The 72,089-nt window shown below is 42.3% G+C and overlaps 1 pseudogene; it reads left to right on the top strand.

The window, feature by feature from the left end:
- The first annotated feature begins 14,502 nt into the window (after positions 1-14,502).
- LOC147429480 (uncharacterized) lies at positions 14,503-40,983 on the top strand (annotated as a pseudogene).
- The last annotated feature ends 31,106 nt before the right edge of the window (positions 40,984-72,089 follow it).

Raw genomic sequence — 72,089 nt, 5'->3', positions numbered from 1 at the left:
TGATAGGTGGCAGTGGGTATTACAACTAGGTCCACCACTTGTCCAACCTATGCTCTAATATAGCAAGGATGCTTTGGTTTCAAGATCCACCACAATTTTCAACCTTGCTTCCATTAATATAGCAAGGAGGATTTGGTCTCAAGGTTCACCACTTGTCCAACCTATGCAAACCTTTTCCATGTTGTAGCATGATTTTTTGTTTGAAGAGTATTTTTCTATAACTATGGATTTAACAATGTAATCTTTTTCACTTACAGGATGGACTTTGAATCTGGGGAGAAAGTACATATGATACTTGACAATGAAATTGTTGGTATTGGCTGTGTGTGTAGAACAGATCCAGATTTCACTTGTGGTGGTACAAAGATAGGGCAAGGAAATTTCTCCATACTCGTGGAGGAATGCTTGAAGGATGTGGTCCTACCTTTTCCTACAATGGATACTTCATTCCAAGGCTCATATGGAGTGCTATTCGATGGTCAAAGCTTCTTTTGCAATCTTTTGTATTAAATGGGAACTTAATTGATCCACAGGAAAGCTACAATGGTGATGAAGAACATGATCATTCTGATCCTCTAGTTACAGATGCAATACCTATGACAAGCCCAGAATTTGAAGCAATGATTCGAGAGTCTTGGAGAAATCAGAGGGTCCTTTTAAAAGATGACACAATGATGCAAACCATGAATGAAGGGACCATCTTATATGTATTTCCACATGATTATGTCAACTTTCAGGAACTTGGTCCTGATTGTGTGGGTGTGGGTATTGAAAGAGAAAATGCAAGCATTGATGATGTGGTTGAAGTGGGTAGCATCACTTTGCTAAAGTGGCCCATCAAGCAGACAACAATGTTGAATGGGAGCCCATTACAACGATTTGTTCCTGTTAATGGCATGCATGCTACATATGAGGATGTATCCAACTATGACAATGTTGGAAAAAAACTTGATGGGAGTAATGTTGTCCAGTTGTCAAGGAAGAGACGATACACTTTTATGAACAGGACTCAAAAATCAAAAGCAGCACCAGCTTCGACTTTTTACCTTTCAAACAAATCAATTCAAAGGGTATCATGCATTGATTGTTGTGCACAAAAATGTTGCCAGTTTGCAGATCGTGATATGGTGACAAGGTTACGACAACAGTTTTGGGGAGAGTCTCAAAAATCACGCACTAATTATGTTTATGATGTTCTTTCTATATGTTATCAGAAAGATGAGAAGTCACGATACCAATTCAGGCTAAATGGCTCTATTGTTTGTTGTAGAGCATGGTATGAGCTACATGGAATACCAAAGACATCATTTTATCGATACAAGGAGAACTTTGAAAATGGTGTGCGCCAATATGTACATGGGAACACATGTACATTGAGAAGGGGACTTCAACATACTAGTTTAGCAAGAGCACTACTAAATGAGTTTGTGGAAAACAACTCTGAGAAGATGCCACATAGAAGTAGAACACTGCTAGATGGCTCAAGAGAGACTCAATTGGTGATTCCATCAACATAAAAACCAGTGGATATTTTATGTGAAATCAACACGACACTTGACCAAATGGGCTATGAGAAGAAGCTATCCCAATCTTCTTTTGGTAGAATTTGGGACAAAGAGTACCCACATGTCACTTTAACAAAGACGAGTGAGTTCTCTAAGTGCAATATTTGTAGCTCAATCAAGGCAAGGTTAGAAGCTAAACCTTCTCTTGAAGAGAGAGCTCTTCTCTTGAGGGAGAGAGAAGTTCACATGGCACAACAAAAGAGTTGCAGAAGCCTATATTATGCATGGCGCACGTATTCAGAAACTCAACCACAAAAATATGTATGCATAATCCATGATAAGATGGATCAAAAGAAGACTGCCATTCCTAGATTACGCATTGTTCCCAAGGGTGTGGATTCAGGATATAATCTGCAGGTGGCATTGATTGGCATGATCACTCATGGACATGGAGAAGGTCATTACGGACACTTTGTCTTGAATGGTTTGTGGCCAACTGATCCAAATCTTACAATTGGCTCAATTGCTAATTGTTTACATAACCTAGAGAGGATAGATAAGCATCCTCTTGGTGATATAGTAACAAATGGACTTCCAAGGAGAAATATTTCACTACTACATGCTTTGAACTCAAGGGATGCTTTGGACTACCATAACTTGAGTGATGGAAAAGAGCCCATTGTGCAGTCGTCAGAAATTGCAGAAGAGGAATTGGGGTCAACATTTCGCAGATTGCCAGAGAACTTGTTGCTACAATTGGATAATTGTGCAGGGGAAAACAGAAATCGATAGTTATTTGCCTATTTGTCAATGCTTGTTGCAAGGGGTGTTTTCAAAACCATCCAGCTGGGATTTTTAATGGTTGGGCATACACATGAGGACATAGACGCCAAGTTTAGTAGGTTTTTAGAGAAGCTGAGAGTTACACAAACCTATACTTTGCCACATTTGATGGATACATTACGAAACAGCTCATCTTCATCTCCAGCTCCATTTTTTCTCACAAAGATCCCCGATTTCAAGCAATATTGTGATGGCTATCTTTGTGATGGACAAGACATACTTGTTGGACATTCCAAACCGCTTCAGTTCAGGTTCTTTATGCAGGATGAGACACCAATGATGCAATATAAGGCACATGTAGGTGTATCAAGTTGGAGTGGAAGTATTCGCCTTTGGAAAACAGACACATAAGGCAAGCCAATGTTACCACATGGAGATCCACCTCTAGTACAAATGGCGGAGTATGTCAAGGCCCACGAAGAAGTCATTTTGGGGCTAAAGAACTATATAAAATTTTGGAAAAATTTAGGGATTGGTTCAAGTATTCCGCGATATTATAGACCTGTGATAGATTATTGGAGTAAGGTAATTGAAGAGATTGGAAAAGAAATCATATCAGAGGGAAACACCATATTAAAGAGTTTGAGACTTTAAAGACAATGTGGGAATCACCAATGTATCAAAGATTTGGCCATATGCACAAATCTAAAATTGTTTTTAAGCCCAAAGTCTTCCACAAGGTAGGACCTAAAAAGCTCTTATGAGTCATGCTCTCAAAGCGTTGGCTAAGATTTGACCATGCGGTCAAATCTTAAGCTTGTTTTGAAAGTGGGAAATGGGAAATTCCCAAACTCACTAATTTTGTGTTGGGAGTCTTGTATGAAATGTTTTGGCCAAAAACTCAAGAATATTCTCACCTACAAAGCACTACAATGAATTTGCAACAAGGAGCAGAAAGATTCCTAGGCCTTGAAGAGTTGAACGATCATTTTTGTGGGCCTCAACGAGATAGGCCAAGGGAAAAATTTGACCGTATGTCTGATGTGCACCAAGGTGACTTTCTTATGCTTGTTCCGAGTGACATAGAAATCTATCCAGTGTGGCTTGCAATGGCTTTATCTGACATTGATAATGAGCCTACATCACCAAACTACAGAAAACTCTTGATTCAATATTGGGCACCTTGCGCGAGAAAAAGTGGGATGACAGATACTCAAGCTTACAGTAATTGTTGGAAGGGTTATTGGGCTGTCAACTATAAGGACCCACAAGTGTGGGAAACTGTAGATGCAACTGTGTGGTCCTGGAGACCCAACAAAGAAGGACCATTTTCTAGAATAAAGATTCCAGAAAGGCATGCTCTAAAAGCCAAAGAAGGCCTCACTCGTGCACATCAACCACACTTGGATCAAAGTTCAGATATGGTATCAAATGTGGAGTAGAATTATGTGGAGCTTCTATTGTGACTATACTACTCAGTTTGTAAACAAAATCTTTTTTGTATCTTCCTTTGTTTTATGTAATTTATAGTTATTATTCAAATCCATGTGTTGTACATCCTCTTGACTTTTGGTGTTTATCAACACCACAATCCTATGAGATTTTCACTTTATTTACTAACCACACACCTCAATTTTTCCCACTTTAAGTGGAAAATTCCCAAATTACATGAATTTAGTCGATTTGGAGATTCCCATAATGTGAGATTTTTACCAAAATACCTAATATGATCTTTATAGTACTAAAGGTCCTCATAAGAACTCACTTTGTTGTGTATTGGTCGTATATTGTACCAAAGAAGGTAGAATTAATTATTTGGTTACCCAATAGGACATTTTTGTACTCTATAGTAGCATATTTGGTATTGTCTACTACAACCAGTTTTGGCATTTTATCATCTGCATGAAGTTGGAATTTTCTAACCTTTTTTGTTTTGGTGTCATAGGTTGATCTATACCAAAGATTCAAGAAGGCTCAACCTACAATGGTCATGTCTCTTAGATTCTTTGAGGCATCAAAGCCATACTTTGTTTGGAAGTTGAAAGAGTTGTAAACTTACTAATGTGTATCCCATGTGTAGGTGCTCTATTTCAAAGAGGCTTTTAATCAAATGCGGCAAAACAAGTTTGGACATCACACAAAAGGTCACCTTTGTACTTACTCCATATGTTGTAGAAGTGATGATACAGGAGAGTGTTTTGCAAACCATGCAGTATGTTAGCACATCACTAGCATTAGGGAAATTTTGGACTCTCAAATGGGCCCTATAAGGACTTTGACTTTCTCCCTCTTGTCCAAAATGGGCATATGGTAAAATTTTTGCAAATGAAATCAAAACTTATCATACCTTTTGGATTTAGAATGTACTCATCGAGATCTATTCATTGATATATAGCATGCCATCAAATTCCTTATATTATAGAAGATTCCATTTTTGTTGTGACAACTCCGTCTTATAAAAACCAGATTAGTACCAAAAGCTAGCAAGCAGTCCTCAACGAATCATACTAACAAGTAGTACCAAGAACTACCAAAACTACAAAGTCATCAATGACAAAAGACAACCATGTGACTACCAAAAATAGAACCAAATCAGGACCATGAGCTACCAATTAGTAGTTGAAACAAATTCTTCATGTCCTCACGGTTTGCAATTTGGTGAAGCATGCGTCAATAGGCTCCCAAATCATCATCCACCTCTTTGATGCCCTCATCATTGTAATAGTTTTCCTGCTTTAGTTTTGCAAGCTGCAGTTCATAGTATTCTATGTCATCTTTTATCCGCTTCACAACAACATTGGAACACTGTGCTCTCAACAAAATTTCCTTGTTGTGCTGTAAAGATGATTTCAACCCTTTCAACTTATTGGATGCAACTGTGCATGTCTGAGACACACTGTCAACAATGCTTTCTAGGTTTGTAACATAGTCAGGTGTCTCTATGTGACATTGTGGGGGTTCTACCTCTGAGATTACTACCACTTTAAGTAAGATGAGGCTTCTTAATAGATGATGGGAGTCCTTCGTGGGAGGCATCATTTTCCCTTCGCCAAGTTTCAACCTTTCGCTCCAACCCTCCCAAGTGGCTGGCACACATATTGAGTACACTCTCTCCAAACCTCGCCCATGCAACCTTATGGCTCGTAGGGTCCTTTGTCGCCGCATGGAAATTCTTGAAAGCAAAGCAGCGTCCAAACTTAATCTCCCCACAAGATGGAGGGTCTTGGTATAGCGTATGGAATAGGAACCTAAAATCTTCAACCAGTCTTGGTTGCACATGATTCAAGTAAATCTTTGCATTCTTCTGATAGCATTGCTTGAAAACAGTCATCCATTGGTCATCAGGGAGGTCTTCTTCCGTAAGGTCCTTTGGAAGCACACCCTCCGGCATGCTCAGACCATACTCCCTATGCAGCTCTTCGACTGTATAGCAAAACTTGGTCAGAAGAGGGTATTTCTCCATTTTCTTTTTTGGCCTACAATGTGGAAATGTTTCAGTAATGCAAAACTCGGCACAAATATTTTGAACTTCTCTTTAGCACATGGATGACCTTGCCAATGTAAAATTTAAAATTGTGCACTACCAAAACTGTAAAGTACCAAATTTGGTACCGTAAAGTGCCTCAATTTATATGTTTATCTTCACTTCCCTATTGAAGGAGTACAAGCGAAAGTGCGATGCGAGACAGAGTGCGAGAAGAAGAGCACGACTATATGGTGAACTCGCTCTGTTGTAATGTGTAGAGCATAGTGAGTTCTTATTAGGTTTTAACAAAAGAATATGTGTACATACCTGGTGGCCCGCCCACTTACCAGGGAGACCACATTGGGATTTATACCCCAACAACCTCCCACTTAAATTCCAATGTGGTACTTTAAGTGTGAGAGAAGCTACTATACAATCTAATATACAAGAGATGTAGAGAAGTGATGTACTACCCTACACCTAACTGCTTGCGAAAATGCGCAAAGCTCTCTGAGGGAAGTCCTTTTGTAAGTAGATCAGTAGGATTTTCTATGGTGTGAACTTCGAAGGGACGAATTTGCTTATCCTCGAGCATTTCCCTGATGAAATGATACTTCACATCCACGTGCTTTGTCTTTGAGTGATAAACTGGATTGTGAGCCAATTGTATAGCACTCTGACTATCACAATATAGCACAGGCATTTCTTCTTTGATTCCCAAATCTGTTACTAGTCGATTAAGCCAAATTGATTCTTTGCATGCCTCTGATGCTGCAACATATTCAGCCTCTGTAGTAGACTGAGTAACACAATCTTGTAATCTAGAACGCCGTGATACTACTCCACCAGCCAATGTAAAGACATACCCTGACGTAGACCTTCGGTTGTCTAAGTCACCTGCATAATTTGAGTCTGTAAAACCCTTTACACTTAGCTCTTGACTCCCATAGCATATATGCATACTCTTTGTAGCTTTCAGGTATCTCAATATTCCTTTCTCACTGCCTCCCAATGTTTCTTGCCTGGGTTTGACATGTATCAACTTACTACTCCCACTGCAAATGCAATGTCTAGGAAAGTAGCAATCATTGCATACATCAAACTACCCACTGCAGACGCATATGGAATCTTATCCATTTCAGCCTGTTCTTCCTCAGACACAGGACAGTCTTGTTTGCTAAGTTTCACATATGGTGGAAATGGAACACTCAATGCCTTTCCCTTCTCCATATTGAAACGTTGAAAAACCTTGTCAATATACTCTATTTGAGATAACCAAATCAACTTCTTTGATTTGTCTCTCTCAATGCGCATACCAAGTATATGACTTGCCTCACCCATGTCTTTCATGTCAAACGATTTTTCCATCTTTGACTTCAAAGCTGAAATTTCTTCCAAGTGTTTGCCAGCAATCAATATGTCATCCACATACAAAATAAGGATCAACCAACTGTCATCCTTAGCATTCTTTGTATATAGACAGTGATCAAACTCACTATGTTTGTAGCCTTGAGAAAGCATAAACTTGTGGAACTTATGGTACCATGCCCTCGGTGATTGTTTTAAGCCATAAAGACTCTTTAACAACTGGCATATCAAATCCTCCTTGCCTTTCTCAACAAACCCTTCTGGCTGCTGCATGTAAATTTCCACATCTAAATCACCATGCAAGAACGCTGTCTTGACATCCATTTGGTGCAACACCAAATCTAATATGGCAACCAATGCAAGAAAGCATCTCAATGTAGTCATCTTGACCACCGGAGAGAAGACTTCATCAAAGTCAATGCCTTGTTCTTGCTTAAAGCCCTTGGCAATAAGCCTTGCTTTGTACTTTGGTTGACTATCATGAGGGGTGATCTTATACCTGTAAACCCATTTACAAGGTAGATCCTTTTTGCCCTGTGGTAATTTAACTAGCTTCCATGTCTGGTTTTTATGCAGAGCTATCATCTCTGACTACATGGCCAATGGCCAATTCCCGGAGTCCTTCATTTGCACTGCTTCCTTGTAACATGAAGGCTCATTGCAATCAGTCAACATGACATAGTTCATAGATGGAACAAACCGATCAGGAGGTCGCGAGATACGTCTAGATTAACGCAAAATAGGTGGCTCAGGCTCAGCCACAACCTGTGGTTCCACTCTATCCTGTCCTTGCTCCTCTTGAGCCCTGACATTTTGTCTTGCATGTGCAAGTCCATCTTGTTGGAAGACAACTCTTTAATCTCCTCAACCCTCTCTGGTTTAGAATGATATTTGGATTCATTAAAATGAACATCATTGCTATGGATAACCTTTATGGATTCGGGATCCCAAAGTCTGTACCCCATCTCACCAGAATTACCATAGCCTAGAAAGATGCACTTTCTACTCTTTGGCTCAAGTTTGTTCCTAAATTCCTTTGGAACATGAGTATATGCCTCACAGCCAAAGACTTTGAGATTCTTGTATGAGAGCATTTATCTTGACCATACCATCTCTGCCACTGAATCCTTCTGCAAAACCTTGCTAGGAGATCTATTTATAAGATGAACAGCTGTTGATACAGCTTCAGTCCAAAATCCATTTGGCAGTTGTGCATTAGACAACATACTTCTGACCTTCTCTTGTATGGTCCTATTCATCCTCTCAGCAACACCATTTTGAGGAGGATTGTAAGGAGCATTAAGTTCATGTTTTATACCTTTTGACTCACAAAAGTCATGAAAGGCCTTTGAAACATACTCTCCACCATTGTCAGTGCGTAAGCATTTATGCTTCTTGCCACTTTGATTCTCCACAAGTGTCACAAATGTTTTGAAAACACTAAACGCTTCATCCTTGTGCTTGAGAAAGTAAACCCATACTTTCCTCGAGTAATCATCTATAAATGTCATAAATTAAGAAGCCCCCCCTAGAGATAGGTTAGGCATAGTTCCACACAAATCACTATGAACAAGTGCCAACTGTGTATCTCTTCTACTGCTTCTATGCTTATGTGGCTGCTGTGTTTGCTTACCATATAGACAATGTTCACAGAATTCAAAATCATTAAATGAAAATCCAGGCAAATAACCAGAACGAGACAAGATTTCCATTCCCTTCTTGGACATATGTCCTAACCGGCTATGCCACAAAGAAACGTTCGGCTGCTCGGTTACATTGATTACATTTTTAGAGACATTTGATACATAGATCATGCAAAGTCCTCCAGACTTTACTCCATGTGCTACTATCATAGAACCCTTGGATATCTTCCACATGTTCTGTCCAAAAGTGGTGACGTAGCCACCATCATCAAGTAAACCTGTGCTGATCAAGCTCTTTGTAATTGCGGGAACATGTCTCACATTCTTCAGCGTGAAAGAAGAGCCATTCTGAAACTTCAATTGAACATCTCCAACACCTAAGATCTCACATGTCTACCCATTGCCTAGCCGAACATGATATTTAGTGGTCACATAAGAGGTAAACCACTCCTTGTTTGGAGACACATGAAGTGATGCCCCTGAGTCTATAATCCAGTCACTCAATGCATTTCCATCAGATGCTGTAAGAAGAGCTGAGTCCATTGTATTCTTCAAGAAATAGATGTCTCGTGGTCTTCAGATTTCTCTTTGCCTTTTTCTGCTTTCCATTCTCTGCAGTCTCTTTTCATGTGACCCTTCTTGCCACAATGGTAGCATTCTATGTCACTCTTGCCTTTAGCACTGCGGGGCTTTCTACGAGACTGATTCCTTTTTCCACCTTTGTCCTTTCCTTTGGTCCTTCCCCTGACAACTAAGGTTGTTCCTTTGCCTTTGTCCATTGTCTTTCTGTTGGTTTCTTCAATAAGCAGACTGCCTTCTACACCTGCTATGGTCAAACCATCTGGAGGTGCAGAATTACTCAAAGCTGTGCGAAAAGTGTCCCAACTTTCCGGCAATGTGATCAACAGGAACATAGCTCTAACAGGTTCATCAAGCTTGACACCTTGAGCTGACAACTGACTATAGATGGTGTTGATTTCATTCAGATGATTGGACATAGGAGTCCCTTCTTTCATCTTCAAGTCAACAAGCTTCTTAAGCTAGTATACATGTGAAGCTGCACTCTGCTTCTCATAAAGATCACTCATCTTTGTCCATGCTTCATAAGCCGACACCTCGTCTGCTACATTGAAGTAAACGCTTTCTACCAAAGTCAGCATAATGGTAGAAAGTGCCAATTCATCCATTTCGCTCCATTCATCTTCATCCATATCTTCTGGTTTTATCCCCTTGAGATTTATAGGTTTTATCAACTTCTTTTGTACTAACACGTGCCAAATCTGCTTCTTCCACAATGGGAAATTGGTTCCATCCAGCTTCTTGATATTGTAAAGAGCAGTGTCCTGTGATCCAGCCATAGCTACACTTCATAGTAGTTTACTTTCCTGGGAAAAATTCGACAGAGTTTCCCCTGTAAACTGACCTCTGAACCAATATCAACTTGTCAAATGAACCAAGAAAGCTTCAGATTCTGTAGAAATTTTGGCAGAGTCTCCTTTGTAAAATGGCTCTGGTGTACTAAAAAATAGACCAAAAACAGCTCAAAAAACATTGTCTCTCTAACACAGTAAGTTGCGGGTAAACCTGTCCTGCACCTGTACTGACTCTCACTGTCCTGTAAGCATAGACTGCGACAATGCCTCAATAGCAGTAAAGCAAAGATGCAATCCCATCTGTCTAACTCACAGTCAATACATCCTAGCTGCCTATCTAAGGGTGCTCGAGGGATCGCTCCAAGACCTGTATCACCGAAAGGATCTCAACATTCGAGAATCCCCCAGCTCAATAAAACCTCACTTGACCCTCAACAAAGGCTGCAATAAATCTGACAGTACATAGACTTCCCACAAAGTCATACATCCACAAATTTCCCATTGTATGTTGTAACCGCTACGGCGGTTGTTTGCTGCGTGACCCACAACCAACAAACCCTCAACAGACATACATCATCTCTGACAATACATCCCATGTGGAAGTACCTGCAATGTTAGGATGAAATCTGGAATATCAAGCAGCAAACACAAGCTACTTGATGAACTAGTGGATGTCGCCTATAGTCTGTGTGTAGAATGCGCCCGTGTCATATGTGACACGCCTCCAAGAACTGTGAGCCGTCCTTCGATGTGTAGAAAGCCACAAATCAACACTCTGAAAGTGCAAATATCCTCAGCACCTGAAGTCGTAGGCCGAAACCCCAAACTTGCAGAGTCGGATCTGCACCCGTCGAGACCACGTAGTTGAAAATGGCATGCGCAAAACTTTGTCGAAGCCGAACGGTGGCCTAGATGACCTCAGAATGAAATTTTGAGAGCACCAAGTCCTTTGGGCTTGCCCACAAGATTTGGGGCCGTGTCTTCGCCTGTCAAATCTCAGTCCAATCTAAGCAGGTGACTCTGGCTTCCTACAATGCTGCCCCGAGCCTCGATTTGAGCTCTGATACCAGTTGAAGGAGTACGAGCGGAAGTGCGACGCGAGAGAGAGTGCAAGAAGAAGAGCATGACAATATGGTGAACTCACTCTGTTGTAATGTGTAGAGCATAGTGAGTTCTTATTAGGTTTTAACAAAAGAATATGTGTACATACCTGGCGGCCCGCCCACTTACCTGGGCGACCACATTGGGCTTTATACCCCAACACCTATAGAGCTTTAAATTTGTATTCAGCTCATAGCACATATATTTGCATGCATGCAATGAAAAAAAAATTGCAGAGCTCTCAAGATACCATACACCCAGTTGCATGCATGCAATTTAACAAGAAAAAAGATTGGGCTCAAAACCTCAAAATCTTCAAATGACAATAACTACCTTTTATGAAAGAAAAACCAAATCACTGATACAAAACAACAGTGTACACATGCAAAAGAGGAACACCAACCTTTGGAATTTGTAGATAATCGAGTCTCATCCTCGCCAAAAGATGCTCCAGACTTAGCTAATTTCTCCACAGAGAAGTCTCCCTTGCCAGCTCTTGTGTTTGGGGTGTTGATGCTCCCAAGAGATTTTGTACTTGTGAGGGGGGACCTTGCATCCATGATTCTATGATTCTTCCCCTTGTTTGGTAAAGCCTTGGCAACATATTTCCTTGTAGGTGTCCTCATATTCGCGATGGTGCACAGTCAGAGACCTCACTAGTTGCACAACAGAATGAAGAACGTTGGTGCACCCAGTTTTTGTCGGCCCAGGGAGAGCTCGAAAGCTTGTACATGGATATTTGCAAGCAGATGGAAAAGTGTTTCTGTGGCTATTTGATGCAAGGTATGGCCGGCATTGTCGTGATGTGTATGTCAAATGTGGACTTTAGCAGACCAACAGGGGTTTTCAAGCTCAGCCACTTGGGTCTCTTAAAGTCTCTTGCACGGAATAGTACCATGCTGAGTATGTTGAGTGCTTACACTGCTTAGACAAGGTCCGAGCTTTCATGATGCTTGGATGTGGGTGGATAGGAGTTTGCGATTGTGAGATTATCGGCCCAGAAAATGGTCCCTTCGTGGTAGTGCATGGGTAGTTAAGTGGAAATGTTTCAAATTGGTGGAGCTCCAAGATCGAGATCGTGCTGTGGGGGTGCAGGCAGTGTGGTCAAAGGGCAAACAATGTGTTTTCCGGACTTCGCCATTGTCAACGTGGGACACGTTACCAAGCGAGGCTTAAAAAAGCTTAGCTTTAAGCTATTCAAAGGAACCAAAAAAAAAAACGTGTGGCTATTGCAGTCCACGCGTAGTGCAGACAGAGAAGGAGGCGCCATTTGTGACCATGCATGGGGGGAGAGCCGCCACCTGGGCGATGCATGAAGCAGAGGGGGCTGCAAGGGAGCCCGATCAAGGGAGAGAACGGGGGCCGAGGAGGGCTCGTAGGAGCACTGGACAGGAGGGTAAGTCGGGGTGGCGTAGTGGGCCATGCAGGAGATGACCCACGGGGTGGCAGGGAATGCTTGAGTCCGTCATCGGGAGGAGGACTAGGAGCCATGGCCGGCCACAGAGGGCCAAGAAGGGACCGCCAGTAAGAGCCGGTGGTCGCGCGGCTGCAACGGCAGGAGTTGTGGAGGAGTTGCCAGAGGATGAGGAAGAGATGTGGGCCGCCATGGGCTGCATGAGAAGGGAATGAAGGGGTAGGCCAAGCGCTACAGCAGAGGTGGGAGGAGTTTACAGAGAAGGGGAAAGCCACGGTGTGGCATATCGGGTGCAGGGGACGAGGGAGCAGTCTTGGAAGAGCTGCAGTAGGGGCCGCCCTTTACATGGGAGCAGACAGAGGCCATCGGCAAGGGGCAAGAGAGAGGAAGGGGCTGTAGAGCCGCTACAAGGAAGCAGCAGGTGTGGAGGGTGCCGTGAAAACAACGGGGTGGAGGTGTCGTGAGCAGTTTAGGGCCATTCATAAGCAAGGGATCGAAGGGCCGCAGTAAGGTGTGGTGGACCTGAGCACGAGGAGGTGGGCATCGCTTGAGGAGTTTGGCCGAGAGGTGGTTGAAGGTGATGGCCGACTGCAACAGTTTTTGAAGCGTCAGAGGAGAATAAGGAGGCAAAGGTGTGGAAGGGGTTGCCATATCAAAGGGAGAGAACGGGGGCCAAAAAGAGGTGTTGAGGGCTGCAGACGGGAAGTCGTTTGCAGGAGAGAGCTGCATTTTACACTCTCCAAATGAAGCTAATGGCATCAATGTCACCATAAGCTATTATATTGTTATTGTTCAAATGAACATTCTCGTCCTTTGATCTTGTTTGTCACCATATGGGTGTGTGAGTATTCCTTTGCGTGGGTATCGAGTATGCAAAGTGGGTGTCGGCTTGGCATAGCCTGGGTGTATGCTAGCGTTTTTTGCAAAGGTCCGAGGTTATCGATCAATATATAGAGAAAGGTGCAGTGAAGGGTTAATGAGGAAACCATGATGATATGCTTTGTGATTGGGTGTGTGCAATCGGGGTTGGTCAGGATCGGGCTTCGTCAATAATTGTTTCCAATTTGTGAGTCTAGGTGTGTGTTTGCTAGGGGATAGGGGTGATGTCATATCATTGGGCTATAGAGGCATTCACCAAGTGTGCTGGTGGTTTTCCCACTTCCCCCTTTCCATCTTGTGGTGCCCCCAATGAGGATCCACTGATTGCTTCCTGACCAAGTGTTCGTGAATCAAGATGAAGCAGGAGTTTGGTCCAGTGTTTAAATTAAGGAGATGAAGATGCAGACAACTGGATAGCTGATTTTGAGCTATTTATGATGATGCAAAGGCTTGCAGCAGGAAGTAAGTGAAAATTTTGATGCGTTTGTTGATAATTTTGAAGCCTGTTGGGGGGATTTTTTGGCTGCTACCCAAGCAACCAATGCGGGATTCTTTAAGTGGGAAAAGTTTTTATCATTCTTGCATCCCTATGTTCGAGAGAGTGGAGTATGAAGATCCAAGCACTTATGACGAAGCTGTCAGAGTCGCCAAAGCAAAGAGTCAAAAGATGAAGAAGAAGATGGAGGCAGGATAGCTAAAGTCGAAAATCACGACAGTCAGTGGACCTAAGCCCAAACAGGTTGATGAGCATCAAGAGGTAAAAGCGTCTTTTTTTGTTGATATAATTGTGGTCAAAGCACGGGAAGTTGATGCCAGGCTAGAAGAGGTAGAAGAAGTGTCAACCAGGGCTTAAAATGTGCAGAGAAGTATATTCAGGGTGCCACACAGCTTGCTTTCTCAAGAGAGTGAGGTGGTAAAAGGCCTTCAAGGCGAAGTGTCAGTTCCAGAACCAGCAACGAGGAAGGTAGCCATGGTCCAAGAATTGAGAGGTTCAAAAGAGGAATCTGGCAGTTCTCATATCTCGAGCAACAGGTTGGATGCAGATGCTACGTGGGAGACGGAGTCCATGTCTTCGAGGTACCAAACTTATGATGTTTTTCATGTAGATGAAGTGATGAACAGTGTATGCGAGTTGCCTTCCACCCAGCTAATGGTTGAAGAGACGTATAGTGTTTCACCTTATGTGAATCTGTCAGTCGAGCAGCCCTATCAAATGTCGTGTGATGGTGAGTCCCTATTGGATAAAGAGGTATGGTTTGATGGTGTATCAGACTTAATTGAAGAGAAGGTATTTGAGAATGACTTGCAGGAGCTAGAATCAAAAGCGGAGGTATGTCTAAGTGATTTATTTATGCAGGGGGTGGGGCAACCTTGCCTTGGTGAGCATGTAGAGGTGTGCTTTGAGGTTTCAGAGTTTGTGTATAGCTGTGGAGAGTTAGCTCCGGCAGATGATTCTATGGAAGCTGATACAGGTGTAGCCTATGAGCGAGAGGCTCCATGCACTCCAAGACGTGCTTAATAGTAGCGACGCACGTAGTGCGATGCTCAAACATGAAAAAGCAGGGCGTCGCTATATGCGTCGCTATAGGCATCGCTATGTTACTTGTAACATAGCGACGCATATAGCGACGCCGACAGGGCTAAAAAAAATAACCGAGAGCGTCCAAGAACTCAAATCTCAGATCTAAGTTTTCGACGCGCTCAAGCAAGGAAGGTAACGCTCTCCCTCTCTCTCTCTTTCTTCTCCCCCCCCCCCCCCCCCCCCCCACACACACACACACACACACACACACACACGAGGAGAGGAAGGAGAGCCAGGTATGCTCCTTCCCTCTCCTCACTCTCATGTTCCCTTCCCCTCTTTCTCTCTCCCTCTCTCTCTCTCTCACACACACACACACACACACATTGTGCTTTTGAGAGAGAGAGAGAGAGAGAGAGAGAGAGAGAGAGCACAAGCATAAACAAAAAACGCACACACACATGCATAAACAAAGAATGCACACATACATTGAGAGAGGAAGAGAGAGAGAGAGCATGCATAAACCAAAAACACACACACAAATGCATAAACAAAGAATGCATACACACATTGAGAGAGAGAGAGAGAGAGAGAGAGAGAGAGAGAGAGAGAAAGAAAGAAGAAGAAGAGAGTCTTAACATCGTAGGAAACTATCCCAAGAGACCAGACCTTAAAGATCTAGTCGATCTGTTATTCATGAGGGAAATGGCATAACCAATCTATCACACTTCGGTGATGGAAAAGTTATACCATTTTTCTTCTTTTTTTATTGGCATCAACACACACCCACACACACACACACACACCCGAGAAGAAGAGAGTTTAATTTAACGTCATAGGAAACTAATTAAAAAGACCTAAAGATCTAGCCGACGAGGAGTTGAACTCAAGACCTATTATTCAAGAGAGAAATGGCATAACCAATCTACCACACTTAGGTGATAGAAAGGTTATACCATTTATCTCTTTTTATTGGCACACACACATCCACACACACACAAGAAGAAGAGAGTTTTAACGTCGTAGGAAACTCTCCCAATAGACGTTAAAGATTAGGTTAGATGTAGACTTACGTTAAATTAGATTTAGGTTTATTTAAGTTAAATTAGATTAGATTTAGATTTATTTTTAATTAGATTTACGTTTGATTAAATTTATGTTTATTTACGTTAGATTTAGATTTACGTTATATTAGATTAGATTTAGGTTTATTTACATTAGATTTAGATTTATGTTATATTAGATTAGATTTAGGTTTATTTACGTTAGTTACATGTTATTGAAGAGGAAAATGACAATATAACCAATCTACCACACTTGGGTGATAGAAAGTTAATACCATTTTCTATCACCCAAGCGTCGTATGAAACTAATTAAAAAGACCTAAAGATCTAGCCGACGAGGAGTTGAACTCAAGACCTATTATTCAAGAGAGAAATGGCATAACCAATCTACCACACTAATTGGGTGATAGAAAGGTTATACCATTTATCTCTTTTTATTGGCACACATACATCCACACACACACACACAAGAAGAAGAGAGTTTTAACGTCGTAGGAAACTATCCCAAAAGACGTTAAAGATTAGGTTAGATGTAGACTTACGTTAAATTAGATTTAGGTTTATTTAAGTTAAATTAGATTAGATTTAGATTTATTTTTAGTTAGATTTACGTTTGATTAGATTTATGTTTATTTACGTTAGATTTAGATTTACGTTATATTAGATTAGATTTAGGTTTATTTACGTTAGATTTAGATTTATGTTATATTAGATTAGATTTAGGTTTATTTACGTTATTTACGTTATTTACATGTTATTGAAGAGGAAAATGGCAATATAACCAATCTACCACACTTGGGTGATAGAAAGTTAATACCATTTTCTTCTTTTTATCGTTTAAGATAAGGTTAGATTTAGATTTTCGTGTAGGCGCAACTTAGAGAGCCGCCGACGCTTGTCAGAAATGGTGAGTCCCTCTCTCTCTCTCTCACACTCACAATGTGGTTAATTTGTTGTGTTTGCATCGCCTGGGGAAAGAACAGTGTAACCGCAAAACGTTTCAAGGCCGAAACATTTCACCTTGAAACGCGGAGTTTTACCACGAAACGTTTCAATCCAAAATGAGACGGCAGTGAAACGTTAGACCGAAACGTGCGTTTACCGACTTTGAAACTAAAACTATGATAACTTATTGTTAATTAGATGGTTTGTGTTTCACTTGGTGAGCGAAACGTTTCAAGGTCCGAAACATTTCACCCATCCTTACATGCGGAAATGCATTTCATGGTGACGTTGGGAAAGAATGAAATATCAACAAAAAGCTTGCATATTGGAGAAAAATGGCGTTGGACAAACTGGAGAAAGCTTGCAGATTGTCAGAGGAGGAGCACTCTAGATCCCGCATTGCAGCTCTAAAAGTTGAGAAGTAGAGTTTGGTATGTCTTTTACCCTTCAATGGAGAGAATCACCACATGTTCAATTAGGTTAGATTTAAGATAAGATTTTGGATTGAGTTTTTATATTAGAGTCTAACTTCGAGATTATGGTAAAAAAATTAGAGTTAGACGAATGGTGAAAAGATCTACTGTGAAAAGATGTTAAGATGCTGTGAAATGCTACAGCTAGAGAAGAGGCAAAGGGGTTTTGTTCACTACATGTAGTATCATGTAGACGTGGGTGTGTAGATTTCTTGTACCCACAAATATAGGTATTGACCAATAAAGACGAGATTATAACCCGGTGGTTCTGATCTCCGTGCACCTCTAGACCGAGGTGTGCGGGGATTGGACATGACTAGAGAATGTGAGGTAGTTTACAATGTGAACAAAGAGAGAGAGAGAGAGAGAGAGAGAGATAAAAGACGAAGAATTCCAATAGAATATTAAATTTGTTGTCCAGGTTATAAGATTTTTATCCTCATTATGAGTAGTGACGAGGATGTGGGGCCATCTAACCGAAACACCTATCTCTCAACGAGGGTCTTATATCCTTGTAATCAATGCAAGCATGCTGTGCGACGGACAAGACGTGTTTCTTTGCAGCACGTTCGCGAATTTGGCGAGTTCGATCCATCTATTATAGATCGAATTGTTGCCAATTATAACTCGTCGGACTTTGACGCTGGCCAACAAGCAGCAATCTTCCAACCCAATAGACTTGTTCGCAGGCGCTTTGGTCAAGCAGCATATGTGAGGCCACAAGGAGCCTCTGACAGCTCAAGGGGTTGTCATGCAGACCACATTCCCAACGAGGCAATGTTTGAGCCCGAGATTGATGAAATGATCGAGACGATCATGGATTCAGAAAGGCTTATCTATGATGATATGAAAAGTGAAGCCGATACGCCATTCTATAATGGAGCACGTGTGTCTAGATTGAAAGCACTCCTGGTTCTTCTCAACATGCAAGCAAAGTTTGGATGGAGTGACACTAGCGTCACAACGCTTTTCAGGTGATCTGTTACAATTAGTTTACTTTAATAAAACTCTAAATGTATAATGATCTGATAGATTTTTACACAACTGTACCGTATTTTTATGTTGTGTAGATTGCTCAAACAGCACATACTACCAGCTGATAATGTGATGCCAGATTCCCAAGAGGAAGCAAGAAAGATTTTGCGAAACTTGGGGATGGATTACAATTCGATCCACGCTTGTTCTAATGACTCTATTATTTTCAGAGGGGAATACATAGACATGGAGAAGTGTCCAAAATGTGATTCCGAGAGATATCAAGTAGATCTCCACGGGACAAAAATTCCGCAAAAGGTTTTGCGACATTTTTCTCTGCTTCCTCGCATCAAGCATTTCTTTGAATGTAAGTCCATGGCCGCCCTAGCATCATGGCATGAGGAGAATAAATCTTTGGATGGTGTGCTACGGATTCCTGCAGATTGCGCAGCCTGGAAACATATAGATGGAACATGGTCGGATTTTGCCAGGGAAGCTCGAAATTTGCGCTTAGGCCTGGCTATGGATGGCATAAATCCATTTGGTCAAAGATCAAAATCTTACAGTGTATGGCGCGTTGTCATCGTCAACTACAACATTCCCCCGTGGTTGACTACGAAGAAGGGGCACCTATGGCTAAGCTGGATTGTGCCAGGGCGATATAAAGTGAAGAATATGGATGTGTATCTTTGATCACTATTGGAAGAGCTACAACAATTGTGAATTGTCATAGAAGTGGTAGATATGAGTCGACACACAGGTCGACGGAATGCTTTGATCAGAGGCATTCTAATGTGGACCATGCATGACTATCCCGGACTAACAGAATGCTCAGGTGATCTATTTACACTCCTCACTCAGACACTGTAAATCTGTGTGTTTTGAAGATGATCTATTATCATGTGTATACCTACAGGGCTTCAAACAAGCGGATACAGAGCATGTGTCACATGTGGACCTAGACTGAATGCACGTAGGTCGCCTTCATTGAAGAAGCAAATCTATGAAGGTCATCAAGCGTATCTTCCAGAGAATCATGTGTTATGCGCCGGCTTTTTGGGAAGAGAGCCACCGAGGATGTCTGCACAAGTATGGTTAGAGCAGAAGGAGATGTGTGATGACGGATTGCCCCCAGGGATGAAGAGACTATCTCTATGCTACGAGTTACCATACTGGCCCCGACTCATGATCAATCACTTGCTCAATCCAATGCACATATTCAAGAATGTGGGTAATCTACTATGGGACCATCTGACCGGCAAGAAAGATACTTTGGGATCCAGGGTTGACCTTAGAAATGTGGATCGTATGGAGCAATATTGGCCGCAAACAGCGTCCGATGGATCGATAAAACTCCCTAAAGCACCATGGATTTTCACAGGAGCCCAAGAACGCAAAGTAAAAGAGACCATTCGATATTTGCGGACCCCCACTGGCGTAATGCACTCGCTCCGAACGTGTTTTACTAAAGAAGGAAATATTACCGGTTTGAAGTCACACAACTGGCATAAAATGTGTCAGGTACGTTCATAGTGGAATATATCATAGTGAAAATTGTGTAACAAATTTGTGTGTGTACTTTAATATCATTGTTGCACATATTTTGCAGTTTATTTTATCGATTTCCATGAGGGATGTTTGTCTCTCGACGTCCATAACACAATCTACAAACTTGCGAAGCTGGTGCAATGGATCTCACAAAAGGAGATCAACGTAGACTCCATACCATTCGCCAAACTAAATGCTGCGGAGCTTGTGTGCATGTTTGAGAAACATTTTCCTACTACCATGCTAACCATTCAGGTGAAAATAGCTGGCACAGTACATTCCAGATGGATGTTCTTCTTAGAACGTTTCATGAAAACGCTCAAGGGATATGTGCGTCAAAAGGCACGTCCGGAGGGTAGCATGGCAAAAGGTTGGCTGGTATCAGAGTCCCTAGTGTATATTGGAGAGTGGCTAGACGGATTTGATAAAGCCCGGGACACGCTATGGCGAACCATAGATGATGAGCGCATATCTGGGATTGTCATGTGTAATCTCGGTGTTGAGAAGAAGATGACGGAAGATCTAGAGGCTAAAATCAAACGATTTTGCATGCTTCACAATCCAGTGATGCAAAAGTGGATTTCACAATATGAGGATGCAAAGCAAGAGCGACAAAGGGCACGAATCGAGTGGAGACGGGGAAGACGACCACCGATGCACTATCCGACGGGTCTGGAGAGCCTACCAACATTCATGAGCTTAAGATAATTACACAACCAATTGAAAAGCGCACAACAGTGCGGTGAAGAAGCGACTGAGGAAGAGTGGGAGTACTCTCGGGGTTGCGCGACCAAGGTAAGTTTGCAATGTACGACTAGCTAGTGACTTTCTAGACGTTTGAATGGCCACTCATAATCTTTGTTCGTTGTAGTATAAGTCATACACAGCAACATTGTGTAAAGGTCGACATTTTAGGGTGGAATGGATCGACAAAAAGCATTTTACTCAAGATTGTGGAATCATGGCAAAATTTGAACAGTCTAGTCGACGAAGTTCCTCTGATGCAGATCCTGTGGTGGCGGAACTCACTTACTTCGGCGTGCTACAAGAGATTTTGAGGATCGATTATAGAGGATTTTTTATCGACTTGTTCGACGTGCAATGGTTCAAGATAATCATGGAGGGTCGTAATGTACTGTGCGTAGAGGAGAGTCTGGTTTTCTTGAGGTGGATTCAACTAAGAAATGGACTGACCTAAGAGACACTTTCGTACTACCCAAGCATTGTGAACAAGTAAGTATGTAAATAATTAACATCTCCCTTTTAGAAGTTATGTGCTTGAAAGCTCTCATGTAAGTTATGTGGCTCTGGCAGGTAATATTTCATCCTACAAAGTCTACATCAAATTGGTGGTACGTCATAGAGGTAACCCCTCATAGTGCAAGGACATATGAAGGCTACCATGTGGCAATCACAACGGCATCAATGGAGGAGATCAGAGAAGATGCTCAATCAGAAGCCGCTGAGATGGTGCCAGATGACCATCAAGATGCTACTCTATATGGGGTGCATGCAGAGGATCTACAAAATGAAACAGAGGACATCTGTTTAAACGAAGAGCTTTATATAGATATAGGAAGTTATACTGAGCTATGCGAGGATGAGAGAGAGATCTCTTAAAGCCACAAATATTGTATTTGAACAATTTTGCTCTGTGTTGTAAAAACACTGGCTCTCTAAGTACCTTCCATGTTGTATAACGCTCTTTTCTACTTGCGCTCACATCTTTTGATGGAAAATTCTGAGTTATCGACTTGCCTCTTCTATCACTCAAGTCATTGCGTCATTGTATTTATATGAGTCATTGCGTCATTGTATTTATATGAGTCATTGCGTCATTGTATTTAATGGTCTACTCCATTCATTCAATATTAAGTTTAAATATTCCTGTGTTTAATGCAGGTATGGATGATCAGGAGTTTCTTTCTTCTTTGTCACTGCAGCAGAGACAGTGGTACGTAGAGCGTCATCGCTCTGGCGCATCATCGCGCGTTCCTACTCCATCCGCATCTCTCTCTCTTTCGGAGCATTCGGCGCGCTCCGAAGCTTCGGTGTCGACGAGACTATCTTCACACTCGTCTAGGCACCGGCGCTCTACTGGTGGCGGTGGCGGTGGTGGTGGTGGTTGTTGTGGGGATTCCGTCGCGGATGCCTCCACACCACCTCGTGTTCGACAAGGCTCTTTACCCTCCCCTTCTTTGCCCGTCCCCACACCAGCCACAACATCTCCATCTACGCCAGGTTTTGCGCGGCTGACTGTTCCTAGTAGCTACACACCACTACCTACTCCGCCAGGAGCCACCCCACTCGACACTCCTCGCTTCGGGGCCCAGACTCCGGTGGAGACAACTAACGTCCGTACCACCATCGACACGCCGCTAGAGACCCCTGCCACTACAAGAGGTTGTGTGCTCTTGTGATGCTGTTAGCGACGGAAATACACTGGGTTTTTATAACCCCCGGCGTCGCTAAAACCGTCGCTAATAGCGTCGCTACGAGAGCGTCGCTATATGCGTCGCTATAAGCATCGCTATATAGAGACGCTCATAGCGACACTCATAGCGACGATTATAGCGACGTTTACACAGAAGTCTATAGCGACGCTCATAGCGACGCTACAGAGCCATAAATAGCGACGCATTGAATGCCCTGCCACCCATCAACCATATTGTACTTGATTCACTTTTTAAAAGAAGTGCAAGGGTAGATAATAGACCCAAAATAGTCACCCACAAGACGCATTCTTTGCAAAATTGACAAGCGTAAAATTGACAATTGTACACATCATAGGCAAAATGAATTGATTGGCAAATGTAATAATGACAATTGTACAACATCATAGGCATAAAGAATTGATTGGCAAAATGAACTGCGGTGACAAATGTAATAATATACATGGTTCAAAAAGACGTATAAAATCCGTCTCATGATACATAAGCTATGAGAAACCCTAAACTAATGCTATCTAGCTACGGCTAAACTGACATCGTCTAGTCAGACGTCTCATCGCGTGCAAGCGGCGTATCTGTCGGATTTTGCAAAAAAAGACAATAAGACAACTTTCAGTAAGTATAAACATATAACGACATTTATAAAACAATACAAAAAAAAGAAAAGAGTAAACCCTAATACTAACCATGCCGCCGCGAGAACTGAGAATGTTCATCAGGGCGTTTAAGCCCTTCCTTCCTACATACTCGCGCTCGTACGGTGTGGGATCACGTCCTGTCATCGACCACTGTCAAAACATACAAAGATTTCATTATGTTAGAATTAAAAAACTCATAAACCCTAAACTATCGAACATAAAGAGCAATGCGAAAACACTTACAAAATCGGCCTCAAATGATGCCCATCCACCGCTCCCCAAGTGGTGCTAGCTCCCTGCCTCTACTCGCGCTCTGGCTGCATCCTTTTGTTGCTTCCACTTGCCGGGATTCTCGCGCACTGCTTTCTTCGCATTCTTCCAATCTTCTTGGGCCATCCAATCTGGCCTGTTCCACCCATGCTTGATTGCTTTTTGCACTTCGGAACGCTTGTGTTTGCAGTATTCGCGCATTCGAATCTTCATCAGGTCTTCATTGAAGCGCTGATCCCGTGTTGGAACGGGAAACTCATCATGAAGTATGCTGATGACTGTTTTTTAAATCACTTGGTACTTCACTCCATTTGTTTAGTATGTAGTGTCTAAACAGCTGAGAGCAAAGACCACGCATGCGCGAGATCACCTTATTGCCGTCAGCATCCATGATGATGCCGCCGTTGAAGTCGACGGAGTAAGGCAAGCCCTTTGGCCGGTGACGCGTGAACCTGGGTGTCCCGACAGGGGTCTCTAGCGGCGTGTCGATGGGGGTACGGACGTCAGGTGTCTCCACCGGCGTCTAGGCCCCGAAGCAAGAAGTGTCGAGTGGGGTGGCTCCTGGCGGAGTAGGTAGAGGTGTGTAGCTGCTAGGAACAGTCAGCCGCGCAAAACCTGGCGTAGATGGCGATGCTGTGGCTGGTGTGGGGGCGCGCAAAGAAGGGGAGGGTAAAGAGCCTCGTCGAACACGAGGCGGTGTGGAGGCATCGGCTGCGGAATCCCCACAACAACCGCCACTGCCACCACTAGAGCGCCGGTGTCTAGACGAGTGTGAAGCTCGTCTCGTCGACGCCGAAGTTTCGGAGCGCGCCGAATGCTCCAAAAGAGAGGGAGATGCGGATGGAGTAAGAACGCGCGATGACGCTCCACGTACCACTGTCTCTGCTGTGGTGACAAAAAAGAAAGAAACTCTTCATCATCCATACCTGCATTAAACACACGAATATTTAAACTTAATATTGAATGAATAGAGTAGACAATGACGCAAAGACCATTAAATACAATGACGTAATGACGCATATAAATACAATGACGCAATGAATTGAGTGATAGAAGAGGCAAGTCGAAAACTCAGAATTTTCAATCAAAAGATGTGAGCGCGAGTAGAAAAGAGCGTTATACACCATGGAAGGTACTTAGAGAGCCAGAGCTTTTACAACACGGAGCAAAATTGTTCAAATATAATATTTGTGGCTTTAAGAGATCTCTCTCTCATCCTCGCATAACTCAACATAACTTCCTATATCTATATAGAGCTCTCCATTTAAACACATATCCTCTGTTTCATTTTGTAGCTCCTCTGCATGCACCCCATATAGAGTAGTAGCATCTTGATGCTCGTCTGGCACCACCGCAGCGGCTTCTGATTGAGCATCTTCTCTGATCTCCTCCATTGATGCCATTATGATTGGCACATGGTAGCCTTCATACGTCTTTGCACTACGAGGGGCTACCTCTATGACGTACCACCAGTTTGATGTAGACTTTGTAGGATGAAATATTACCTGCCAGAGCCACATAACTTACATGAGAGCTTTCAAGCACATAACTTGTAAAAGGGGGATGTTAACTATTTACATACTTACTTGTTCACAATGCTCGGGTAGTACGAAAGTGTCTCTTAGGTCAGTCCATTTCGTAGTAGAATCCACCTCAAGAAAACCAGACTCTCCTCTACGCACAGTAGCGTTGCGACCCTCCATGATTATCTTGAACCATTGCACGTCGAACAAGTCGACAAAAAATCCTCTGTAATCGATCCTCAAAATCTACTACAACGAACCTCTGTAATCGATCCTCAAAATCTGCTAGTGACTTATACTCAAAATCTGCTAGTGACTTATGCTAGTGACATCTGCTAGATTATGAGTGGCCGTTCAAACGTTTAGAAATAAAGTCACTAGCTAGTCATACATTGCAAACTTACCTTGGTCGCGCAACCCCAAGAGTACTCCCACTCTTCCTCAGTCACTTCGTCACCGCATTGTTGTGCGCTTTTCAATTGGTTGTGCAACCATGTTAAGCTCATGAATGTTGGTAGGCTCTCCAGAACCGTCGGATAGTGCATCGGTGATCGTCTTCCCCGTCTCCACTCGATTCGTGCCCTTTGTCGCTCTTGCTTTGCATCCTCATATTGTGAAATCCACTTTTGCATCACTAGATTGTGAAGCATGCAAAATCGGTTGATTTTAGCCTCTAGATCTTCCGTCATCTTCTTCTCAACACCGAGATTGCACATGACAATCCCAGATATGCGCTCATCATCTATGGTTCGCCATAGCGTGTCCCGAGCTTTATCAAATACGTCTAGCTACTCTCCAATGTACACTAGGGGCTCTGATACCAACCAACCTTCTGCCATGCTACCCTCCGGAGGTGCCTTTTGACGCACATATCCCTTAAGCGTTTTCATGAAACGTTCTAAGAAGAACATCCATCTGGAATGAACTGTGCTAGCTATTTCCACCTCATCAACTATGTGAAGAAGAAGATGCACCTGAATGGTTAGCATGGTAGTAGGAAAATGTTTCTCAAACATGCATACAAGCTCCGCAGCATTTAGTTTGGTGGTGAATGGTATGGAGTCTACGTTGATATCCTTTTGTGAGATCCATTGCACCACCTTTGCAAGTTTGTAGATTGTGTTACGGATGTCGAGAGACAAACATCCCTCAATGGCAACCGGTAAAATAAACTGTAAAGTATGTGCAGCAATGATATTAAAGTCCACATTTTATGCAATGATATTAAAGTCCACTATGAACGTACCTGACACATTTTATGCCAATCGTGTGACTTCAAACCGGTAAGCTTTCCTTCTTTAGTAAAACACGTTCGGAGCGAGTGCATTACGCCAGTGGGGGTCCGCAAAGATCGAATGGTCTCTTTTACTTTGCGTTCTTGGGCTCCTGTGAAAATCCATGGTGCTTTAGGGAGTTTTATCGATCCATCAGACGCTGTTTGCGGACAATATTGCTCCATACGATCCACATTTCTAAGGTCAACTCTGGCTCCCAAAGTATCTTTCTTGCCGGTCAGATGGTCCCATAGTAGATTACCCACATTCTTGAATATGTGCATTGGATCGAGCAAGTGATTGATCATGAGTCTCTTCATCCCTGGAGGCAATCCGTCATCTCACATCTCCTTCTGCTCTAAACATGCTTGTGCAGACATCCTTGGTGGCTCTCTTCCCAAAAAGCCGTCGCGTAACACATGATTCTTTGGAAGATACGCTTGATGACCTTCGTAGATTTGCTTCTTCAGTGAGGGCACCCTACGTGCATTCAGTCTAGGTCCACATGTGACACATGCTCTGTATCCGCTTGTTTGCAGCCCTGCATGTATACACATGATAATAGATCAACTATGGGAAAAAACAAGATTTACAGTGTCTGAGTGAGAAGTGTCAATAGATCACCTGAGCATTCTGTTAGCCCGGGATAGTCATGCATGGTCCACATGAGAATGCCTCTGATCAAAGCATTCCGTCGTCCTGTGTGTCGGCTCATATCCACCACCTCTATGCCAATCCACAATTGTTGTAGCTCTTCCAATAGTGGACGAAGATACATATCCATATTCTCCACTTTATATCGCCCTGGCACAATCAAGCTTAGCCATAGGTGCCCCTTCTTCGTAGTCAACCACGGGGGAATGTTGTAGTTGACGATGACAACGGGCCATACATTGTAAGATGTTGATCTTTGACCAAATGGATTTACGCCATCCATAGCCAGGCCTAAGCGCAAATTTCGAGCTTCCCTGGCAAAATCCGACCATGTTCCATCTATATGTTTCCAGGATGCGCAATCTGCAGGAATTCGTAGCACACCCGGATCCGAAGATTTATTCTCCTCATACCATGATGCTAGGGCGGCCATAGACTTACATTCGAAGAAATGCTTGATGCGAGGAAGCAGAGGAAAATGTCGCAAAACCTTTTGTGGAATTTTTGTCCCGTGGAGATCTACTCGATATCTTTCGGAATCACATTTCAGACACTTCTCCATGTCTATGTATTCCCCTCTGAAAAGAATGCAGCCATTAGGACAAGCGTGGATAGAATTGTAATCCATCCCCAAGTTTCGAAAATTTTTTTTTGCTTCATCTCGGGAATCTGGCATCACATTGTCAGCTGGTAGTATGTGCTCTTTAAGCAATCTACACAACATAAAAATACGATACAGTCGTGTGAAAATCTATCAGATCATTATACATTTAGAGTTTTATTAAAGTAAACTAATTGTAATAGATCACCTGAAAAGCGCTGTGACGCTAGTGTCACTCCATCCAAACTTTGCCTGCATGTTGAGAAGAACCAGGAGTGCTTTCAATCTAGACATACGTGCTCCATTATACAATGACGTATCGGCTTCACTTTTCATATCATCATAGATAAGCCTTTCTGAATCCATGATCGTCTCGATCATTTCATCAATCTCGGGCTCAAACATTGCCTCGTTGGGAATGTGCTCTGCATGATCATCCCCCGAGCTGTCAGAGGTACATCTTGTGGCCTCACATATGCTGCTTGACCAAAGCGCCTGCGAACACGTCTATTGGGTTGCAAGATTGCTGCTTGTTGGCCAGCGTCAGAGTCCGACGAGTTATAAGTGGCAACAACTCGATCTATAATAGATGGATCGAACTCGCCAAATTCGCGAACGTGCTGCAAAGAAACACGTCTTGTCCGTCGCACAGCATGCTTGCATTGATTACAAGGACATAAGACCCTTGTTGAGAGATAGGTGTTTCGGTTGGACGGTCCCACATCCTCGTCACTACTCATAATGAGGATAAAAATCTTATAACCTCGACAACAAATTTAATATTCTATTGGAATTCTTCGTCTTCTCTCTCTCTCTCTCTCTAGCTCACATTCTCTAGTCATGTCCAATCCCCGCACACCTCGGTCTAGAGGTGCACGGAGATCAGAACCACCGGGTTATAATCTCGTCTTTATTGGTCAATACCTATATTTGTGGGTACAAAAAATCTACAGACCCACGTCTACATGATACTGCATGTAGTGGACAAAACCCCTTTGCCTCTTCTCTAGCTGTAGCACTTCACAGCATCTTAACATCTTTCACAGTAGATCTTTTCACTGTTCGTCTAACTCTAAACCCTAAATCGTAAGTAATTCTTGCGTGGACTCGATCTAACGTAAATAAGCGTAAATCTAAATAAACGTAAATCTAACTAAAAATAAACCTAAATCTAATTTAACGTAAGTCTACATCTAACCTAATCTTTAACGTCTTTTGGTATAGTTTCCTACGACGTTAAAACTCTCTTCTTCTTGTGTGTGTGTGGGTAAACCTAAATAAACCTAAGTCTAATCTAATATAACATAAATCTAAATCTAACGTAAATTATGTTATATTAAAAACAAAGAACTAAACTAATAGGGATTATAAGAACCTTAAAACTGATTTAACACATAATTTTTCACATAACTCGGCAAGAGTTGGCATTCTCATCACTAAAGATGTGAGAGTTAACTTCCGGCAGTGATGCTTCCTCATCTCCATCCACATCTGATGACAGCAATTGGCCCTTTGGACCGTTCTTGCTCTTGTTACTAACTTTGAAGTTGCTGTTGAATGACTAGAGGTTGTCTAGATGGTCATTGTCTAGGATGTAGTGACTCTTGCCGCCCTGAAGATCCACCTTCTTCCCTATCTTCTGAAGACATTTCACCATTACTTTTGGATCGACGGAGCCCACCATGAGTGAAGGCAGCAATACCCTATATTCCATTGAGGGCTTTCTTCACCCGCTTCATGCAGGCATCGCAGTCTATGGAGACCTAAATCTAATCTAATATAACGTAAATCTAAATCTAGCGTAAATAAACGTAAATCGAACTAAAAATAAACCTAAATCTAATTTAACGTAAGTCTACATCTAACCTAATCTTTAACGTCTTTTAGGATAGTTTCCTACAACGTTATAACTCTCTTCTTCTTGTGTGTGTGCGCGTGTGTGGATGTGTGTGCCAATAAAAAGAGATAAATGGTATAACCTTTCTATCACCCATGCCAAGTATGATAGATTGGTTATGCCATTTCCCTCTTGAATAATAGGTCTTGAGTTCAACTCCTCGTCGGCTAGATCTTTAGGTCTTTTAATTTTAATTAGTTTTCTACGACGTTAAATTAGCTTCTCTCTCTTTCTCTCTCAATGTGTGTGCGTTTTTTTGTTTATGCATGTTTTATCTCTCTTTTCCTCTCTCAATGTGTGCGTTTTTTGTTTATGCATGTTCTCTCTCTCTTTTCCTCTCTCAATGTGTGCGTTTTTTGTTTATGCACGCTCTCTCTCTCTTTTCCTCTCTCAATGTGTGTGTGCATTCTTTGTTTATGTATGTGTGTGTGCGTTTTTGTTTATGTTTGTACTCTTTCTCTCTCTCTCTCTCTCTCTCTCTCTCTCAAAAACATTGTGTGTGTGTGTGTGTGTGTGTGAGAGAGAGAGAGAGAGAGAGAGAGAGGGAGAGAGAAAGAGGGGAAGGGAACATGAGAGTGAGGAGAGGGAAGGAGTATACCTGGCTCTCCTTCCTCTCCTCGTGTGTGTGTGTGTGTGTGTGTGGAGAAGAAAGAGAGAGAGAGAGAGGGAGAGCGTTACTTGCTCCTTGCTTGAGGGCGCCGAAAAACTCAAATATGAGATCTGAGTTTTTTAGCGCTCTCTGTTATTTTTTTAGCCCAGCCGGCGTCACTATGAGCGTCGCAAATTTAGTCGCAAATTTACTTGTAAATTTGCGACGCTCATAGCGACGCAGGGAATATTTTTTTTGAGCGTCGTTGTGTGAGCGTCGCTAATATGAATAGCCTCTTGTAGTGTGCCAGGACACCCAGGTTCACGCGTCACCGGCCAGAGGGCTTGCCTTAATCCGTCGACTTCAGTGGCGGCATCATCATGGATGATGACGGCAAGAAGGTGATCTCGCGCATACGTGCTCTTTGCTCTCAGCTATTTAGACACTACATACTAAACAAATGGAGTGAAGTACCAAGTGATTTAAAAGACAGTCATCATCATACTTCATGACGAGTTTCCCGTTCCAACACGGGATCAGCGCTTCAATGAAGACCTGATGAAGGTTCGAACGCGCGAATACTGCAAACACAAGCGTTCCGAAGTGCAAAAAACAATCAAGCATGGGTGGAATAGGCAAAATAGGCTGGCCAAAGAAGATTGGAAGAATGCGAAGAAAGCAGCGCGCGAGAATCCCGACAAGTGGAAGTAACAAAAGGATGCAGCCAGAGCGCGAGTAGAGGTAGGGAGCTCACACTACTTGGGGAGCGGCGGGTGGGCATCATTTGAGGTCGATTTTGTAAGTTTTTTCGCATTGCTCTTTATGTTTGATAGTTTAGGGTTTATGGGTTTTTAAATTCTAACATAATGAAATCTTTGTATGTTTTGACAGTGGTCGATGATGACAGGACGTGATCCCACACCGTATGAGCACGAGTACGCAGGCAGGAAGGGCTTAAACGCCTTGATGGACATTCTGAGTTCTCGCGGCATGGTTAGTATTAGGATTTTTTGTATTGTTTTATAAATGTCGCTATATGTTTATACTTACAGAAAGTTGTCTTTTTTTCTTTTTTTTTGCAGAACCCGACAGATACGCCACTTGGACGCGATGAGACGTTTGATTAGACGACGTCAGTTTAGCCGTAGCTAGATAGCATTAGTTTCTTTTTGTCATAGCTTATGTATCATGAGACGAGTTTTATACGTCTTTTTGAACCATGTATATTTTTTCAATAATGACAATGATGTTGTAATTATTACATTTGCTAATCAAGTGATTTTGCCTATGATGCGTACAATTGTCATTGATATACTTTCATCAATTTAGGCTTGTCAATTTTGTATCTTTATTTTGCAAAAAATACGTACTATGGATGATGGAGTTAATGGTTATATTGTCTTGTGGGTGACTATTTTGGGTCTATATCTATCCTTGCACTTTTTTTCAAAAGTGAATCAAGTACCAATATGGTTGATGGGTGGCAGGGCATTCAATGCCCTATCACCAAAAAAAAATTATCTCGGGCGTCGCTATGACCGTGGCTATTTAAGGCTCTGTGGCGTCGCTATAAGCGTCGCTATGGGCGTTGTCGGAATGTGTGCGGTCTAGCTGGGAAGGTGCAAAACCTCTGGCTGTGAGAGTTCGTGATGAAAGTCACAAACATTTTGTGGAAAGCGTTTGTGGAGAATCACCAACCCTCTTTCTAAGGGTGACAGAAAATCTAAGAACGTTCGTGATAACAAAGTCACAAACCCTCTTTCCTATTGTGCTTGGAGTCTGCTTGTTTTCGTAGTCGAGATTATGATGAGAGGATCATCAAATCACATCCAATTTTACTTCAAAAGAGCAATTAGGAACACTAAATGTTCAGCCATAAAACCTCAATTCTCATACAAACACAATTCTCAATCAAAACACAAACCTCTTTGGTGGTATCATGTAGCCTCGCCCCCAATTACATAGTCGTAGCATCAAACAATTGAAACGAATACTCAAGCTTCCACCTTCACGGCGACCATTTTCTGAGTTTGCAGAGATTTAAGAGCTTCTAAATTGAATCCCACACACCATTTTGATAAGGGGAAACCCTAATTCACTCCCTCACAAGCTCAGATACAAGATTGCGAAGAGGCGGGACTGCAGCACACATATATTGGGCAACCATGGAAGCTATTGAACAGTAGTGATAAATTGCAGGTTTTTTCTATAAAAAGAACTCTTCTCTCTCTTCCCCATGGAATTACGAGCTGATGTGTCAATTTTTGGGCCATTTTGCCACTTTGGACCAAAACTAGGCCATTTTCAACTCATTTTTGACCCAAAAAATGTCATTTTTGATGCAAAAAATCCCAAACGGAGTCAGAAAAATCCCTAAATTTGTGGGATCACTCACATACGCATAAAAATCATAGATAAGCATCATTTTTCATCAATATACCATTTTGGGTCACTTTCCATGCAATTCTGCAACGGCGCCTGCTAGCTGCTATTTTTGGCAGTTTTTGCCCGCATTAGTCTTTGTAGGCGAGATGATTGTGCCACCATGAAACACTTGGACTATGTACATTATCAAACCAAATTAAGCATATTATCAAGTGAAAAAGCACGCAAATGATCCACATCCAGGGCCATGACTCCCCGGATAGGTATGTACATGATAGCAACCGCAGCAGCCACTTTAACATATATCACAATATGTACATTATTGTTTTTCTTTCCATGCATCGAGAAGTGCCAAAAGTGAGGTTAATGTTTTTATTTCACACTATTTACGTGCCACAACACGACATCCACCCCCTTTGAACGTACACATCCTCTGGCATGTGCCAACATTTTCCTTATGTAGGTTTAACCTTCATTAAGATCCACAAATATTTGGATGTCATTTTCATCTTCTACAAAGTCTGAAAGATCATGCTCTGCTTCTTCATCCTCATCTGTAGCAATGTCATTAGGTTCTTCATCATCATCTTGTTGTGAGTCAAAAGGATCATTTTCATGTCTCCTCTTGAACATCTTGATTCTTTTGCGTGCTATGGGAATTTTAAGCTGTGTTCCATCGAGCTCCCTCAAAGTATATGTAGCATTTCCATGCACATGTTTGACAACATAGGGACCAAACCACCTCTTTGCAAGCTTCCTTATCGTAGAGTGCTGGTTTTCAAGGCTACTATCGTACACCAACACCCAATCACCTTCTTCAATGTCTTTTGGTCTGAGCCTATGCCTCTTGTCAAACCTATCTTTATTCTTTAGTCTTGCATCCTTCAATAGAGCTTTAGCAATGTCTATGTCTTCCTGTCTTCTTTCCAATTGCCTTATGCGCATAGCAAGTAGATTTTTCCTACTTACACCATCTTCCCAAGGTAACATGTTCCAAGTAGGAACTACATCCTCAATTGGCATGACTGGCTTCTGACCATACATCAATTGAGTAGGCATATAACCAGTCACTGAGCTATGAGTTGTACGATCAGCCCACAAAGAATATGGTAGCAACCTTGGCCACTCACGCATTCTACCTTTACATGCCTTAGCCAAAGCTTTGACAATAGGAGGATGTCCTCTTTCACTTTTCCCATTTCCCTCTGGATTATAAGCACAAGTCAGGGCTAGCTTGATACCAATTCTCGTAAAGAAATCCCTTGCTTCATTTGCATCTAACTCACCTCTATCAGCAACTATCTTTCCCACACAGCCATAGCGGCAAATTACATCTTCAAGCAAAAATTTACAAACAGCTTCTGTAGTTTTTGTCCTCAATGCACGCCCTTCCACTTGGTTTGTCAAGTCTTCTCGTGCAAGTATCAAGTATCTCATTTGCCAAAGTCCTAAAGGCATTGTGACTAGATCAACAACCCATTTATAGTGCATGGCTAATGGATATGTAGGATGCAATCCATCACGATGACGTACATTGGAATACATTTGGCATGTGACACAAGACTCCACAAAATCTGCTACATCCTTATACATGCCTTTCCACCAATATCTCTCTTTCACTTTGAAAAAAGTAGCCCATACACCTCGATGTCCAGCATATAGGCTTTCATGAAGCTCTTTGATAACTTTGAGCTGAGTAGGCGTATCACATACTACTCGTAATGGAGTCCCATCTCTTATTTTAGGATGTTTCCATAAGTAGCCATCCCTCAAGAAGAATCCATATGCTTTCTTTCTGATCCTTTTGAATTCTGATCCACTCCAATCATCTTGCTTTTGTAAAGTACTCAGGTAGCGACCTATGAGCAACCATTCATCCTCATAGAACTCCTCTGAAAAGGATTCAAGTGAAGATACAATGCATATATCATCACACTTTGCATGAGAAATTGTGTAGAAATTTGTGCCCACATCTTCTTCCTCATCAATCATATCATCCTCGTCTTCATACCTTGCCCTTGAAAGCATATCTCCCATTGTATTATCTTTTCCTGCAATGTGATTCAATTCTGGGTTCAAGGACTTTATATAAGCAATCCACCTAAGCATAGCAATATCAGGAGTAGAGTAACTTGCAATCATCCCTAGAAGTGGTAAGAAATCAGTCTCCATAACTACAGATGCTCCAATGAAGTACTCTTTGTCACACTTTAATGCTGTAACCACCCCCCATAACTCCTTTTTTACCTGTGGATATGCTCTTTCGCGAGAGCTTAGAACCTTGGCCCCAAACCTCACCACATACCTATGTTTCTCTTCATCGTCTTGTCCTACTGCCCATCCAATTCCCGTTGGACTAGTGTCCAGTGTCACAACCACCGGTCTTCCATACTCATAGTCAATCTTTCTCAAAGTTGGTGAAGATAGCAACAATTGCTTCAACTTCCTCATAGCTTTTACATGTACATCATTCAATTGAAACCTTTGATTCTTCCTTAGCAATTGATAAAGAGGATCTGCAACATGTGCATAATGTGGAATCCATATGAGATAGAAGACACATGCACCTAGAAACCTTCTCATCCGTGATATTTAAGCATACTTCCTTCATCCTCTGTATTGCATCCACTTTAGTTGGACAAGGTCGGCGGCCATGAGGATTACAAAGATGTCCCACTATTAATATTTCTTCAACCCCAAACACTGACTTTTGCCTAGATAATGTAAGGTTCACTTCTTTAGTTGGACAAGGTCGGCGGCCATGAGGATTACAAAGATGTCCCACTATTAATATTTCTTCAATCCCAAACACTGACTTTTGCCCAGATAATGTAAGGTTCACTTCTTTAGTTGGACAAGGCCGGCGGCCATGAGGATTACAAAGATGTCCCACTATTAATATTTCTTCAACCCCAAACACTGACTTTTGCCCAGATAATGTAAGGTTCACTTCTTCCAGCCTTGTTAAAATTCTATCACAATCATTGATGTGGTTTGCTACATATTTACAGCACCCCCTCGAATCCAGAGCCTCATCTTTTTTAGCTAAGTCGCATCCTTTGATTGGAACGTCATTAAGAAAAGGCATTGTAATTTGAGATATGAAGTCACGAAGGACTTTGTTCATGCCGTTCATCATGTGTGCAACCGAGTTGGTTGATCCGTGCAGTAAGGTGCACATCCTTACCAAACCTAAGGGTGTTCTCATGGTAGTCAAGTCCCTGCTTTCCATTGCTAGGTGGAACTGATCATACCCTGAGTACAAATCCCCCATAGAATATATTTCCCTTCCTGCAAATGCTTCTACAAACTCATCTACAATTGGCCCTGTACCCATATTCCTGATTGTGACTTTGTTGACAGGTTGCATGTCTTGAATGAAGCGTAGAGCTCCATTTTTCTTTGGTACTGTGAAGCATCTGCTTGAGTAGGGGGCACATGAAGGTTCCAAAATCCCCATATTTATCTTTTCATTGAGTAAATCTATAATCTTTGGCAAGAGTGCTTTTGGCACTGGAATTGGTCGTAGACTCCAAGGCACATTAGATATAGTGAATATTACCATTGGTTCGACTATAGATGGATCCACACACCCTATCTTATGCGGCTCAAATGCAAAAGTTTTTCCATGTTTAGAGAGTGTCTGTTCAAAGAATTTTCTTTCAATATCTGTCAAGGAGTCATTGCCTCCAACTTTTAACATCTTCAATGACTCTTGCGTAAACTTGTGTCCAATTCTTATTGGATCTCGGAGACTAGGTTGCAAAGAAGCCTGATCCATCGTCTCCTTTCAATCTGTAGGCAAAGGCAATGCCACTGGTTTCACCTTCTTTGCTATATTTTTGTACTTTGTCTCCACTTGCACCTCTAGATCTTTCTGCACATTGAAGAACTCCTCATCTTTGAAAGACTCAATGATTCTATACATGTCCATAGAAGCTACTTTTACCAGGTCATTTCCTTGTTGAAAACTAGAACTTGTTATAGCATTGAGATCACCCATAGTATCTACAAAAGAAACCTCCTCAAAAACACCTGAAATGTACTCGTCTTCATCTAGCAAATTATGGTTTTTGTATTTTCTCTGTACATTATTTACATATTGTTTTTGTCCTTTCTTTAAATCTCCAAGAGTTGTGAAAGATACTGATCCATCCTTTGCTACTAGGGCACCTGTAGAAAAAGCTTCGTCTCCCTTCGGATCAGGCGAGAACCTTTTTCTTTCTGTACCACTGCACTCCCGCTTTACAATGGTACTCGGCCAAAACCCCTCATCTCCCTTTGATCTCGAAACTCCTTGCTTGGTTTTGGTAGAGAATGATCCCTTAAGCTGTCACGATTTCGCTCATGGTCAACGCAAACTGTCAAGAATTGAACAACTCATTTTCCATCTTTGCTTTTGACCCTGGTATAGGCAGCAGATCCATCATCCAACACTTTTGTCTCCATTCGCACTACGGTAATGTATGGTTGTCCAAGGATTAGAGGATAGCTTGACATCTCTTGAACAAAGAAATTTTGCTCACCTTTCACATCCCCTATGGTTACATTAACATTTGGACAAGCACCATAGAGATCCCCGAATGAGTTGTTTGCAGCCCTAGTCATCCACCCATGGTCAGTATCAATTGGCCACTTTCCTTTCATATAGAGGCTCTTTGACATCAGGTTAATCTCCGAACCATGGTCTATCAAGGCCACATAAAGCTCCTCAAGATCTCCCACCTTAACCAAGGTTTCTGTTGTAGCCCTTGCCCAATGGTTTCTAGAATAGTGGCTCTTATGAGTGGCTTCGTCTTCATCTTCATCTTCAAATTTAACATGCCTATTTCTGCCGCCCGAAGATTGGTACCATCTTACAAAATTCTCATCTTCATCTGTTTGTTGTACTTGTATCACATGTGTCTTTGAAGCACTCTCTTCAGCCTCTGATTGGATAGACTCTGTTAAAGCTTCTCGCCTCCTTCTTATGATATCAATGATTTCCTCGTGGAACTCTCTTTTTGCAATGCCAAGGACTTCTCCCAATGTAAACTCCACCTTGCTATTTAAGATCCTTTCCTCTAAAACTTTCTTTAAATCTATGGAAGCTTCAATATCGGATTGTAGCTTGTATGATGGTTTTTTTCCCTTGCTCTTTTCTTTATCTTGCTTCTCCTTTGGTGCACCATCTCTCATTGGTACTTCTTGTGATGGAGGCTCCCTTGCCATGGGCTCTTGAGAGGGACTCGGATCCTTTCTCCCTCCACCTCTAGTAGCCCTCTTTGAGGGGCCTTCATCCCCATTTTCTCTCCTGCGTTTTTCTTCAACAAGTGCCTTGTTTCCTCGACACTTTGCAATGTAGGCATGCACTGACAAGGAATCTACAGGTTCATTCCACCAAGTCTCAAGACGGATACAATCTCCTGCTTCATGTAAGACTTCTTTGGTCAACTTTCCCTTCATAGCTAACTCCATTGCAGATGGCCAGACATCTTCACCATCCTCACTCACGTCTTCAATAGATTTTGACCCTTTGAGCATGACTTGACCAGCCTTTAAGCCAAATGCTGATGCTTTAACCATTGAGATAGCATGACTGGTTTCCATGTCCTCAAGTAGCTTTTTCATCCCTCCTTTGCCAAAGTTGGTCACCAAGGGCTTCCTTGTCTCACTAAGATGTATCTTCCCTTCTTTGAAGAAGACAAGATCTTTACTCAAGGCATCTTTGAAGCTTTCACAGTCCCTTCTTGGATGGTCTGGGCTATCGCACCAGATGCACCTATTTACAAATCCCTCTCTGCTCTGAGGTCTCTGACTTGCTAATTGTCCAGATGTTTGCCTCTTTTCTTCAAGTTTTGCTAGCTTTAATTTCAGCTCGCATATGCCCTTCACAAGTTCTTCAAGTATAGACCCATCATCCTTAGAAGCTACAATAGCAGGTTTTGGCTGCTTCTCAGTAATAGCAGGAACTGGAGCACCATTGTTCACCACCATCTTGTCTCTTCTGTGTTGTCTGTTTGCCAACAGGGAGACTGCATCTTGTACATCATTCCACCTTGTCTTTAAACCTTGCTCTGTATCTTTGTCTTCCAAGAGAAGCTCTAACTTTTCCTCAATTTCTTTGCCCGCTGCTTGTAGGAAAAGTTCTACCTTCTCCCTATCCAAGGAAGCTTGTTCAGTTTGTGATAGTTGACCATAGCATCGCTCAAACTCTTTGAGAAGCTCTGTAGCAGAAATCCCTTCTTTAGTCTTTGCAACCCAATCTAAGAAAGTTCTTTTGGTCACCCTCTCAGAGTCCTCCATAAAGTAGTCTTCTTTTAGAGCAAGCTTGAATTCCTCCCAATTTCTTCCATGAGCATTTTGAATTGCCCTGATATGGTCTCTGATCTCTGGGACACAAACTAGCTCAAAACTTCGAACCATGTCTTCCTCACACACTCGGTTCAACTCCATTTCCTTCATATAATCTCGTAGATACTTTGTAATTTCCTTGCCATCAAACTGGTCAATTCTCTTCACAATGGACTGTAGTGCTTCTGTGGTTGAAATCTGGCTTCTTTCCACTGCTTGTTGTTGCTGCATGTACATGGCAAATGCTTGAAACATCTGCATGACTGTAGGATCAAAGTGCATCCCTTGTTGCTCTTGTTGATCCATAGCTTTAATTATTTATAATTAAACCTTTCAAAACAATTATTTGAACCCCCCACCCCAGCTGCTTCGCGTCGGGTTCACCAGAAATGTCGGAATGTGTGCGGTCTAGCTGGGAAGGTGCAAAACCTCTAGCTGTGAGAGTTCGTGATGAAAGTCACAAACACTTTGTGGAAAGCGTTTGTGGAGAATCAACAACCCGCTTTCTAAGGGTGACAGAAATCTAAGAGCGTTCGTGACAGCAAAGTCACAAACCCTCTTTCCTATTGTGCTTGGAGTCTGCTTGTTTTCGTAGTCGAGATTATGATGAGAGGACCATCAAATCACATCCAATTTTACTTTAAAAGAGAAATTAGTAACACTAAATGTTCAGCCATAAAACCTCAATGCTCATACAAGCACAATTCTCAATCAAAACCCAAACCTCTTTGGTGGTATCACGTAGCCTCGCCCCCAATTACATAGTCGTAGCATCAAACAATTGAAACGAATACTCACGCTTCCACCTTCACGGCGACCATTTTCTGAGTTTGCAGAGATTTAAGAGCTTCTAAATTCAAGCCCACACACCATTTTGATAAGGGGAAACCCTAATTCACTCCCTCACAAGCTCAGATACAAGATTGCGAAGAGGCGGGACTGCAGCACACATAGATTGGGCAACCGTGGAAGCTATTGAACAGTAGTGATAAATTGTAGGTTTTTTCTATAAAAAGACCTCTTCTCTCTCTTCCCCACGGAATTATGAGATTATGTGTCAATTTTTGGGCCATTTTGCCACCTTGGACCAAAACTAGGCCATTTTCAACTCTTTTTTGACCCAAAAAATGTCACTTTGATGCGAAAAATCTCAAACGGAGTTAGGAAAATCCCTAATTTGTGGGATCACTCACATACGCATAAAAAGCATAGATAAGCATCATTTTTCATCAATATACCATTTTGGGTCACTTTCCATGCAATTCTGCAACGGCGCCTGCTAGCTGCTATTTTTGGCAGTTTTTGCCCGCATTAGTCTTTGTAGGCGAGATGATTGTGCCACCATGAAACACTTGGACTATGTACATTATCAAACCAAATTAAGCATATTATCAAGTGAAAAAGCACGCAAATAAGCCACATCCAGGGCCATGACTCCCCGAATAGGTATGTACATGATAGCGACCGCAGCAGCCGCTTTAACATATATCACAATATGTACATTATTGTTTTTCTTTCCATGCATCGAGAAGTCCCAAAAGTGAGGTTAATGTTTTTATTTCACACTATGTACGTGCCACAACACGCCAGCGTCTCTATATAGGGACGCATATAGCGACGCTCATAGCGACACATATAGCGACGCTGTTAGCGACGGTTTTAGCGACGCCGGGGGTTATACAAACCAAGTATATTTCCATTGCTAACAGCGTCACAAGAGCTCAAAACCTCTTGCAGTGATGCAGAGAGGAAGGTGACACCAACCTTGCAAGTGATGAGGTGTTTGAAGAACAGGTTGTCGCTCTAGCAGGTCATGTTCTTGAGTATAAAGAGATGGTTTTGGAGTCGTTTACAGAGGGCTTAGATACAGGTTTGCAAAGGGATAAGGTTTGCTTGGCTATGCAGCATGTGGAGGCAAATGGTAGGGTTTGGCTACTTTATGCTATGCTATTGATAGCTATATTGTTGCAGGTTGCTTTGCAAGGTGTACTATGCAGGTTTCAATGCTCTTGTGATGAAGATGATGATATTAAGGGTTCTGTAGCAGATGACATGATAGCTGCTTATGGTACCGGTGCTTCAATTATTTGAAAGTATGCTTATGGTTGGATGAAAGGGTTATGGGTACAGGGTGACGAAGCTCCGTGCTACAAAATGCTTGAAGGGTGGCATGTCTAAGGGCCTACAAGCTGTGCAAAGAAAGGCTTGGATGTACATGTTTTACAGGTGGATGGCCACGGCCATTGTTTTATTTTTGATCCAGGTGGAGTTTACACTATGCGGGGAGAGAGCCTATGGATTTTCATTTGACCCAGGAGGGTGATGCAGTAGCAGATGGGTTTCTCTCTATCTCAATCCTATCTATATAGCCACTATTCCTTATGTAGTTTGTATATCTCTTTATATCATTTTCTCTATGCAATACTATTCTACCTAAATAATACTACGGTTGAGCATGAATGCTCAACGAGGGGGTGCGCAATGATGGTGCACCCAGTTCTGGTCGGCCCAGGGAGAGCTCGAAAGCTTGTACATGGATATTTGCAAGTAGATGGAAAAGTGTTTCAGTGGCTATTTGATGCAAGGTATGGCCGGCACTGTCGTGATGTGTATGTCAAATGTGGACTTTAGCAAACCAACAGGGGGTTTTAAGGCTCATCCACTCGGGTCTCTTAAAGTCTCTTGCACGGAATAGTACCATGCTGAGTATGTTGACTGCTTGCACTCCTTGGACAAGGTCCGAGCTTTCATGATGCTTGGATGTGGGTGGATAGCAGTTTGTGATCGTGAGATTATCGGCCCAGAAAATGGTCCCTTCGTGGTAGTGCATGGGTAGTTAAGCGGAAATGTTTCAAAGTGGTGGAGCTCCAAGATCGAGGTCGTGCTGTGGGGGTGCAGGCACTGTGGTCAAAGGGCAAACAGTGTGTTTTTCCGGACTTCGCCATTTGTCAACGTGGGACCCGTCACCAAGAGAGGCTTAAAAAATCTTAGCTTTAAGCTATTCAAAGGAACCAAAAAGAAAAAATGTGTGGCTATTGCAGTCGACGCGCAGTGCAGACAGAGAAGGAGGCACCATCTGTGGCCATGCATGGGGGGAGAGCCGCCACCTAGGCGATGCATGAAGAAGAGGGGGCTGCAAGAGAGCCCGATCAAGGGAGAGAACGGGGGCCCAGGAGGGCTTGTAGGAGCACTGGACAGGAGGGTAAGTCGGGGTGGCGTAGTGGGCCATGCAGGAGATGAGCCACGGGGTGGCAGGGAATGCTTGAGTTCGTCATCGGGAGGAGGACTAGGAGCCATGGCCGCCAAGAAGGGACCGCTAGTAAGAGTCGGTGGTCGCATGGCTGCAACGGCAGGAGTTGTGGAGGAGTTGCCAGAGGATGAGGAAGAGATGTGGGCCGCCATGGGCTGCATGAGAAGGGAATGAAGGGGTAGGCCAAGCGCTACATCAGAGGTGGGAGGAGTTTACAGAGAAGGGGAAAGCCACGGGGTGGTGTATCGGGTGCACGAGACGAGGGAGCAGTCTTGGGAAGAGCTGCAGCAGGCGCCGCCCTTTACATGGGAGCAGACAGAGGCCATCGGCAAGGGGCAAGAGAGAGGAAGAGGCTGCATAGTCGCTACAAGGAAGCAACAAGTGTGGAGGGTGCCGTGAAAACAACGAGGTGGAGGTGTTGTGAGCAGTTTAGGGCCATTCACAAGCAAGGGATCGAAAGGCCGCAGTAAGGTGTGGTGGACCTGAGCACGAGGAAGCGGGCATTGCTTGAGGAGGTTGGCCGAGAGGTCGTTGAAGGTGATGGCCGACTGCAACAGTTTTTGAAGCGTCAGAGGAGAAGGAGGCAAAGGTGTGGAAGGGGCTGCCATATTCAAAGGAAGAGAACGGGGGCCAAAAAGAGGTGCAGACGGGAACAGAAGAGGGCTGCATTTTACACTCTCCAAATGAAGCTAATGGAATCAATGTCACCGTAAGCTATTATATTGTGATTGTTCAAATGAGCATTCTTGTCCTTTTGATCTTATATTCGCTTGTTTGTCACAAAAACAAAAAAAGGTGGTACAAAAAGGACCGTTTTTACCCTCAACACCTCTTTTTGGACCCCGTTCTCTCCCTTTGAATATGGCAACCCCTTCCACACCTTTGCCTCCTTATTCTCCTCTAACGCTTCAAAAACTGTTGCAGTTGGCCATCACCTTCAACCACCTCTCGGCCAACCTTCTCAAGCAATGCCCACTTCCTCATGCTCAGGTCCACCACACCTTACTGCGGCCTTTCAATCCCTTGCTTGTGACTGACACGGGACAAAGAGTGGCAGTGGTCATGTCACACAAGTGCAAATGTGCAAGTCCCATCCATAATTGCACCCACATTTTCTTTGAAAGGAGTGGTGTTTCAATTTTTAATACATTTTTACTTTCAAATTCTTACTCTCTCAAAAAAAATATACATTCCCTCCTACAATACTTAAATTTAGAGGACAAAAAAGGTTCCCTCCAAAACAACCTGAAAATTGGAAATATGTAGAAGTACCAAATATGTAGAAGTACCAACTAACTGGTAGGAACAAAAAAGGTCCTTTTTTTGTACCACTAATGCATGCTTTCATCCTTGAGCATTTCTCCCTTTGTGCAAGGGGTGGGACTCACAAAAAATCTAAGTGCCCGAGTGTGACCCGTTGCACTGGCCCAGCAGATTAGCATGCTTGCTACTTGAAAGCTCTCAAGGATGCCACATCCTTGAGAGTCCAATATTTAGTGAGAGCCCAATCTATCAAGCTCATATTTAAAATTCTTCAATGTGCATTCATGAAGAGGTGCTCTTGGTCCCATGGCCCCCCAATTTCTCAATGGCAAAGCTTCCTTGTGCTTTCTCAAAGTCTTTTGCAACTTCTTTCTTGCCTTTCACGTATCTCTCTCTCTCTCTCTCTCTCTCTCTCTCTCTCTCTCTCTCTCTAGGCTAGTTGTAGATCACAAGTGTTGTAGAATGTGAGTGGTGTTGAGGGTGCACATGAGGTCGGCATCCTTTGCAAGTAGAGATGGAGATAAGGGTGTAGCTTGATGTCGGCATGAGAGAGAGAGAGAGGGCTACATATGCCTGCGCCATGAGTTGTCAATTCCCTCTCTCATTAATATTGAGACGGTGTCTATAATACATGTGCTCATCCCAAAGCTGCACAATATCTCACCCACAACCTTTAGCTGTTGTCTTTCAACATTCAAGTCTAAGTTCCATTTCACCTCATGATGCATGCAGTTGCTGGCAAGTTCCTGACAAGATGTGGTGACTCTCGTACATGATCTCATGGTTGCTGAGAAGAGATCTCTCTCACAGCCATTATTGGTTTTTGAGGTGCAACCTTGCCCTTCACATTTCACAAACTTTGTAGATTTTGGGTTATCCCTTGAAAAATGGGTTCAAGACCCAAAAACGGGAAAATTTCCCATACTAAATCAACCCTACAAAGTCACGTTTGCTGACAAGAGGTCTAAAGTGACCATATGTGTTCATGTTTTTACACAAAAGTCCATAGGATTTTGGTGGTTTTACTCACCTTGAAATTATGAATTTATAGGTGAATTTTAAAATTTGTCAGTGAGATTTCACTAAATCTATTGTCACCCACCTCTAAATTTGATGTCCAAATTTAATTCCTCTCGTGATCATTCCATTTTAGTTGAGCCAAAAAACAAATTTCATCTACAGCTCCACATCAAAAGGAAACAATCTTCATCTCTAATCATGTGTTCCTGGTGAGGAATCATAAGTAGAGAGAGAGAGAGAGAGAGAGAGAGAGAGAGAGAGAGAGAGAGAGCATGCTCTTGGTAAAGCTTTGGTTGACATGTCTGCAAGTTGGCGAACACACTTCAATTGCAATAGGAGATGATTACATATTGAAGGCATCCTCGTGCATTATGTAATTGGTTGACTCAATCAGTTGAAATTTGGCCAAAAAAATAGATAAGATTGTTATTGTTAAAAGATGTCGTCATGTCGAGGGCTCCTTTGATTAACATGTATGACAACTACGGTGAACTTTCAAAAAAAGTATAGCAAGTGCTTGAAAGGAACTTCAAACAAATCATTTTGTAGTGCAATAGTTAGTAAGCAAGCTCAATTTCTATTGCACAGTGTTGGCCAATGGTGTGTGTGTGTGTCACTACAAGAGGTTGTGTGCTCTTGTGACGCTGTTAGCGACGGAAATACACTGGGTTTTTATAACCTCCGGCGTCGCTAAAACCGTCGCTACGAGCGTCGCTATATGCGTCGCTATAGGCGTTGCTATATACGTCGCTATATAGAGAAGCTCATAGCGACGGTCATAGCGACGATTATAGCGACGTTTACACAGAAGTCTATAGCGACGTTCCAGAGCCATAAATAGCGACGCTTATAGCGACGCCCGAGAGAATTTTTTTTTGGTGGCAGGGCATTCACCCATCAACCATATTGTACTTGATTCACTTTTTTAAAAAAGTGCAAGGGTAGATAATAGACCCAAAATAGTCACCCACAAGACGCATTGTTTGCAAAATTGACAATTGTACACATCATAGGCAAAATGAATTGATTGGCAAATGTAATAATGACAATTGTACAACATCATAAGCATAAAGAATTGATTGGCAAAAGGAACCCCGGTGACAAATGTAATAATATACATGGTTCAAAAAGACGTATAAAATCCGTCTCATGATACATAAGCTATGAGAAACCCTAAACTAATGCTATCTAGCTACGGCTAAACTGACGTCGTCTAGTCAGACGTCTCATCGCGTCCAAGCGGCGTATCTATCGGATTCTGCAAAAAAAAGACAATAAGACAGCTTTCAGTAAGTATAAACATATAACGACATTTATAAAACAATACAAAAAATAAAAAAGAGTAAACCCTAATACTAACCATGCCGCCGCGAGAACTGAGAATGTCCATCAGGGCGTTTAAGCCCTTCCTGCCTGCGTACTCGCGCTCGTACGGTGTGGGATCACGTCCTGTCATCGACCACTGTCAAAACATACAAAGATTTCATTATGTTAGAATTAAAAAACTCATAAACCCTAAACTATCGAACATAAAGAGCAATGTGAAAACACTTACAAAATCGGCCTCAAATGATGTCCATCCACCGCTCCCCAAGTGGTGCGAGCTCCCTGCCTCTACTCGCGCTCTGGCTGCATCCTTTTGTTGCTTCCACTTGTCGGGATTCTCGCGCGCTGCTTTCTTTGCATTCTTCCAATCTTCTTTGGCCAGCCAATCTGGCCTGTTCCACCCATTCTTGATTGCTTTTTGCACTTCGGAACGCTTGTGTTTGCAGTATTCGCGCATTCGAATCTTCATCAGGTCTTCATTGAAGCGTTGATCCCGTGTTGGAACGGGAAACTCATCATGAAGTATACTGATGACTCTGTTTTTTAAATCACTTGGTACTTCACTCCATTTGTTTAGTATGTAGTGTCTAAACAGCTGAGAGCAAAGACCACGCATGCGCGAGATCACCTTCTTGCCGTCATCATCCATGATGATGCCGCCGCTGAAGTCGACGGAGTAAGGCAAGCCCTCTGGCCGGTGACGCGTGAACCTGGGTGTCCCGGCAGGGGTCTCTAGCGGCGTGTCGATGGGGGTACGGACGTCAGGTGTCTCCACCGGCGTCTGGGCCCCGAAGCGAGGAGTGTCGAGTGGGGTGGCTCCTGGCGGAGTAGGTAGAGGTGTGTAGCTTCTAGGAACAGTCAGCCGTGCAAAACCTGGCGTAGATGGCGATGTTGTGGCTAGTGTGGGGACGGGCAAAGAAGGGGAGGGTAAAGAGCCTTATCGAACACGAGGCGGTGTGGAGGCATCGGTGGCGGAATCCCCACAACAACCGCCAACGCCACCACTAGAGCGCCGGTGTCTAGACGAGTGTGAAGCTCGTCTCGTCGACGCCGAAGCTTCGGAGCGCGCCGAATGCTCCGAAAGAGAGGGAGATGCGGATGGAGTAGGAACGCGCGATGATGCGCCAGAGCGATGACGCTCCACGTACCACTGTCTCTGCTGCGGTGACAAAAAAGAAAGAAACTCCTCATCATCCATACCTGCATTAAACACACGAATATTTAAACTTAATATTGAATGAATAGAGTAGACAATGACGCAAAGACCATTAAATACAATGACGTAATGACGCATATAAATACAATGACGCAATGAATTGAGTGATAGAAGAGGCAAGTCGAAAACTCAGAATTTTCAATCAAAAGATGTGAGCGCGAGTAGAAAAGAGCGTTATACACCATGGAAGGTACTTAGAGAGCCAGAGCTTTTACAACACGGAGCAAAATTGTTCAAATACAATATTTGTGGCTTTAAGAGATCTCTCTCTCATCCTCGCATAACTCAGCATAACTTCCTATATCTATATAGAGCTCTCCGTTTAAACACATATCCTCTGTTTCATTTTGTAGCTCCTCTGCATGCACCCCATATAGAGTAGTAGCATCTTGATGCTCGTCTGGCACCACCGCAGCGGCTTTTGATTGAGCATCTTCTTTGATCTCCTCCATTGATGTCGTTGTGATTGGCACATGGTAGCCTTCATACGTCCTTGCACTACGAGGGGCTACCTCTATGACGTACCACCAGTTTGATGTAGACTTTGTAGGATGAAATATTACCTGCCAGAGCCACATAACTTACATGAGAGCTTTCAAGCACATAACTTGTAAAAGGGGGATGTTAACTATTTACATACTTACTTGTTCACAATGCTCAGGTAGTACGAAAGTGTCTCTTAGGTCAGTCCATTTCTTAGTAGAATCCACCTCAAGAAAACCAGACTCTCCTCTACGCATAGTAGCGTTGCGACCCTCCATGATTATCTTGAACCATTGCACGTCGAACAAGTCGACAAAAAATCCTCTGTAATCGATCCTCAAAATCTCTTGCAGCGTGCCAAAGTAAGTGAGTTCCGCCACCACAGGATCTGCATCAGAGGAACGTCGTCGACTAGACTGTTCAAATTTTGCCACGATTCCACAATCTTGAGTAAAACGCTTTTTGTCGATTCGTTCCACCCTAACATGTCGACCTTTACACCATGCTGCTGTGTATGACTTATACTACAACGAACAAAGATTATGAGTGGCCGTTCAAACGTTTATAAATAAAGTCACTTGCTAGTCGTACATTGCAAACTTACCTTGGTCGCGCAACCCCGAGAGTACTCCCACTCTTCTTCAGTCACTTCGTCACCGCATTGTTGTGCGCTTTTCAATTGGTTGTGCAACCATCTTAAGCTCATGAAGGTTGGTAGGCTCTCCAGAACCGCTGGATAGTGCATCGGTGGTCGTCTTCCCCGTCTCCACTCGATTCGTGCCCTTTGTCGCTCTGGCTTTGCATCCTCATATTGTGAAATCCACTTTTGCATCACTAGATTGTGAAGCATGCAAAATCGGTTGATTTTAGCCTCTAGATCTTCCATCATCTTCTTCTCAACACCGAGATTGCACATGACAATCCCTGATATGCGCTCATCATCTATGGTTCGCCATAGCGTGTCCCGGGATTTATCAAATCCGTCTAGCCACTCTCCAATGTACACTAGGGGCTCTGATACCAACCAACCTTCTGCCATGCTACCCTCCGGACGTGCCTTTTGAGGCACATATCCCTTAAGCGTTTTCATGAAACGCTCTAAGAAGAACATCCATCTAGAATGAACTGTGCCAGCTATTTCCACCTCATCAACTATGTGAACAAGAAGATGCACCTGAATGGTTAGCATTGTAGTAGGAAAATGTTTCTCAAACATGCACACAAGCTCCGCAGCATTTAGTTTGGCGAATGGTATGGAGTCTAGGTTGATCTCCTTTTGTGAGATCCATTGCACCAGCTTTGCAAGTTTGTAGATTGTGTTACGGATGTCGAGAGACAAACATCCCTCAATGGCAACCGGTAAAATAAACTGTAAAGTATGTGCAGCAATGATATTAAAGTCCACATTTTATGCAATGATATTAAAGTCCACTATGAACGTACCTGACACATTTTATGCCAATCGTGTGACTTCAAACCGGTAAGCTTTCCTTCTTTAGTAAAACACGTTCGGAGCGAGTGCATTACGCCAGTGGGGGTCCGCAAAGATCGAATGGTCTCTTTTACTTTGCGTTCTTGGGCTCCTGTGAAAATCCATGGTGCTTTAGGGAGTTTTATCGATCCATCAGACGCTGTTTGCGGCCAATATTGCTCCATACGATCCACATTTCTAAGGTCAACTCTGGCTCCCAAAGTATCTTTCTTGCCGGTCAGATGGTCCCATAGTAGATTACCCACATTCTTGAATATGTGCATTGGATCGAGCAAGTGATTGATCATGAGTCGGGGCCAGTATGGTAACTCGTACCATAGAGATAGTCTCTTCATCCCTGGAGGCAATCCGTCATCGCACATCTCCTTCTGCTCTAACCATGCTTGTGCAGACATCCTTGGTGGCTCTCTTCCCAAAAAGCCGTCGCGTAACACATGATTCTCTAGAAGATACGCTTGATGACCTTCGTAGATTTGCTTCTTCAGTGAGGGTGCCCTACGTGCATTCAGTCTAGGTCCACATGTGACACATGCTCTGTATCCGCTTGTTTGAAGCCCTGCATGTATACTCATGATAATAGATCAACTATGGGAAAAAAAAAGATTTACAGTGTCTGAGTGAGGAGTGTCAATAGATCACCTGAGCATTCTGTTAGCGCGGGATAGTCATGCATGGTCCACATTAGAATGCCTCTGATCAAAGCATTCCGTCGTCCTGTGTGTCGGCTCATATCCACCACCTCTATGCCAATCCACAATTGTTGTAGCTCTTCCAATAGTGGACGAAGATACACATCCATATTCCCCACTTTATATCGCCCTGGCACAATCAAGCTTAGCCATAGGTGCCCCTTCTTCGTAGTCAACCACGGGGGAATGTTGTAGTTGACGATGACAACGGGCCATACACTGTAAGATGTTGATCTTTGACCAAATGGATTTACACCATCCATAGCCAGGCCTAAGCGCAAATTTCAAGCTTCCCTGGCAAAATCCGACCATGTTCCATCTATATGTTTCCACGCTACGCAATTTGCAGGAATTCGTAGCACACCATCCGAAGATTTATTCTCCTCATGCCATGATGCTAGGGCGGCCATGGACTTACATTCGAAGAAATGCTTGATGCGAGGAAGCAGAGGGAAATGTCGCAAAACCTTTTGTGGAATTTTTGTCCCGTGGAGATCTACTCGATATCTTTCGGAATCACATTTCGGACACTTCTCCATGTCTATGTATTCCCCTATGAAAAGAATGCAGTCATTAGGACAAGCGTGGATAGAATTGTAATCCATCCCCAAGTTTCGCAAAATCTTTCTTGCTTCATCTCGGGAATCTGGCATCACATTGTCAGCTGGTAGTATGTGCTCTTTCAACAATCTACACAACATAAAAATATGATACAGTGGTGTAAAAATCTATCAGATCATTATACATTTAGAGTTTTATTAAAGTAAACTAATTGTAATAGATCACCTGAAAAGCGCTGTGACGCTAGTGTCACTCCATCCAAACTTTGCCTGCATGTTGAGAAGAACCAGGAGTGCTTTCAATCTAGACATACATGCTCCATTATACAATGGCGTATCGGCTTCACTTTTCATATCATCATAGATAAACCTTTCTGAATCCATGATCGTCTCGATCATTTCATCAATCTCGGGCTCAAACATTGCCTCGTTGGGAATGTGCTCTGCATGATCATCCCCCGAGCTGTCAGAGGCTACATCTTGTGGCCTCACATATGCTACTTGACCAAAGCGCCTGCAAACACGTCTATTGGGTTGCAAGATTGCTGCTTGTTGGCCAGCGTCAGAGTCCGACGAGTTATAATTGGCAACAACTCGATCTATAATAGATGGATCGAACTCGCCAAATTCGTGAACGTGCTGCAAAGAAACACGTCTTGTCCATCGCACAGCATGCTTGCATTGATTACAAGGACATAAGACCCTCGTTGAGAGATAGGTGTTTCGGTTGGACGGTCCCACATCCTCGTCGCTACTCATAATGAGGATAAAAAACTTATAACCTGGACAACAAATTTAATATTCTATTGGCATTCTTCGTCTTCTCTCTCTCTCTCTCTCTCTCTCTCTCTCTCTCTCTCTCTCTCTCTCTCTCTCTCTCTCTCTCTCTCTCTCTTTACCTCACATTCTCTAGTCATGTCCAATCCCCGCACACCTCGGTCTAGAGGTGCACGGAGATCAGAACCACCGGGTTATAATCTCGTCTTTATTGGTCAATACCTATATTTGTGGGTACAAGAAATCTACACACCCACGTCTACATGATACTGCATGTAGTGGACAAAACCCCTTTGCCTCTTCTCTAGCTGTAGCACTTCACAGCATCTTAACATCTTTTCACAGTAGATCTTTTCACTGTTCGTCTAACTCTAAACCCTAAACCGTAAGTAATTCTTGCGTGGACTCGATCTAACGTAAATAAGTGTAAATCTAAATAAATGTAAATCTAACTAAAAATAAACCTAAATCTAATTTAACGTAAGTCTACATCTAACCTAATCTTTAACGTCTTTTGGGATAGTTTCCTACGACGTTAAAACTCTCTTCTTCTTGTGTGTGTGTGTGTGTGTGTGTGTGTGTGTGTGTGTGTGTGTGTGTGTGTGGGTAAACCTAAATAAACCTAAGTCTAATCTAATATAACATAAATCTAAATCTAACGTAAATTATGTTATATTAAAAACAAAGAACTAAACTAACAGGGATTATAAGAACCTTAAAACTGATTTAACACATAATTTTTCACATAACTCGGCAAGAGTTGGCATTCTCATCACTAAAGATGTGAGAGTTAACTTCCGACGGTGACGCTGCCTCATCTCCATCCACATCTGACGACAGCAATTGGCCCTTTAGACCGTTCTTGCTCTTGTTAGTAACTTTGAAGTTGCTGTTGAATGACTAGAGGTTGTCTAGATGGTCATTGTGTCGGGGATGTAGTGACTCTTGCCGCCCTGAAGATCCACCTTCTTCCCTATCTTCTGAAGACATTTCACCAGTACTTTTGGATCGACAGAGCCCACCATGAGTGAAGGCAGCAATACCCTATATTCCATTGAGGGCTTTCTTCACCCGCTTCATGCAGGCATCGCAGTCTATGGAGACCTAAATTAAATCTAATCTAATATAACGTAAATCTAAATCTAGCGTAAATAAACGTAAATTTAGTTAAAAATAAACCTAAATCTAATTTAATGTAAGTCTACATATAACCTAATCTTTAACGTCTTTTAAGATAGTTTCCTACGACGTTATAACTCTCTTCTTCTTGTGTGTGCGCGCGTGTGTGGATGTGTGTGCCAATAAAAAGAGATAAATGGTATAACCTTTCTATCACCCATGCCAAGTATGATAGATTGATTATGCCATTTCCCTCTTGAAAAATAGGTCTTGAGTTCAACTCCTCGTCGGCTAGATCTTTAGGTCTTTTAATTTTAATTAGTTTCCTACGACGTTAAATTAGTTTCTCTCTCTTTCTCTCTCAATGTGTGTGCGTTTTTTTGGATCGTATGCATGTTTTCTCTCTCTTTTCCTCTCTCAATGTGTGCGTTTTTTGTTTATGCATGTTCTCTCTCTCTTTTCCTCTCTCAATGCGTGCGTTTTTTGTTTATGCATGCTCTCTCTCTCTTTTTCTCTCTCAATGTGTGTGTGCATTCTTTGTTTATGTATGTGTGTGTGCGTTTTTGTTTTTGTTTGTACTCTCTCTCTCTCTCTCTCTCTCTCTCTCTCTCTCTCTCTCTCTCTCTCTCAAAAACACTATGTGTGTGTGTGTATGTGTGTGTGTGTGAGAGAGAGAGAGAGGGAGAGAGAAAGAGGGGAAGGGAACATGAGAATGAGGAGAGGGAAGGAGCATACCTGGCTCTCCTTCCTCTCCTCGTGTGTGTGTGTGTGTGTGTGTGTGTGTGTGTGTGTGTGTGTGTGTGGAGAAGAAAAAGAGAGAGAGAGAGAGAGAGAGTGTGAGGGAGAGCGTTACCTGCTCCTTGCTTGAGGGCGCCGAAAAACTCAGATCTGAGATCTGAGTTTTTGGGCGCGCTCGGTTTTTTTTTTAGCCCAGCCAGAGTCGCTATGAGCGTCGCAAATTTCTTTGTAAATTTGTGACGCTCATAGCGACGCTGGGATTTTTTTTTTTGAGCGTCGCTGTGTGAGCGTCGCTAATATGAATAGCCTCTTGTAGTGTGTGTGTGTGTGTGTGTGTGTGTGTGTGTGAGAGAGAGAGAGAGAGAGAGAGAGAGAGAGAGAGAGAGAGGTGAAAATAAGGGAGCTTAAATCTTTACAAAAAAATCAAAGCTAGGGCTTATCTTTTTTTTTTTTACATTCTCACAATTGTGAGTTGAGATGATATTAACTCATCAAAGAATGTACAATGGACTTCAAGCACTGCATGTGCCTTGAGGGGAAAAAAATAATTGAAAAGGGAATGTACAATTCTTACGTAGAAGACCATATTTTTTTCTTATCTATCCAATTCTCTCCTAAAGGGGATGAACCGTGCATCCAGCCCAACTTGGTTCATGCTTTGATTCTTTGGCTTGTGCAATTGCAAAAGGTGGGAACTAGCTCTAGGTATACCTTACATGAGGGTTTCCCCTAGACAAGTTACTTGGCAAGGCTACCTGTAGTTATCTGACCTTGTATGATTGTGCAGCTAGTCAAATCCCAATGCAGATACCTACAAGTAGGACCCATTAATCCCATTTTGGGGATGGAAATTCTTGTATATTTTGGCACTCTAGACACTAAGAATCCTAAAGAGCTTATGAGCATTGAGTGTTGTACCTATTTTACTTTTGAATCTTGTACTTTTGAACCAATTTATGAATGTAATTCTACATTTCTAGTTGTCTCAATCTATGTCATCTATAGTTTTTAATTCCAGTTTAGTAGTCTGTGTGAATTCTCAAACAAGTCTTGTGAAGTCTAATTCTATTCATCTAATCTGATATGAAATATGGTATCTAACTTTGAATATTTTTCTCTAGAATAGTTGTCAAGTGACTAGCTCATTCCATTTTGGTGATCACCATGGTGAGTTATAGCTCTTGATATGAACCAGTCTCCAACTTGGAATTTAGAGTCAATTAGCTATTCACAATGCCTCCACGTTGTTTAGTGCAAGGAACGAGAGCTACTATAGTGTTTTTTGGGGATTAGGAACATATCAACACAGAGGTTGAGGAATCAGAGAAGAGATTTGATGAGGAACTACCTAGGGTGAAGATATTAATGCCAACCCAGGTAGAAGAAGGATCGAGGGACATCCAGCTTCTGAATACTCAACACATTCCATTAGGGCCAAAAACAACTCAAAAAGGGTTGTGTAAGGAATTGGTAAACTTACTAATTAGTCGTTGATTATCAAAACGGCTCCAAATTCGGTCGTTTTGGTTGTTTAAAGCATATCTATGCAATTTAAAGCATATCTAGGTACATATCTCTAAATATTCAAAAAGATATCGTTTTTTTCACATTCCTTTGCAACTCACCTTGAAATTTGTTCTCATTTACTTCACTTGGCGACAAATAGTTGTTTCCACTTTTAAATCACTCAATCTCTCTTTTTTCTCTCTGACTTTTCATGAGCTTTCTCTCTTCTTTTATGATGTTGAAACCTCTGCTACTACGTTATCTCCATTATACTTTCTGTGTGTTCATTACTTACAATGAGTAATAAATCTTCCATTAGTGATAACCGCAAGTTTCACTTGAACATTAAGCTAAGCCAAGAATATGCTACTACGTGGAGTGTCTATCAAAGACCAGTTACAATTGCAAATGAAGCACAAAAACTTTGAAACGAAGGGAAGAAACACATTGATCTATGGATAGATGGAAGCTTGTATCCATCGGATCCCAGCATTGGAAGGTATCCATCTTTTCATACACCTCATGATTTGATGAGATTTGTTGGAGATGGAGTTGATTGCTTACTAGGATATAGTTCTAGGCTATCTCATTTACACATTGATCATATACATTACATTCAATATCTCAAAACTTCTTTGTGTTTGAATGCAACAAGAATTTTAGAACTTGAAAACCAAATAGCGTCTCTAAAACAAGAAAATCATCAACTTCAAACTTTAATAGAAACTCCAATAGAATCCATGTTTGTATTGCATGGCAATCATTGGAACAAAAGGATGGCTTGCAGAACACAAGGTTGAAAAACCATCATTGAGAAATAGTGTGAACGTCATCGACTACCCATCGTCTTCTATGATTTGGAATCAAATTCTAGCAATAGTGTGAACGTCATCGACTACCCATCGTCTTCTATTATTTGGGATCAAATTCTAGCAATAGATTTAAAAAATGTACATATATGTTCAATGTATGCAGAGACTCAAATGGGTTTTCATGGTGGTCAAGTGCATCTAAAAAAATATCGTACTCTTTCAAAAGGAACGGGTGATGTTTTGCAAGATGTTTCAATGGGTGGAGCAAAAGCCAGAAGATTTTTAAGCAACCATGACAACAAACAAGTCAACGCTGTGTGGAACTGCTAGAAGGATCTTTGTGTAATAACAACCAATGTCAAAAGTAGATCAGATGTAGCCAACAAATGCATGGAAGTTTGGAAGAAGCTCGACAATTTTTTGAAAGTTTTGAGACAACAAGTTAGCTCTACTACTTATGCATATGACTTTAAGAAGACAATAAAGCTTTTAATAACTGCTATCATATATGATTGACGAGCAAAAGACATCACATATTACTTGGTGAGTATCCAATTACTTTTTAAATTCTGGATAGTTTTTTACATTGCATCCTATGAGTTCAACTAACCTTTGTTTTTATTTTTTAGCATATTCTGTATTTGGATGGACCATATTTTGCAAAACAAGGACCCCTTACTCAGGAAATGGAAAAATCTCACTATCAAGCGAGGACTTCATTTTTCAGATGTACAAGAAAGGGAGGGGGACAAAGAAGGAGCAATGCACTAAAGGAATTATTCAATTGGTTCTATAGGAAGCAATTACAACGGATGAGATCAAACAACCATGCTGCTCAACCACAAATGGAGATTCTCTAAAACTTTGTACCGAGTCTTTCTAAAGAGATCCAAAATCAAAAAAGATATTTTTATGCAAAATATTGTCAATTTTACATCAGTTTTTGTTTTTTTTGGTATCACTAGGCATGTGACCCCTATATCTCAAAACTTTTCTTCTTCTATAGCCCCCAAGAAGGTTGACATTTGTCTCCTCAGTTGTCGCTGCATAACTAGAGTAGCAAAGAAAGTATCCTGCTTTTGACGCATTGAATCCTGCAACATACCCAAATATTCAAAGTGTTGCATCTCTCACAAGTAGCATGATCTTGTTTGCATTGATTTGAAGGAGAGTGTACCCCAAAAACCATGACAATATCTTCAGGGCAAATATTGGCAACTCGGGATCTTCAAAATATTGTATGTGAAAAGCACAGAAGGTGACACTATCCAATGTAGGCATGTAGTGCATGAGAGAGGAGGCATTCTGTAAGGAGATGGGTCCTATGGACAAGGCCACCGGCACGGTCGGACAGTGTGTACGCTAGGGGGAGGCTATAAGATAGCACGGCTGGGTGGAGACTAGCACACGTACTACCACCGCCCTTTCACTGGTATTTGAGCTATTTTTGGAGAAGAGGAAAAGCGGGTTGCATGTGTATGCAACTACTTCTCTCCCACGTTCCGCAAACAGCAACGTGTCCACCTCACATACACCCTCCACAGAGCACGACAAAGACGGGCGACCAAGGTAAACTCAACCGGCAACTCGATGGCACCAAGGCTCCGAAGGCTTCCATTGGTTGCGCGTGTAGGAAGGCCCGCTTAAGCCTTGCAAAAAGGAGGGTTGAAACCCACCCCATGTGGGTAAGAGGCCAACACTTTACCATCAAGTTATCGACTCTTGTTGTGTATAGCAAGGAAAGATAGCATACTTGTGTTGAAAGGAAAACTAGAAGGAAAGGGAAAGCTTCAAACTTCAAGGAAGTAGTTTCACCCTTCCTTTTTACTTCTTGAAGGAAGGCAAATTTTCCTCCAAAATTTCCTTTTTCCTGAAGGATGTAGTTTCAAAGTGAACAAAATCCTTCACAAAAAGGACGAGTTTTTGTGAAGAATCAACAAAGGTGTTCTTACGACAAACGACACGTGAAGAGCTACAATTCTCGCAAGGCAAGGTTCGCATGCAATGCAAATCGCGGAGCATACAAAACACAAAGACTTCAATTTCACAAGTACAAGTTGACTTTTTTTTTCTCTCTTTACATTAGTGTGTGTTTACCATAGCCAGTGAGGATATCCCACCCACACATAGTTTGATTTTGAGCACGTAGATCAAAATCAAGGCACCATGGGTGCTGCTGATACTAATATGCATGATGATAATGATCTAGAAGATCATAGCCTTGTAGATATGGCTGCTTTCAAGATGTTGGAAAATCATCAAAGAGTACTTGAACGCAACCTCTCTACACTCAATGCAAATGTTACCAATCTTATGGAGCTACTTGTGAAATTTATGAATTCACAGACGGCTCAAGGAGCCACAAGTGGCACGGTTCAAGGGAATTAAGCTTGCACGACTCAAGGAGTCCAAGAGACAAGTGCTTCAGAAGATGTAGAAGGTAGCAATGCATTACTTAAGAATATCACCATTCCCGAGTTTTACGGGGAAGAGCGTGATCACAACAAGGATGCAATCAATATGTTCTTACACAAATGGAGTGATATTCATAGATTTCGACACACCTCGGATATAAATATGGTTGTGGAAACAAGTCTATCTCTTAAAGGAAAGGCCTATAAGTGGTGGATGACAATTTCAATAGATGCTCATCCTCCGTCTTGGGCTGCATTTCAAGCTTCTTTCTCCAAAGAGTTTTTGGACTCCAATGAAGAAGATAAGAATTGGTTACCATGGGCTGCATGCCGCATGTCTGGTGTCTCTCTCACACAGTACCTTTTAAAGTATCGAAAAATCATATTCAAACTAGAAGGTTTAGATGAATTGCAAAAGATATGGGGTTTTAATAGGGGTCTTGACAAAGACTAGCGTCTTCATACTGAGGGCGAGCTTTTTGAAATGGGGCCTCTAAACCCAAACCAATGGGCCTACCCTCACAAAATGTTCGTAAAGAGGTACGCACACTACTTGGGGCACCACCTTCTTTTGGGAGTGGAGAAGAAAACCAATCAAAATAAAACTTGCACTCACCCACTCAAGCAACACACTTTGAAAACCCCCTTACTCTATATACACTTTGGACACTTGAACACCATCAACGATTATGCAACCCAATGCCGTGCATCAAATGAAATATGCAATTTGTGGAATAGCATTCACCTTCTCTCCATAAGAATACCCATAATACATCCAAACTCCTCCTCTCTCAAGCACTCATCAAAAAATCATGCACAAGACTTGCCTCTCAAACACACAAGAGAATCACTTACATCAAACTAACACACTTTGCATAGAGAGCTCATCTCCATCTATGCAATGCCGTGACACAAATAAAATCACTATGAGAGGTAGCCACATGCATATGTAATGAAGAAAAAGAGAGTTGGAGTGAGAAATTTCTTTAGACCAATTGAATAAGTGTGGAGAAACAAACCAATGGTAAATTGAGAATAGAACACTTACTTGATTTCTCGCACACCTTTTAAGAGGAGGACAGACGCTGGCTAACCATCACGAATTGCGACACTTGAAAGTTTTGAAGATGATTTAATGATCATTAACATAACCATGAGAGAGATCATGATGTATTTACAAGTTATTGAGGTGCTACAAATGATTTATTGGGTTGATGGAGTAAGAGATTGTAGAATAGAAAGAGTGGAGGATAGAGTTGCACTTCCTCCAAAAAGGAGGGTTAGGAGGGAGGATGTGAAAGAGGGAGAATTGGGGTTTTCTCTACTATTGATCAAGAAACAACATGAAGTTGAAAATATAGGTGTGTGTCCTTGAGTCTCTCCAAGGGGGGCTATTTATAGTTGTGTAGGAGTGGGATTATGCTACACTTAATTAGAGTAAGTGATTAGACCTAATTAAGTGTCCTTTGACCACTCATTGAATATTGGACATAAAAGGGACTATTTATTCACCAAAAATATCATTTTAAACCGTGAAGGCTCCATAGGGGTGCATAATGTAGGTGGGCCCCACCATGAGGCCCTACGGGTGGCTCCTACGGGGTATCTCAACTTGTCTGTCTTGGCATTTAGAAAGCATCTTTAGGTTGGTCCCATCACATGCAAGTAACCTTGAATACTCATTGCTCTTCTAGAAGATGAGTAGGGGAAAAATAAGATCTCACCCTCTTGATTTACTTGATTTACAGTTCCCTTTTGCTGCGAATCTGACAGATTTACACTATTTTGACCATAACTTTTTACCTGTAGCTCGGAATGACATGCTTCAAAAGGCAAAATTGACCTTCTCAACATGTTTGATATGAATTTGGACTATTCTTCACGTCCATGCACCAAGGAATTTGGTTTGGAAGGTCCACACTAAGCTAGGGAACCTTTTGCTTCCAAGTCTTCTTGTATGGGTCCTTTGCTTGTATGCATCCAAGAGGAATCATGCTTTTTCAAAAGGCTATGATGCTTAAACAAATAGAGGAGGGCCGAATATTATTTGCTTGTGAAAAGAATATACAATTGGAGTCTTTTTGAAAGGAGAGAAACTATATGTATATTCTTAAGAGATATTGGGCCACCTATGTAGGGGGCATAGAAGACTTGTAAAGAGGGACCATAATCTTTGGTAAAGACAAGTGGAGAGTTGATTTCCATGGGAATTTATCTATATGGGGTGGAAGATGGATATATTATTTTTCTACTACTAATTCACAAGAGGTAAGAAATTTTGGGGGTATAAAGTTGGTTATGGTATGCTTATTCTATTTACAAAGCAAAAAAGAAAAGGGTGGTAATATAAATATATGACTAAGGTGACATTTTTGGGAAGAGTATAATGTATGTGTCGCCACAAAGGTTAAACGAAGAGGGGGAATTTACTCTAGATAACTTAATAGCGTAGAAAAATATATACACATATGAGGAAGAGGACGTTGAGTAGGCTGACAGATGTTGCAAAAAGATGGTTACCATTTTATGCCACTCATATTAGCCCTCCCCCAAGCCTAGAGATATTCATATCTTTAGGAGGACGGTGTTGCTTCTTTTTCTTCTTTTTTTTTCTCTTTTTTTTGACATTTTTCCTTTTTCACTTTTTTTTTTTTTCAATAGGAGTGTCATGTACTCTTTTACTCCATTAGACCTGCTTTTCATTACCTCAATCCCATAAATCGGAGATGGGAGGGTTGCCTTGGGTATGTTCAGATTCCAAGGTTGGTTCTTCTTTGCACATCAAAGCTTTAAAAATAGGTGGAGCATTTGCCAAGCCGAAGGGAGCCATGTCAATTTGGAGCTTAGACGATGTAAGTAGATGACTGCCTATCAACGGATTGATACGTTGAAAGTAGGGCTTTAATCTCCATCCATTGACTCTGGTCTTGTGGAGTTTTCCTGATAAATCTGCTAATCTGTAACTACCATTTCCAAACTTTGTTTTTATCATGAAAGGTCCCTCCCATCTTTGCAAAAACTTTTTGTCAAGTCGAGTATCAAGTCGGTTATCATAGCGAAGAACCAACATACCTTCCTTGAATCCTTTCCCCTTGAGCTTCTTGTTGATTTTATCCCTTTGGCTTGTCGCTTTGGTGATGTAGTGATCAATGGACTCTTCTCTATCTAGCTCAAGTCGTTGGAGATCTAAGATCCTTTCATGTAGAAACTCTTTTGTTTTTTTTTCCACTCTTGCAAGAACGTGCAAGCTTGAGAGCTCTACCTCAATGGGGAGAAGTGCCTCCTATCCATAAACTAGATGAAAATGGGTGAATTGGGTAGATACCTTGAAAGATGTCCTATACGCCCAAAGAGCAGCCGTCAAATGGCGATCCCAATCATTAGGACGGTCCACAACCTGCTTAGAAATGATCTTACATATCATTCCATTCACTTTTTCCACCAATCCATTGCGTTGAGGATAGTAGGGTGTGGAATGCAGGTGTTTCACTTTTAACCTCCTCAAGAGATCATTCAGAAGGTCAGCCCTAAAACCCGGGCCTCGATCTGATAAGATTTCTAGGGGTGTTCCAAACCTACTACAAATATGATCAAAAATAAACTTTGATACCTCTTCAGCTGTGATTCGGGTTGTGCTTGTTGCTTCTGCCCATCGTGTCATGTAGTCAACACCCATGATGATGAAAACCTTCCCTGTAGAAGTACGAGGTAGGGGACCGATTGCATCCACACCCCACTTTTCAAAAGGGCCATAAGATATTATTGGGACTCGAGGCTCATATGTTAGTCGTCTATCCCCAGCAATTTGGCATGGCTTACATGCCTTACACCAATATTGGACATCACGATGTAAGCTCGGCCAAATAAACCCTGCTTGTAAAATCTTCCTACTTGTAATATCTTGAAAAAAGTGACCACCACAGAAATCATCATGACATGAAAGAAGAACTTTCTCTATCTCTTGCACACCTGGTACTCTCCTCAAGACCAAATCTTTCCCTTTGTGATATAAATCATCCCCGATCAACTGGTAAGGTGTGGCCTTCTTAACTAGTCTATGTCTTTGCACCTTGTCTAAGTGTTTGGGACACTCACCTACTTGTAGAAAGAAGATAATGTCTTTTAGCTCCTCTTGACCTTGATATTTGGGTTCATATAGTTTCACACTGAAGGAGTACAAGCGGAAGTGCGATGTGAGAGAGAGTGCGAGAAGAAGAGCACGACGATATGGTGAACTCGCTCTACTGTAATGTGTAGAGCATAGTGAGTTCTTATTAGGTTTTTACAAAAGAATATGTGTACATACCTGGCGGCCCGCCCACTTACCTGGGCGACCACATTGGGCTTTATACCCCAACAACCTCCCACTTAAAGTCCAATGTGGTACTTTAAGTGTGAGAGAAGCTACTATACAAGCTAATATACAAGAGATGTAGAGAAGTGATGTACTACCCTACACCTATCTGCTTGCGAAAATGCGCAAAGCTCTCTGAGGGAAGTCCTTTTGTAAGTAGATCAGCAGGATTTTCTGTGGTGTGAACTTTGACAAGCTGAAGTTGCTTATCCTCGAGCATTTCCCTGATGAAATGATACTTCACATCCACATGCTTTGTCTTTGAGTGATAAACTGGATTGCGAGCCAATTGTATAGCACTTTGACTATCACAATATAACACATGCATCTCTTCTTTGATTCCCAAATCTGTTACTAGTCGATTAAGCCAAATTGATTCTTTGCATGCCTCTGATGCTGCAACATATTCAGCCTCTGTAGTAGACTGAGTAACACAATCTTGTAATCTAGAACGCCATGATACTGCTCCACCAGCCAATGTAAAGACATACCCTGACGTAGACCTTCGGTTGTCTAAGTCACCTGCATAATCTGAGTCTATAAAACCCTTTACACTTAGCTCCTGACTCCCATAGCATATACGCATACTCTTTGTAGCTTTCAGGTATCTCAATATTCCTTTCACTGCCTCCCAATGTTTCTTGCCTGGGTTTGACATGTATCGACTTACTACTCCCACTGCAAATGCAATGTCTGGGCGAGTAGCAATCATTGCATACATCAAACTATCCACTGCAGACGCATATGGAATCTTATCCATTTCAGCCTGTTCTTCCTCAGACACAGGACAATCCTGTTTGCTAAGTTTCACATATGGTGGCAATGGAACACTCAGTGCCTTTCCCTTCTCCATATTGAAACGTTGCAAAACCTTGTCAATATACTCTGTTTGAGATAACCAAATCAACTTCTTTGATCTGTCTCTCTCAATGTGCATACCAAGTATATGACTTGCCTCACCCATGTCTTTCATGTCAAACGATTTTGCCATCTTTGACTTCAAAGTTGAAATTTCTTCCAAGTGCTTGCCAGCAATCAACATGTCATCCACATACAAAATAAGGATCAGCCAACTGCCATCCTTAGCCTTCTTTGTATATAGACAGTGATCGAACTCACTACGTTTGTAGCCTTGAGAAAGCATAAACTTGTGGAATTTATGGTACCATGCCCTCCGTGATTGTTTTAAGCCATAAAGACTCTTTAACAACTGGCATACCCAATCTTCCTTGCCTTTCTCAACAAACCCTTCTGGCTACTGCATGTAAATTTCCACATCTAAATCACCATGCAAGAACGCTGTCTTGACATCCATTTGGTGCAACACCAAATCTAATATGGCAACCAATGCAAGAAAGCATCTCAATGTAGTCATCTTGACCACCGGAGAGAAGACTTCATCAAAGTCAATGCCTTGTTCTTGCTTAAAGCCCTTGGCAACAAGCCTTGCTTTGTACTTTGGCTGACTATCATGAGCGGTGATCTTATACCTGTAAACCCATTTACAAGGTAGAGCCTTTTTGCCCCGTTGTAATTTAACTAGCTTCCATGTCTGGTTTTTATGCAGAGCTGTCATCTCTGACTGCATGGCCAATTGCCAATTCCCGGAGTCCTTCATTTGCACTGCTTCCTTGTAACATGAAGGCTCATTGCAATCAGTCAACATGACATAGTTCATAGATGGAACAAACCTATCAGGAGGTCGCGTGACACGTCCAGATCTACGCACAATAGGTGGCTCAGGCTGAGCCACAACCTGTGGTTCCACTCTATCCTGTCCTTGCTCCTCTTGAGCCCTGACATTTTGTCTTGCACGTGCAGGTCCATCTTCTTGGAAGACAACTCTTCTAATCTCCTGAACCCTCTCTGGTTTAGAATGATATTTGGATTCATTAAAGTGAACATCATTGTTGCGGATAACCTTTCTGGATTCGGGATCCCAAAGTCTGTACCCCATCTCACCAGAATTACCATAGCCTAGAAAGATGCACTTTCTACTCTTTGGCTCATGTTTGTTCCTAAATTCCTTTGGAACGTGAGTATATGCCTCACAGCCAAAGACTCTGAGATGCTTGTATGAGGGCATTTTGCCTGACCATACCATCTCTGGCACTGAATCCTTCTGCAAAACCTTGCTAGGAGATCTATTTACAAGATGAACAGCTGTTGATACAGCTTCAGCCCAAAACCCATTTGGCAGTTGTGCATTAGACAACATACTTCTGACCTTCACTTGTATGGTCCTATTCATCCTCTCAGCAACACCATTTTGAGGAGGATTGTAAGGAGCAGTAAGTTCACGTTTTATACCTTTTGACTCACAAAAGTCCTGAAAGGCCTTTGAAACATACTGTCCACCATTGTCAATGCGTAAGCATTTAAGCTTCTTGCCACTCTGATTCTCCACAAGTGTCACAAACGTTTTGAAAACACTAAACACTTCATCCTTGTGCTTGAGAAAGTAAACCCATACTTTCCTCCAGTAATCATCTATAAATGTCATAAAGTAAGAAGCTCCCCCTAGAGATAGGTTAGGCATAGGTCCACACAAATCACTATGAATAAGTGCCAACTGTGTATCTCTTCTACTGCTTCTATGCTTATGTGGCTGCTGTGTTTGCTTACCATACAGACAATGTTCACAGAATTCAAAATCATTAAATGAAAAGTCAGGCAAATAACCAAAACGAGACAAGATTTCCATTCCCTTCTTGGACATATGTCCTAGCAGGCTATGCCACAAAGAAACGTTCGGCTGCTCGGTTACATTGATTATATTTTTAGAGACATTTGATACATAAATCATGTAAAGTCCTCCAGACTTTACTCCATGTGCTACTGTCATAGAACCCTTGGATATCTTCCACATGTTCTGTCCAAAAGTGGTGACGTAGCCAGCATCATCAAGTAAACCTGTGCTGATCAAGCTCTTTGTAATTGCGGGAACATGTCTCACATTCTTCAGCGTGAAAGAAGAGCCATTCTGAAACTTCAATTGAACATCTCCAACACCTAAGTTCTCACATGTCTGCCCATTGCCTAGCCGAACATGATCTTTAGTGGTCACATAAGAGGTAAACCACTCCTTGTTTGGAGACACATGAAGTGATGCCCCTGAGTCTATAATCCAATCACTTAGTGCATTTCCATCAGATGCTGTTGAGTCCATTGTATTCTTCAAGAAGTAGATGTCTCCTGACACTAGACTGTCATCCTCTGCAACAGTGTTTGTCACATTTATTTCTTGAATCTTCACTGAGGACTTGTTCTTCTCACCATGGTCTTCAACTTTCTCTTTGCCTTTTTCTGCTTTCCATTCTTTGCAGTCTCTTTTCATGTGACCCTTCTTGCCACAATGGTAGCATTCTATGTCACTCTTGCCTTTAGCACTGCGGGACTTGCTACGAGACTGATTCCTCTTTCCACCTTTGTACTTTTCTTTGGTCCTTCCCCTGACAACTAAGGCTGTTCCTTTGCCTTTGTCCATTGTCTTTCTATTGGTTTCTTCAGTAAGCAGACTTCCTTCTACACCTGCTATGTTCAAACCATCTGGAGGTGCACAATTACTCAAAGCTGTGCGAAAAGTGTCCCAACTTTCCGGCAATGTGATCAACAGGAACATAGCTCTAACAGGTTCATCAAACTTGACACCATGAGCTGACAACTGACTATAGATTGTGTTGAATTCATTCAGATGATTGGACATAGGTGTCCCTTCTTTCATCTTCAAGTCAACAAGCTTCTTAAGCCAGTATACCTGTGAAGCTACACTCTGCTTCTCATAAAGATGACTCGGCTTTAACCATGCTTGATAAGCCGACATCTCGTCTGCTACATTGAAGTAAACGCTTTTTGCCAAAGTCAGCATAATGGTAGAAAGTGCCAATTCATCCATTTCGCTCCATTCATCTTCGTCCATATCTTCTGGTTTTATCCCCTTGAGCTTTATAGGTTTTATCTGCTTCTTTTGTACCAACACATGCCAAATCTGCTTCTTCCACAATGGGAAATTGGTTCCATCCAGCTTCTTGATATTGTAAAGAGCAGTGTCCTGTGATCCAGCCATAGCTACGCTTCACAGTGGTTTACTTTCCTGGGAAAAATTTGGCAGAGTTTCCCCTGTAAACTGACCTCTGAACCAATATCAACCTGTCAAATGAACCAAGAAAGCTTCAGATTCTGCATAAATTTCGGCAGAGTCTCCTTTGTAAAATGGCTCTGGTGTACTCAAAAACAGACCAAAAAACAGCTCAAAAAACACTGTCTCTCTGACACTGTAAGCTGCGGGTAAACCTGTCCTGCACCTGTACTGTATCTCACTGTCCTGTCACTGTCCTGTAAGCATAGACTGTGACAATGCCTCAACGGCAGTAAAGCAAAGATGCAATCCCAACTGTCTAACTCACAGTCAATACATCCTAGCTGCCTATCTAAGGGTGGTCAAGGGATCGCTCCAAGACCTGTATCACCGAAAGGATCTCAACATTCGAGAATCCCCCAGCTCAATAAAACCTCACTCGACCCTCAACAAAGGCTGCAGTAAATTTGATAGTACATAGACTTCCCACAAAGTCATACATCCACAAATTTCCCACTGTATGCTGTAACCGCTGCGTGACTCACAGCCAGCAAACCCTCAACAGACATACATCATCTCTGACAATACATCCCATGTGGAAGTACCTGCAATGTCAGGATGAAATCTGGAATATCAAGCAGCAAACACAAGCTACCTGATGAACTAGTGGATGTCGCCTACAGTCTGTGTGTAGATGCGCCCGTGTCGTATGTGACACGCCTCCAAGAACTATGAGCCGTCCTTCGATGTGTAGACAGCCACAAATCAACACTCTGGGAGTGTCGATATCCTCAGCACCTGCAGTCGTAGGCCGAAAACCCCAAATTTGCAGAGTCGGATCTGCACCCGCCGAGACCACGTAGTCAAAAATGGCCTGCGCAGACCTTTGTCGAAGCCGAACAGTGACCGAGATGACCTCAGAATGAAATTCTGAGAACACCGAGCCCTTAGAGTTCTCCCACAAGATTTGGGGCCGTGTCTTCGCCTGTTGAATTTCACTCCAATCTGAGCTTGTGACTCTAGGCTCCTGCAGTGCTGCCCCGAGCCTCAATCTGAGCTCTGATACCAGTTGAAGGAGTACGAGCGGAAGTGCGACGCGAGAGAGTGCGAGAAGAAGAGCACGACGATATGGTGAACTCGCTCTACTGTAATGTGTAGAGCACAGTGAGTTCTTATTAGGTTTTTACAAAAGAATATGTGTACATACCTGGCGGCCCGCCCACTTACCTGGGCGACCACATTGGGCTTTATACCCCAACACACACCTCCTACCGCCATTTGAAGATTTTCATTTGCGAGTAAGTCTGCTTCCTTGTTATGAGTCCTCACAATGTGTTGTACCTGTGTTTCTTTAAAACCCTTCATCATAGCTCTTATACTACTAAGCCACTCAAACAATGTACGATTCTTGCACCTCCAAGTCCCTTGGATTTGCCTGACCACTAGCAAAGAATCACCTTTTATAATAAGTCTTTGTATGCCTAATTCTTTGCATTCTTCTAACCCAAGGGTTAGAGCAGCATACTTAGCCTCATTGTTAGAGTGAACACTGGGTAGAGTGATACCTTTTCTAACCATTACCTCCTTTTGTGGGTTCAAAATGATGATTCCCTCTGCTGCTTTGTCTTGTTGGCGTTGATAAGCTCCGTCAAAGCATAAAGTATGGGCATTATCAATCTCCTTCACTTTGAACTGTTTTGAGCCTTCCTCTCTTTGTAGTCCTGATCCTTCCCTTTCTCTCACTTTGTAGGTGAGAATGTCTGCAAGTCCTGATCTTGTGCTATCTTCTACAAGGAAAGTGTATTCAAATTCTTGGAGTTCAAGCGCCCACTTTGCTATTCTAGATGAGAGGCTCATGTGTTGTACTACATATGGTAGATTGTGCTCTAAGGTGAGAAAAACAAATGGCACAGGGAGAAGATACGATCGAAACTTCCTTACCGCAAACAAGATTGCAAAGACCACTTTCTCCATTTCAGTGTATCCCTTCTCGGCCGGAGTCATCACCTTGCTTGCAAAATAGATCGGCCTCATGTATGATGTTTTAGGATCTTTTTGCATCAAAACAACACCAATTGCTTCGAAACCGACACTTGGAGTGACATAGTAGGTCTCCTTTGGATCTGGTGGCATTAGGATTGGGAGAGAGCTAAGAATGCCCTTTACTTCCTCAAAACATTTTGCATGTTCCCTCCCCCATTCAAATGTAGATTGGCTTGCCAACCTATGCAAAGGGGCGATGGCTTCTGCTAGGAGATGGATGAAGCGAGACATGTACCTCACTTTGTGGTTGAAGGTCATTAGCTCCTTAGTTGTTGGTGGTGGAGATAATGACAAAAGGGCCTCTACTTTAGAGGGATCCACTTGAATTCCTTGTGAAGAAACCACATGGCCTAGAAAAACCACCTGAGATTCACCGATATGACACTTCTCTGGGTTGAGTTGTCCCCCAAATTGATGGAGCCTCTTAAGCCCCTCTTCAACCTTTTGGCAATGAAGTGATCTACAACTATAAATACAGAAATCATCCATAAAGACTCTTATAGATTTTCCAAAGAATGGCTGAAATACAAATATTGTGAATCTCATGAAGGTGCTAGGAGCATTGGTGAGCCCAAAAGGCATTACTCTGAATGCAAAACATCCCCAAGGTGTGATGAAGGTGGTTTTTGGTTGGTCCTCTTCTGCTATTCTAATTTGAAAATATCATGAATACCCATCACACACAGTGTAGCATTCGTGACATGCTACTTCATTCAAAATTTCATCTTGGAAAGGGAGAGGGAAGTGGTCCCTCTTTGTTGCAGCGTTGAGGGGTTTGTAATCCACGCAGACCCTCCACTTACCATTCTTCTTGAGAGTGACTACAATAGGTGATACCCATTCAGAGTTGGATACTGGATAGATGAAGCCAGCCTTCAAGAGTCGATTCAATTCTTATAGGAGAGCCTTTTGTTGCACAGATCCTAGTCGCCTTAACTTTTGAGCCACGGGTTTGGTCCCTGGTTTCAATTCAATTCGATGCTCTATTACATCTACACCTCTTATTTGTGAGTAGTCAGTGATAAACAAATTGGGATACCTCCTTAACATATTGATGTAGGACCTTTTCTCCTCACAAGTAAGATCTTTTGCAAGCATCTTCTCAAATACTTCTTCAAGGTGGTGGCATCTTTCATCCCCTCGTGTGTGATTGTCTGTTGGCTTTTCTTCTACAGGAACATCTTGAGTGTTGGCGTTGAATACAATTCCCATTACCTCCAAAGAGGACTCCTCTTCCCTGGTTGATGCACTGGTTGATGCTTCCTCATCACTTGAGTAAGGACTCTCCTCCTCGCTCTCTTCATCTGCCGTGGTTTCATAGTTGATATCTAGTTGCTTTCCTTCTCGCCAATCATACACCACCGGTTGACCCTTCTTAAGAATCAAACGACCACTTCCCCATTTTTGATCTGCATTCAAAGCAATGAGCCAAGGCCTCCCTAGGATGATGGGATAGCCCTCCCCCTTAGCTGGCATGACATACATATCCACTCGTGCATCTATGTTACATAGAGAGACTTTTACATTTTCAATGATCCCCAAACACTTCACACTTGAGTTGTTGGCTAGCCTAGCTTGACAATTAGAGGACTTTGTAATTTCAAGCCCTAACCTATTCATTGATTTTTCCGTGATCACACACATTTGAGCTCCACCATCAACATATACATTAGACACCTTTTTACCCCTTATGTAAGCATCGACAATGGGTTCCACATCTTTTTGTAGCTTTGAGGCCACAACCTTAATGGAAAGATTTGCTTTCTTTTTTGGAATTCTTGTACTTACCAACGTTGGCCATTGCCTTCTTACTTTGGCTGATAGGTGTAGAAGTTGAGGCCATGAAATGTTTGGCTTTTGGGTCTGTAAATCCTCCAGGATGTTGTAGGGCTCTAGCTCCTTTCCCAATGGGAAGACGTTGATACCAATTTCCCTTCGCCTTGATCTTTTCTTCCTGCTACTTTCAGCTTCTTCCATCTTTGACTTCTTCTTCTTGTCCCTTCTGGCTGAATTTGTTCCTTCACTTCTCATGTCTTCATCCTTGTCATATGCTCTTGTGCGTTTTTCTGCCGGCATAACATCAAAGTTTAGAGTATGCTCATCTATTACCTCTTCTAGCTTGATGATGTTGACTCCTCTTTATTCCTCCTCATGTGGGACGGGAGGTATATTTGCTGGTGGTGGTGGTCGAGGTGGTGGTGGTCGACGAAGGATTTGTGGGCCTTGAGCTAGTTCTTGCTGCACAGTGAGAGGAGGCGGTCTGGGAGGATATATGTCTCCCGGAAGTCGCCTTGGATGTGGACAATTGTACATACCATGGCCCATTTCATTGCAATTCCAACATCGCAACTCTTGAGCTTGTCTTCATTGATTGCGATTCCCTTCTCTTGGTTGTCGTTGTTGAGGTAGGGGCCTTGTACTAGATTCAGAGTGAGGTTCTCAAGCTGTTGAGTTAGCCTTTGTAAAACCTCTTGTTGAGAGTTATCTCCTATTTGTGAAGATTGTGCAAGAGGGGCCCTAATTGGTGCTTCCATTGTTTGTGAAGACTCCCTCTCACTCACTTCATTCAAACCCCTTGCTCTATGTGCTTGGAAGTGTAGTTTTCTAAACTTGATGATGGCTACCTCACGTGCTTCTTCGAAGGTGGATGGGAATTTTAGCTCTACTTTAGCCTTTAAAAGTGGATACAAGCCAACCATGAATCTCTCTTTTTTTAGAAAGTTAGGTGCACCACCATGATTTTCTAATGTAGCCTCCCACCTACCCCATAGATTGACAAAGGTTGCTTCATAAGAGGGATAGTCTTCAAGTGATACCTGCTTATGTCCAATAAGACATTTCCATAGTCCTTCAGAAGTATCACCTTGCCCGAACTTGGAGAGGAAGCTTGCTCACATTCTCTCCCAATTGGACTTGATTTGGGGTTGCAAGGTCTCATACCATGCTTTAGCTTCTGCTTTTAGAACCAACGGGAAGGCTCGTAGCTTTACTTCCTCTTCATCTCTCCCGGATATGAGATGTGCCATCTCCAAGTTGTCAAGAAACTCTTGCGCATCTTCCCCACTTCTTGCATAGAACGTGGGAAAAGAACTTGAAATTTTGTTTAGACTTTTTGAAATTTCTTTGTTTTAAAGAAACTTTTCTCTTACGGGCCGCACAAGATTGTTGACACTATAAATCTGATTACATTAAAATGAAGATGTACACATCCATTGTTAATTCGTACTTTATCATAGGTAGAATAAATGGATTAATTGAAGCATTGATTTCATTGAGGGGAGTGGATCCAAATATCCTCCTTATGATAGATTGAAACCTAAACTTAGTTGCAATGATTATATGAATGGATTGCCAAGCAATAGGCCTAAAAGGTTCATTGTTTTGATCGTGATTCATGTGCTACTCCTCGTTGTTGGTTTGAAGACCTCGTTCCTTCATATGGCCCTTGAGCACCCCTTCACCACTCCTTGTTCCTGCCTTTAAAACAAAATGAAAACGTGAACATCAAAAGAAGTTTCATAATTGATGATTCGAAGTATAATTGGATTGGGTGATGCCAGTATTTCTCTAAGTCTTTCTGCACCAAACATAAAAACAATGCGTTGCTGGAAAAAGACTTTTCTATCTATGTGAACATTTACTCTAATGTGTTGTGCAAAATGAAATGGATAGATGGGAACTCCATTGTTCATCACTAAAAAATTTGAAGGTAACTTGGAAAAAAGTTCCTCCGTGGGGGCACCACTTTATGAGGGCGAGCTTTTTGAAATGGGGCCTCTAAACCCAAACCAATGGGCCTACCTACCCTCACAAAATGTTCGTAAAGAGGTACGCACACTACTTGGGGCACCACCTTCTTTTGGGAGTGGAGAAGGAAACCAATCAAAATAAAACTTGCACTCACCCACTCAAGCAACACACTTTGAAAACCCCCTTACTCTATATACACTTTGGACACTTGAACACCATCAACGATTATGCAACCCAATGCCGTGCATCAAATGAAATATGCAATTTGTGGAATAGCATTCACCTTCTCTCCATAAGAATACCCATAATACATCCAAACTCCTCCTCTCTCAAGCACTCATCAAAAAATCATGCGCACAAGACTTGCCTCTCAAACACACAAGAGAATCACTTACATCAAACTAACACACTTTGCATAGAGAGCTCATCTCCATCTATGCAATGCCGTGACACAAATAAAATCACCATGAGAGGTAGCCACATGCATATGTAATGAAGAAAAAGAGAGTTGGAGTGAGAAATTTCT

Source organism: Adiantum capillus-veneris, chromosome 22 (assembly GCF_014529385.1).
Source record: "Adiantum capillus-veneris isolate H3 chromosome 22, ASM1452938v2, whole genome shotgun sequence".
NCBI lineage: Eukaryota > Viridiplantae > Streptophyta > Polypodiopsida > Polypodiales > Pteridaceae > Adiantum > Adiantum capillus-veneris.
Note: the sequence above shows the minus strand (reverse complement) of the source record. Positions and strands in the feature narration are given on the sequence as shown.